Genomic DNA, 72,089 nt, shown 5'->3' on the forward strand with positions numbered 1-72,089 from the left:
CAAAAGCTTAAAAGGATAGAATTATAATAATTATAACTCTATTAAGTAATAAAATAAAATAGATAAAATAAAAAAAAGAAGTTATTATCATATATACTTATATATATATATGATAATAACTTCTACTATGATAATAACTTATACTTTCTCAAAGTTGGTTTCTTGTGACAACGCCAGAAGTTCCTCAATAATTCATCAAACTTCATATATATATTTTAAAGACAATTTTTCACTGCTGTCGTCGAAAAAATCAACAGGCGATTCACATTGAGGTGGTTTTTCGAAAAAAACTGTTTTTTTTTTTTTTTTTAATTATATTTTTTATAAAGCTTTGCTTTAAAGTATAGCGCTCCACGAGAAATACCAAAAAGTTCAGTTGGTTAGAGGGTCGTGCAAAAGGCACGAAGATTGTGGGTTAGATTTCACCATGGGTTTTGTCGTTTTTGAGTGACGTTTCTTCTTTGGGTTAATCTTGATCCAAATTTCTAAGAATATAGTATAACCTAAAATCATTACAGGATTCTGAAACACAGTTGTGTTTTTTCATTAAAATAAGGAAATAAAACATGTACAGTACAGTCGAACTCGCTTACGAGTGCGAAAAGCCACTATATTTCCTCGTTATAAACTAGTGCTAGTAAAAAACGGGTTCGTGAAAAATCAAAGTTATATTTCTATACAGTATCAAAGAAGTCGGTTATCTGCTTTGCACCACCTTATTGTCCTTTTCGTTGAATATGTAAACCGAAAAACATCGTCATTTGCGTCCGTGGCTTCAAAATACGTAGTTTGAGGTTTTTCTGCACTTTTGAAGTGAATGAGTTTGTCGAGGGCTGTTGGATTGTTCTCAAGATTTATGTCTTATTTATAACTTTCTGCTGAATTTAAAATGTTTATGGGATTTTTCCAAAATATGACTTTCTTTTCTGAGATAGAAATCTGCAGAAATTTTATGAAATGCAAAAACTTTGTTCGCTTTAAGCGGGATTTGATTGTTAAAAGCTAGTTATTATGTTCCCATAGACTTAACATTGCTACAACCAAATCCATTTGATTTCATCGCTAAATCCGACTTCTCGTTAAATCAAGGCTCGTTATAGGCGAGTTCAACTGCATTTTGTATGCTATTTTTAAAAAAACTTTCTTCTACATCCAACATCAAAAAGAAAGTATTGGATTCGGGAAAGTTTTTGAATTTTGATTGATCTACACGTTTTGAGGTGTGATGAGTCCATTTCGAACCTTTTTGGAAAATCTGTGTGTGAGCGTGTACAGTTTTTTGTGGCTGCTAAATTAAAAATAATCAAGTGTATTCTACCAACACTTTTATATATCGGAGCTGTTGTCGCTACAGATGCTATATTTCTTCGCACTTATTTCTTCACAATTTCTAGTTGGAGAGTGCCTGGAAATCCCATATTTAGGAATTAACCGAAATCCCTTTATCCCTAGTGCAGTGGTTCTCCCAGGGCGGGCTCTAGTAGTTCTGTCGCTCTAGGCGATATTGACAAGCCCCCCCCTCTATTGAACAATGATTATAGTATATTGTATAAAATAATAATATATTAACGAAATAAAAATTCAGTAAAACCTGTGTAGTTGACCACACTTGTAAGTTGACCACCTGTATCTAAGTTGACCGCTTTTTTCAGGCACGGAATTAACCCTTATCTTATAAATCAACCTCTGTAAGTTGACCACCTGCTTAAGTTGACCACTAAAATAGTCACTGCAAGTGGTCAACTTACACAGGTTTCACTGTAATAGTAAAGTGCTTAAAATTAAAGTAAGTTTCTAGTTAAAAATTTCAAACTGGGTTTTGAATATCCAAGCACTGGTACACACTTTAAAGTATTTTTTTTAGCATTAAAGTAGTAAATCTTTTGGCACTGAAACGGATATTAATGTTTACAAAAGGCTTTCAAGTCACCCAATTTGCAGCCTCTAAAATTAAATTGAATGTCTTGAAAAATTCCAAACTATGTTTTGCATGTCACTAATACACACTCTAAATTATTAAAATTATTTATGTTTTTAGTGTTGAAGCAGTGAATCTTATGGCGCTGAAACAGTGACTCTTATGGCGCTGAAACAGATTTTCATACTTAAAAATTTCTATTTCGAAATTCGCCACCCCTAAAATCTGCCTAGGTTGCCTACCCCAGGAGCCGAGCCTGGGTTCTCCCTATTCTAAAGTTCTGATAACGCCTGATAACAACTTGCTGATCTCTAAATAATCTCAAGGTTTAACCCATGATTGATTCGCTTATAACCGATATCGCGCCCTTTGTTAACAACAGATTTAATCTACAAAATTTAACTGACTTGACTGAATGCCTGAAGAGAACTGCCACCGGAAAACGCTGATCCAGATAACGATCTCAGCGTAAGAGATCATCAAAGAAAGATTAAGTGCTGTTTCTAAAGTATTCATATGTAGTTGTCGAAAAGATGAATCGTGTTTCTGGAGAGTGGTTTCCATTTTAAACTGGTTCATATTCCAAACTTCCCGGGTTAAGCAGTATTAATGAATGACTGCACCCTTGCATTTGCATAGTCATTCATTTTGTATGGGCTTTGAAAATAACTCTTCAGTAAAATGAGGGTTGCTCGAACGGAAATGTTTCTCAGTTGGGAAGTGTTGCGTCGTTTTTAAATGATATAAAATGCATAAATTGATTGAAATTGGATTCATGTGGAAAAGGTTAGAATAGGAAAATAAAAATACTTTATATTTGAAAATTAAAGCTGACGTTCAATGAAGCAGTTTAAATTTAATTACTAAAATATTAACACACAGTGGTTATACTTAGTAGTCAAGATGAAAAAGGTCATCACATTACAGCGTCCATGTTCAGTCGATTTTTCTGCATAAATGTGTTAAAATAGTATCAGTACGCTCCAATTAAAATTAGTTAAAAGTATCGATACTTTGATTAATTTATACACGGTGTGTCGGTGACCAATAGCAAAAAAAGCTGTGGACTATAACTGAATCAAAATATAATTTTATTCAAAATATACGGAAAAATATCAGTAGCGATGTAACAGAAAATAAATAAATAAATAAAATAAAATAAATAAAAATGCTCCATTTAAAACTAAAACAATGTAATTTCTACGGAGTAATCATGGACCGGAAGCCAATCTTTATGACAATTTCAATGAAGTCAAAAATTTCGTTCAGTACAGTCTTAGAAGAGGAAGATTTACTACTTTCACCAATATTGTATCACATCAATCAGTTACTAACCTCAGCCGAGCACGACTGGGACAGCCTCAAATTTACTCATGATTACTTCTATTGTTTCTGAACTTTTTACAAATTTATAAACTCATGGAACAAGTCCAGCTGTTGCTAGATCTGGAGAATATAAAACAAGAGACATAAAAAAACAAGAAATTTTAAAAGTAAAAAGGTCCATTGGTTATAATAAACGAATTTTCATTTTGAAAATCGTTCTTCTCTTCTTCCATTTCAAGAACTAGGACAAAGGCCTGTTCCCGCTTCACGGTCAAACCAGCGCTTCCCGGGCCTACCTCGATCTCGTCTGCCTTGTGGTTTGTAATAAAATTCGGTTCTTGGTTGTTGTCCGCGTGGCATACGTCGGACGTGGTGTGTCCAGTTTTGGCGGTATTCCTCATCTCCTATGAAGAAACGTTTTAATTCTTTACGTATGTCTTCGTTTCTAATTTCATCGAAAACTGTACATCCTTTAACAGACCGCAAAAACCTCATAAGTCCTGGGAACATAGAATCCATGTCTTTAAACCATATTAGAGAGATATAACCATATAGAGTGATTTAAAAACCCAATAAATACTAATGCAAAAAATAAATCCGCATCTCCTAAAGGTTTGTGACCTAGTGAACTTTACCTCCAAGCAGGGACGGACTGGCCCATCGGTCCGCGGGCCGATGCGCCCTCAAACCGAAACAGCTGTATTAATTTAGTTTAAATTTTTTTAAATTTATTTTATTTTTTGGTGCAAATTTCCTCATTTTTTAAATAAAAAAAAATAAATAAAAAAGTTTTATTTTTTGGTGCAACTTTCTTATTTATTATTATTTTTTTCTTTGTGCTCACAAACCTGTGCGATTTCACTTCGCTTTTTTTTCTTCTTTTCTTTAAACTCGTAAACGTGTGTACCATCGTTTTTTTAAACCTCTCTTCTTTTTTTTCCATCTTTTTTTTTTCTCAACGTTTGTTTGCACTTTTTTTTTGCGTACTTTAGAGGCCAAGGTTGGCGCCCTCTTGAGGCACCTAATCTGCCCCTGCCTCCAAGTTACAGATACAAACACAAAATAATATCAAAAGAGAAGCTGTCATTCAATCAAAGAGAAATGTATGCAGCCATTTAATATATTTTCCACTTTTATCCTCTTCATACCCTTGGATTTATGAACAAAGGAAATGAATGTAATCTTCATATATTTTTAAATTTCTAATACGTATCTTTGAAATATTTATCACACAAAAAAGTTTCCGTCTTTTAATGGATTGATATTGCTATTCTTAATTCCTCATAATTTTTCTGAAAACTATCTTTTCATTCTGCATAAATTGAACTTCCATTATTTCTTCTCTGATAGTTTTATCGTTAAGTACGGATAATTGATGAAAGATAAATCTTTGATCAAACAACTGAACGAATTTCTTAATTTAAAAGGAAGTTTAAATTTTTGTTTGGATCTTCCAGTTTATTGCAAAATTGGTTAGTTTTCTTGATTTGGTGTTAATGGCTCTTTTGAAAATCGTTATAACCAAAGTGAGTTATGAATAGTATGGACTCATGTTAGATAATTGCCTATGCAGGCATAGGAATTGATTAATAAAAATACCACATTCCGTGAGTTAGAAATTAATCGAAAAATAAGAAACGAGAACAAAACCATTTCGACACAACCATTCAGAAACTTAACAGAAATCCTGTTGGGAGAAAGAAAAATATTTGAGCGAAAACAAAAATACCAAAAATTAAATAAGATTAAGTATGACAATTATGATAATAATAATAATAATAATAATAATAATGAACTAATAATAATAGTGATAAAATGATAATAATAAAATAATAATAATGATAACAATAACAAAAATAATTTTACTATTATCAATAATAATATTAATAAAAAAATAACTATAATAAGAACAATAATAGTAATAATGAATGATGCAAATAATAATAATAATAATGGTAATAATGAATTATGCAAATAATAATAATAATAATATTAATAATAATAATAATAACAATGAAATTATAAAAATAACAACAATAATAATTAATTTTCTGAATTGAATTTGATCTTCTTTTAGCTAAGTCCCGTTTATTGTCACATTATAAGACAGGTCGTTGAAAGTATGTTTTGAAATACAAGTGATTCTTCATTTATAGATATATTTTTAACAGCTCTACAGGCATATTTCAAGCATAATTTCACGCTTTGTATTGTGAATAAGAAACTAAACATTGTAGAAAATGGGGAAAAGAGGGACTGGAATTTTAAAAATATTTTTTTGGAATGTTTTTTTATTTATTTTTTCTTTAAACGCAAAATTTCAAGCATTCTAGATATCAAAAACCGAATTAGTATACATTTTTTCTTTTCTTGCCATCTTCCATTTCAACCTTAGAAAATTTGTGTTCTCATGAAGTTGATCGTGGTCTTTACTGTTTTCACTAACTCTGACACCCCCCCCCCCCATCCCCATGATTTACTCCTCTAAAAAGATCAAGGAGTATTTTTGCAGCTTGAATATTTTACGCTAATCTTCCTTTATTTATAATCTGTAGTTAAAAACTCACTTCATGGTTGAGTACCTTGGGGGATGCAGCATCTGCTGCGAGTAAAAATTACTCTCATATCAAAACTGAAAATTCATTTATGTTAAAATTTCATTAAACTAAATCAATTTAAGAAGGATAACGTCTAGTGCTCACACATGGACGCACTTATCCATTTTCTTTCATTTTATGAATCAACTAGTGGTACCCGCACGGCTTTGCCCGTAATAGAAAAATTAAAAAGTCTTTTAATTTACATGTATATTTACAAATAATGTATGGTGAATTTTCTCGCCAATTGTCTTTTACCCATGTTACGGTTCCACATTATGATAATTTCGCACCTCGCCAATTGGCTTGTGCCCATGTTACGGTTCCGAGTTATGATAATTTCGTAATTTACTCGTCCAACTTATGATAATTTTGTTCTTAAAACTGGAATAGAAAAAGAACTACATCGAATTTTCGAAAAATCGCTTCGAGGTGCACACCCCCTGCTGCAAACTAACTTTGTGCCAAATTTCATGAAAATCGGCCGCACGGTCTAGGCGCTATGCGTGCAGAGATCCAGACAGACAGAGATCCGGACAGAGAGAGATCCTGACGGACAGAGAGAGATCCTGACAGACAGAGAGAGATCCGGACAGAGAGACTTTCAGCTTTATTATTAGTAAAGAAGAGTGGTTCAATTTCTCTTTTTAAGTATGAAGTCTCCTCATTTTTTGGAACTTGTACACTATCTACAGTCAAGGGCGCCAGCAGAATCATACGCAAGATACACGCATATGAATCACTACTTTGCTATTTTTTTAAAATTTATTATTCCTATTTTTTAATTTTTATTTTTAAGTTTTTTTTTTGTTAAAGCGAATAATGAGATGCAATTTCATCATTGCTAAAATTGTTTAATTAATAATTTTTATTTCTTTGATCACAAACTTTTTATAATTTTAAAATTGTAGTTTCCCTTAATTTAAAATGAATTAAAGTATAATTTGTTTATTACAAATAATTATTATAAAATATTAATGATAAAAATAATAAATTAATGATAATTTATGATATAAAAAATAATTTCATAAAAAATTCGTTCTTTTAAATTCAATTTTTAAAAGCCAGTGAGGTGCAAGTGCATTCCTGTTGGCGCCCATGTCCATAGTTTATGTCAAAATGAAATGGTGCAATATTTACACGGTCCCTAAATCTCTATTTCGATGCAGACTGCTTTTGCCACATCCATCTATTAAATGAGTGAGTAAAAAAATACGCAGCCTCCGCCTTGTAGGTTGGAACTCACGGATACAGATCGGTTGAAATTCAGTTTCTATCTGAGTTGAGTGTTTCACAGATGAAAATCATCTGCCCAATGTTAGGATATCTCGCGTTTTGCATTTACTGCAGTGAGAAGAAATAATCATGGCACAAGATAAATCTTCTGTCATCGTTTTGATACGCACGGTTCGATAGATATATGACGGTAAAGGAAAGTATAAGAACAAGATGGACTTTGTGTTACTACATAGACCATCAGGATTTATAAAAGTTGGATGAATCCGTGTGTTTAAAGGTAAGCTTTTTTTGAAACATGATAAATTTAAATTTCTAAATTACCGATAAAGTATTTTAAAATCGATCAGAAGAAACACATAAAATGTAGAAACATGACCCCTTTTTTAAGAATAGCTCGTGAAAAAACGAAGGGAAAAGAACAGTAGTTTTTAAAATCCCATGTTAATATAATTTTTATGACATAAAGGAATAATTTTAAATTTCATGACTGATGAAGTATTTTGAAATCGGTAGGACGAAACACGTAAAATGTATAAACATAACCTTATTTTTAAGAAGTTCATGAAGAAATGAAAGGAAAAGTTTTGTAAGTTTTAACAATTCCATGTGAAAATAACTTGAATCAAACGAAAGTAAGCGTCAAATTACACATGTTAACTATTGATTTGAGAATTTACTTGTTAACAAGGGTATTGCAATTTGCTATTTTGATCCTCAAGGCAGATTTCAAGGTTTTTCTCATCCTGTAAGACGGTGTTGATATTCGTCTTTGCAATAAAAGTACTGATTCACCAGTTCATTAATAACAATAATGTAATAAAAAATGTTTATGGACAATAAGCAGCTTTTGAACTTTGCTTTCGCACTTTTGAAAATGACAATAACTAGGAAAAAAAACACTAGTAAGTTAACCCCTGGATTAGTAAAATATTTGTTGTAGCCTTAGCATTGAGCAAAACAGAAATTTTCCGTCAAATGTCGGATGAGCAAGTTCTAATTATAAGATCATTGCTCAAGAAAAAGATAATGCGGGGGGGGGGGGAGGGGAGATGTAGAAGACATTTTGAAAACAATTTTTCATATTATCCCGGTGAAGAACTTTTGACCAAAATATAAAAGTTGTTCTAAGTGGTTAAGTGAGTTATGAGGGCGAAAAAAAAAAAATATATATAAGTATACCTAAAATTCCCTATATCATGCATCTATATTCAATTCATTTTTTGAATAATTTCAGTTTGAACGAAAATCCAATTCGGGAGGAAAAAGACGAAATACATTGAGCAAAAATCAAACCGTTCACTTGTTCACTCTCCATGCTGCCCCGCTACGGGGGAAGAGGGTCCCATAGAAAAAAGGCCTTAAGCCCATAATTGTTGAAATCAAAGCCCAATGCAGGGTTCCCAAGCAAAAGGTTCCTGGAGCAATAAAAAAAGAAAAACATACACTGAAATCGCAAAGAAGTTAAAAATTTCTCACACGCAGTCGAAAATGTATAAAAAAATAAAATAAAATAAAAATTGAAAAAAAAGCCCTGAAAAATTTAAAAGAGAGAGAGAGAGAGAGAGAAATAAAGAAGGATAACGGAAAGTAATTTTACTTTTGGTGAAGTCGATCTAGCAGTACTAGAGTGGTTCCATGCTTAAAGAATAAAAGAACTTATCACTGGTGCTATAAATATACAATAACCATTCATTGCAAGTACAAATTACTTATTTTGAGTGCAATAATTACTTATACTGAATTGTTATGGATTATTAATTAAGCTAAACCGAATGTATTAACATATTAAGTTACCCCGGATAATCAAATAATGGTGGTTAGAATCGCTGATATTCGTCGTTAAAACCACTTAATTATATAAATATACATGAATAACGCCTTACTGTGATTTCGGCCATTACTAAACTCCTCTAGTTGTGAATAAAGGGTCTTCATAAATCGCTTCTAATATAGATAGAATTCCGTAATAAATCATCTATTTTATTCTTTCACTTAAAGTAGAAAGAAGTGTTACCTAAAGAAGAACTTACATACACTGCTAAAAATTCAGGAAACTTTTACGGTAAATATTACTGTAAAAATGGAGTGTTTATAGCATATACTAATAATAAGAGTAGATCGAGCTTTCCCAGACTTGCTGATGAAAAAATTGGTTCATGGATACATCATGTGACTGGTGGAAGGCTTGACGAAAACTTTGGCGGCATGGTTGCTAGATGGCAACATTATCTATAGTTTGGCACTCGACATGTATTTTAAGACGTAATGTATTTTCATTATATATTTTTTCCATTGAACTGTTTTTCTTTTAGTTATGCATTATTTCGGCATTAGTTTTTGATCACAGTTTTCAGTAACTTTTATTTCATTTGGAACTGCTAACGTCAGCGTTGGCGTGAACGTAATGGCGTAAACGTTTTGCGTTAACGCAAAAATGTACTAATCGGTATCTCAAATTGAAATTTTAGGTAAAAATCTTACCGTTTGCTGATTTTTTTTTGGCTGCTTGCATCTTTAATTGCTTATAGAGTTATTGAAATTGACTAAAGAAAATGCACAATACGATCTAAAAGAAAAACTCAGTATATTAACAAAATATTTACAACTTAGAATAACAAATTTACAAATCGGACTCCATTAAATATATTATTCCGTGTTTCATGAATTCTATTTATTTTATTTCTCGCTGGCGTTGATCGTCTGCTACGATCAACGCCCGCTGTTGCTAGGATATCCACCAGTCACATGGTTTGGTTTATGAGCAGCAAAAGGGTTGCCATAGCTCGGTCTACTCTTATTATTAGTCTATGGTTTATAGTACAAAAAATTGCAGTAAATTGTACCAAAAAAATGAACGATTGCAGCGCCGATACACGACGTGACTTACATCACGAAGCAGATAATACCTTATTTCCCATCTCCCGATGTGTCCCAACTCGTATAGAGGGCAGCAAAGTCGCCTGAAAATTTGAAGGTCCCAAGATCGAGCATCTGATGCTCTCATTTTGCGTTTTTTGTTTCTTGTTTATTCTACTGTAAAATTTTACAGTAAAATAGAATTTTACTGTACAAGTTTCTGCCAACATGGATGCCAGTAACTTTCCCCGTAAAATTTCAGGTTTTTTTTCAACAGTGTAACATTCGAAATTGAAAAAGCTTCATTAAATAATTTCTAAAATAGTGATGACTTATTCTTTCTGTATTGCTTTTGAAGAAGGAATTTACAGCAGTGGTAATTGGTTAAATTATTTGCAAAAGAGCGGGGGGTATGCATATCTTACTAGCCGTGTTGTTTCCCCGACGAAACTCCGGATCAAAGTGCAGTAAAAATTGGATATCGAAGCAAAGGCGAAGTCACTGCGACATCCTAAAAATGTTCCTTATTTGGCGAACTTTGTTTCGAGTTCGGAAAATTTGGAAATAGTATTGCAATACTGCTACCTGTTTTCCCTCTTTTTAATGTCTGACGTGTGTCTTATCTTTAGATGTAGTGAGTTTGTATACGCGTATTTGATCACTTGGAAACATTGGTGATTCATTCGGTAAATTGAGAATGGGGTGGTTTCCTTCAGTCAAAAGTATTACTTTTAGTCATTGAAATGGATAGAATGAGCAAAAAAAAATAATACATGGACCCAGAATATACTTTCATTTTCCCACCATTTTTTTTAAAGTAATTTTTTAAAATGTCCGATTTTTCTTCAAGCAAGGCGTGGTTTTTTTGACGTCACAAATGATGCTTTTTGGCGCATCTTTGTACCGCGTTTGCACGTTATGATAATCAAGCAGCGAGTTAAAATTGCGCTCTATGCTTGCTATCAACCATATCGTTGCCAATACACGTGAGTAAAGATGCGAATTAAATAATTTGGGCTGTTTATGGCAAAATCGAATGGCACTTCATCATTTGTGATGTCACCCGACAGAAGTGTAAACAATAAAAGCGAACCGATTTAAGTATTTTTTTTTTAAATATTAAACTTAAATAAATTATTTAAAAAATGGTCAGATCCTATGTTTTTAAGCATGCTCTTTCAGAAAAAAATACTTTTAAAATTTTGGAAACGACCCCATTTCTCCTCTTCCAAAAATGTAAGTCAGAAGTGCCCCTGGTCAAACTAAACTATCGTTTACTAAAATTCAACTAAAATTTACTATTTATTTTATCTATAAAAAATTATTTATTTTATTATTTTATCGATCCACATTTAAGATTTGAGTTTTTTTATAACAATTAGTATTCTACTAAATTTTGGCACTTTTACTAAGAAAATGGCGATCATTACATAACCCCTGTCGAAGTTCCTAAGGAACCCTAGAGTTCCGCAGAACCCAGGCTGAAAACCTCTGTGCTAGAGGGGGATATCCATTCATTCCTTCTCTCTTCCTCATTTTTTTGAAGAAAAATTTTACCGCAATGGTAGTGCATTAAGTCCTTTATCAAAGAAAGATACTTTAAACAACAAAATTGAAAACTGTTCAGAAATTTAAGGGAAAAAAGGAAATTTTATGAAAAGAGATGGGAAGTTATTATTAATTTTCATTAGAAACCGGTGCCACTGTTTTTTTAGAAGCATAAGAAGAAATCAAATCGACAGATTCTCATACTTTTAAGGACCTCTTATCCTTTTTCTTACGGTATTTACACCAGATCAAGTAACTTTCATGCAAGATGAAAACTCTTTCATATCTTACTAGCCGAAAATAAGAAATAAAAAATTATGATTCCACCCCCCCCCCCCATGAATTTATTCATTTAATGATGTATACGTTTTTTTTTTGATGGAACCATTTTGGCTCAGCTAAACTTTTGTAAAAAAAAAAAAAAAAATGCGCCCGAATAATTTAGACATTAATTAGTTTTATGATTAATAGTGTAAATGTTCATTTAAGTGAAACGTTAATTACCTAATTAGTAGTCTCGTGATTTTTAGTTTTTTCATAGGAAAACGGTAAAATGTCCGATGGATCAAAAACGCATATGCAATGCACATTGTGCATAAGCAGTTACCATGTAAGCAACTTAAAATTGAAATCTTTTTACATGCAGTTGTTTAAATATAATAATAATATTAATTCTTATTAGACAATTTAGTAAATAAAAGAAGTAACTGAAAAAATTCCGTTTTCAGTGGAAAAAAAAAATTAAATGAAAAAAAAAATTAATGCAATAACTTTTATTTACTTACAAACTGATAAATATTCATGTATGAGACATATGAATAGTTTATTGCTTGGGTCGATATATTTTTACTTCATTTATAAATACGGGAAGAGGACCTACAGTCATTGGATCTGGTTAGTAAAACTTGTTTTAGCAGTAATTGTTACCTAACTAGTTAATTTGTATAGATGAAGAAGATGATTGCATTACAATTGTAATTTGTTTTCGCGTTTCTATAGTACTGAAATTTTAATTACGTTTGAAAGACGTTCAGATTTTAGGCCCGAACACACTGAACTCAAAAATGATCACTGATACTAGTGATGGCCATAGTTCTTGAGGGTCCTGGGCGATTTTTTTTTCGCAAGGCCCTCTTTTTATAGAAGAAAAATGTCAGTGAAATTATTATTGATTGTATTAGCTGTGAATAAAATTTATATTGTCTGATTAATTTGGGGGCACGGGAGTTTCTCGCAAAGTCGATCACAAAAAAAAAAAAAAAAAAAAAGAAAGAAAGAAAGGGGGGGGGGGAACAGCTTATTATTCTTTTACTTAAGTAAGACATTCAGGACACTTTTGGCATCCTTGTAACTCTGTTGGGGTTAAAGCCAGAAACCTGATTTTTTAGTGGCCAAGTGGACATACGGGAAAGTGGTCGGATTCTGCTGAGCTATAATTCTTTAACCCTTTCAGACGGAATTTTGAAATACTTAACCAAAAGTGTTTTTATTCGGTAGACAGTGAACTATGGTAAAGAGTATCTTATAGACAAAATTTCAAGTTTATAGGTGAGAAATTAAAAGAGTTATGACACGTCCAATAATCCGGAAATATATTATTGAAATACATATTTCAGATAATAAAACGATGTAACATCAAACAAACTGCTTTGTAAAATATTCTCTAAACAATAATAAAACATAATATAAGCATTAGAAATGATTAATATAAGATTATATATTTTTTAAAAAATCAGAAAAAAAACTCGCTTTTACGACGAGAATCCGTGGTTGGGAAAATGAGCCAGTCCCCTTCTATCAACCCCTATTTCTTTATGTTGCAAATCCCAAAATGAAAAATTCTTGTACAAATAATAATAAGCAGACTATAAAGAGTCAACTACGAAAAAAATCGAGTAATTTATTCGATTAATAAATGATAAGCAGCTGTTTAAAGCTCATGCCCGGTATACCGCACGCGACGTCTGAAAGGGCTAAATATAACTACAACCAGTCTCTCCGGTTTTCAGCGTTCGAAACATAAATAAAACATTTGAAAATTACTAGAGTAATTACGTTCTCTTTAAAGTACAATTAAAAAATCAAAACCTAAAATATACTCTGGGTACAATTTCCCTACCCAATCGGGCAATTTCGCGCACTTGTGTGCCGTGCCAGACGAATCATATGCAGGAGAAGAGACGGGGAGGGGGGGGGGCAGGGTTGCACCCGCAGGTAAATCCCAATTTTTTTGATAATAAGTTTATAAAAATTTGTTTTTTCATTCATTTATATATATATATATATATATATATATATATATATATATATATATATATATATATATATATATATATATATATATATCGTCGAATAAAATAATGTAAACAAATAATGTAAAAAGGAAGTAAGTAAGCAAGTGTGAACTTGGCGACCATTTTAGTTGCGGCCTTTAAAGCAAATCCCTCAAAGAGAACAAAAGCAGAGCGTCGCTTTGTTTCTGTGAAAGAATGCGACCAGTGTGAAATTATAAATTGGAAAAGAAAATGTTTTTCGTTCCTTCTCTTACAGAGATTGACAAGGGCTCGCGATTTCCTGACAAGCCAATATCTTTTCTGGACAGCTTAGGAATTCTTTGCTTAGTATTCATTTGATTTTCTATTTTTCATTCCGATGAAGGAAGAAAACTTGTCCTGTTGACCATCTTTAAAGATTTTGCACAACGCATTTTGTAAGCTGTACTATTCCTTTTTGAAAAGAGCTACAGGCGTCCCACGTATAACATGGCACTTGTAAAAGACGGTTTCAATCAGGGGCGGATACAGAAATTCATTTTAGGTGGAAATTCATTTCATGGTGAAAATTCCTCCCCTCCCATAAACGAACCTACGGTTTTGGTTGCGACAATTTTCCGAAACTGCTTGGGGGTGCTCCAAATTGGCCAGGAATCAGACACCTTATTGGGAATAAACGTTACAAATTAATTTCATAAGCAATTAAACGAACTATTAGCTCAAGTATTTACTTTCAAAAATAATTAATGAAGTGAAAAGATACTGTAAATGTTTACATTTTGTGCATTAAGTGTTTGAACACAATGTGGACGGATAAGGTTGTCGATGGTTTAGGGGTGGTCATGATGCCCTATGAACCTCCTGTGGCATCTTCAGTCCTGTGCCCTTTTTGATGCCGCGCGTCCATTGTGCGACGGGGATGCCCGACCGTACTCTGTGGAACTGACGGACAGCTATTCTTCTTCTACGCCTTTGTGCCTTTGTTGGAATACCGCTTCTAAATAAAGGACTAGACTGTCTGGCACCACTTCGGACAGTTTTAAAACCAGGTGTGACGAGTTTGCCTGACAGCCCTGGACGGTGTCCGACTTTGTCGTTGCCGAAAAACCGCAGACGGGGAGGTGTGCTCCATGTTAATGAGGCGCCGGTCGACCAACGAATCCGGGCCCTGGTTTCTTCTACAAAAACAACGTAGCAGTGTTCGTCACCAAGTTTCCACCAATGGGATATTTTAAGGGGGCTTAGTGGACAAGCCCCGTTTCTTCGAAAAAGACCTCGATCCACACTTTTGGAAAGCAGATTGCTCTAGGACTTGAGAGAAACAGGTGCCCTTAGGCATTTCTCCGGTTTCGTTGGAAACCGTGATTTTTTTTTTTTTTGTGACCACCACTGAGGCAACTGTGTTTGCCTGAATTTGTAACCCCATCAATGTAACGATTTTTATTTTTTTTTCTGTAAATAAATTTTTTTTTCGTTAATTTTAAAAAGGGGTTTAGTCCTTCCTTGTTCGTGGTGTGATTTGATTTAATGAAAAGATTGGAATTGTTAATCTTTACATCTGTGACTCACGACGTCACAGCTTATTTGGTGGCAGCGGGTGCGATTATGTTTCAGAAAAATTGAAACAGACCCATGTTACCTTTGGTCTTTCTATTTTTATGCAATTTTGAAAGATAATTCTTTTTAAAACTTTAAGTACTTTTTACATAAAGTAGTCCTAGAGCTGATCGAAACCTATAAGATTTTGTGTGTGCCATTCCCCCAAATTGGATTTGGATTACTCTGATGTTAAAGACGGACGCAGAAACGGGTGAGTCCGGTCTTTGTTTCTTGGTTACCGATGAGGCAGCTTTAGTGGGTTTGTTTTGAGAGAATTTAAGCGGAGTAAAATTGTTGGTAAAAATTTTCAATGTTTTCGAAAATAGAATTGGACTAAAGGTTTCTTGTGAGAATTAAATTCTGAGTTAGACTGCAAAAGAATTGTTTTGCAGATCTTTGCTATTTCAGTTTGGAAAGGAAAGTCATATAAATTAATGATTTATTTTGACGATATAGATTTCAGGTTAAGTAAATCTATTGAAATTGATCTGTAAAAGATATTTATGTGCATGCTGTTTTTGTGATTAGGTGGATTTTGCATGAAATAAATAGAGTTTTGCTTGTGAAAAAAAAAAAAAAAAAAAGGGAACGCTCTAAAAATCTATTTGTGCAAAATGGGTTCTTTTCTTTTTGAAATCGAAAAAGATAATCTGAGAAAGATAGCCTCGGAGTTTGGCGTGGAAACGTCTGACTCAGATACACGTCGGTACATAGTTAAAGCGATTGTAGGGGCTACTGATTATGATGAAGAATTTGCAAAATCGACTTGGAGACTTTTAAAAGAAGAGATAGAAAGGGAGAGAGAGCGGGAAAGAGAAAAACTAGAGAGAGAATGTCGGGAAAGAGACAAAGAAAGACAATTTGAACTAGATAAACTGAAACTAACTACCGCAGCAGAAACGGTTAGCTTGAGTTCAAATGGGTCAGCGAGTACAGATACTTCTAGGAGATCAAATTTAAAGCATCTGGTTCCAAAATTTGACCCGAAGCAATTAGATGTCTCGTTATTTTTTGAAATTTTTGAGAGACAGGCTAAGAAAGAGGAGATAGAGGAAGAGAGGTGGGTTTCCCAGCTTATTCCTTTGTTGCCCCCGGAAGTAGCAGAGCTAATTGTGAAGGAACCCCTTGAGAAAAGCGACGATTTTCCTCACATGAAGCGCCTGTTAATGAAGAGGTTCAAACTAAATTCTGTGGAATTGCGGATTAGGTTTGAAGAACATAATCGGAAGTTTGGTTCCTCCTGGGCAGATCTCACCTTCGAATTAAGAAGCTATCTAGACAATTGGCTAGAAACCGCGGAGGTAAATACATTCGAGGAGTTAAAGGAGTTATTGCTCACGGAGCAGTTAAAAAAGAGAACCCCTGCTGAGGTGAGGGAACACTTTCTGGACTCCTGGGAAGAATTCCGTAAGGCGTCAGACCTCGCTGAAAGGTTAGATCACTACGAGAGCCTTCGGCGTACTTTCAAAAAATCGGAGGGAAAACAAAACGACCCCAAAACGCACAAAAAAGAAAAATGGGTGAAAGGAGGAAATGATCCGGAAAAAACTAGCAATACTAAATCGGAAAGTGCTAATAAGAAAGAGCCCCCCAAATGGGAAAAAAACAGTAATTTCGAAAAAAGAAAGGAAATTATTTGTTATTTTTGTTCACAAAAGGGACATATAAAACCAAATTGCCCTGAATTTAAGAGAGCGCAAGGGGAACAAATCAATCATATTGGAGACACGAAAGAACTAAGCGAGTGTTTTGCCCCTTATATAAGTACTGGGAAAATAAATGGGGAGGTTCGGAAAATCCTTCGGGACAGCGGGGCCTCCATCGATGTCTGCCCCCGCAGTTGGATCAAAACAGAAGATTTTACGGGAGAATATGTTTACGTGAAGCAACCTTTAGATGAAGAGTGTAAATGCTTGCCTTTGGCAAAAATATACATAGAGACCGACGAAGGTTGTGTGTATTCTAAAGCAGCGATAAAAAACACGGATAGCGACGCGAGATTCTATCTTTTGGGAAATAGGACAGCGGAATTATTTTCTCGGTCAAAATCAAAACCAGAGGCCTTCAATGCAGTCGAAACGAGGGGAAGTTTACGTCGAAAACAGGGAGGAACGGAAGTGAATTCCACAACACAGGAAACTTTGAACGCAAACGTTTTTCCCCCTCCCGGAGGGGAAGAGTTGGACACTTGCTCACTACCCCCCATAGAGCCTTTTGAGGGATTAGCGTTAGCTGAAATAGATTCCAAATCATTCGAGAAAGAGCAGAAATTGTGTTCTGTTCTAAAACCCTTGTGGGAAGAGGTTTCGAAAGGGGAGGGAAAGGATTTTAAATGCATGAAAGGAAAACTGGTCCGTCTGAGTAGATCTAAGCTGGGAGAAGAAAGGGTGCGGCTCTGTATACCCTCGAGATTGACAGAAAAGATTATGAAATTTTGTCATGATGGCGCGTCAGGCCATTTGGGTGCTACAAAGATGAAGGATAAAGTGTTGCGTCATTTTTTTTGGCCGAATTGTTATGCTGAAATTGAGTCGTATGTGAGGGCGTGTGATGCTTGTCAACGCGTAGGAAAGAAAGGTGATCGAAAGAAAGCGCCTTTAAAAATCGTGCCTATCATTTCAGAACCGTTTGCGGTCATAAATATAGATGCTGTGGGAGTTTTGCCCTTATCAAAAAATGGGAACAAATATCTAATAACGTCCATCTGTATGGCCTCAAAATATCCTGACGCTATACCTGTGGCCGATATTAAGTCCCCGAATGTAATTGATGCCTTGTTAAAAACGTTCTCCAGGACTGGGTTCCCTCGGGAAGTGCAAAGCGATCTAGGGCGCTCCTTCACCAGTTTATTAACGACAGAATTCTTTGACAGGTTTGGAATAAAAGTTAGACACAGTTCTATTTGTCACCCGTCATCAAATCCGGTTGAAAGGATGCATTCTTCCATCAAACGTATATTAAAAGCATTATGCGTGGAATCGGGAGAAGACTGGGAAAAAAATTTACCGTTGGCTTTATTTGCCCTCCGTTCAGTAAATCATGAGAGTACAGGATTTAGCCCAGCCGAGCTCGTTCATGGGAAAAATTTGAGGACTCCGCAAACTTTGCTCTATGAGAATTGGATGGTGCCAGAAGAATCTGACCTAAATGTAGTAGAGTACATTCTAAATTTGACCAACCGTTTGAAAAGATGTCAGGATTTGGCGGTAGAAAAGATGAGTGAAATGCAGGTACGAAGAAAGGCTTGGTATGACAAGAATGCTGTGAATAGGCAATTTAAGGTGGGCGATCAGGTATTAGTACTGGCGACAAATAAAGCGAATAAAATGGCAGTGAACTGGATAGGTCCAGGAGTAGTTACGAGCAAAATATCGGAAACTAACTATGTTGTCGACGTCCCTGAGAGGAGGGACAAATGCACCATTTATCACGTAAATTTACTTAAACCTTATCATAAGCGCCCCGAACGAGTAAATTTAATAATAGAGGAGGAGGGGGAAGATGTCGAGCAAGAAGCTGAGATTCCTTTTCCCTTGCCTGACCCTACATATTTTGATTTACACGAGATGTTGCGGGCTAGCAATTTGGAAAAACGCGTGTCGGAAAAACAAATAGATCAATTAGGGAAAGTACTTCAGAAACATAAAAGAGTGTTTTCTTCAGACCCTGGGTGTACTAAATTGGTCACGATGGACATTGAGCTGACCAGCGCCGACCCCGTGAGATCGCGACCCTATAGGATGTCCCCACGGCAAACTGAAATAGTGCGTGAGGAAATAAAAAGACTTTTAGATCTGGGAATTGTAGAAATCGGGCAGTCCGACTATACTAGCCCCCTAATTTTAGTGGAGGTGCCTGGGAAAGACCTCCGCCCTTGCGTAGATTATCGTAAGTTGAATGCAATTACGCGCACGGAGTTTTTCCCCTTACCAAACATTGAGGAAGTAGTTGAGCGGGTGAGCGCAGCGCCTTACATAACGCTGATGGATTTAACAAAGGGATATTTTCAGATACCCCTGACCGAAAGAGCAAGCCGATACGCGGCTTTTGTCACGCCCTTTGGGACGTATCGCCCAAAGAATATGATGTTCGGTTTACTCAACGCTCCGTATTACTTTGTAAAACTTTTAGCGCAAGTTTTGAATGGCTTTGAACATTTTACGGCACCCTACATTGATGATATAGCCATATATTCGCAAAGTTGGGAACAGCATGTGATCGATGTGGACAAAGTGCTAGAGCGATTGGGTGACACAAAATTAACAGTAAAACCTTCTAAGTGTCGTTTCGCACAAGATAGTGTCCGGTTTTTGGGGCATGATGTCGGTTCTGGGAAGAGATCTCCGAGCGAGGCGAAGTTAAAAGCCGTGCAAGATTTTCCAACCCCCACGACTAAAACGTTGATACGGTCATTCTTAGGATTGGTAGGGTATTACGGCAGATACATTCCGAACTTTTCCGAGGTAGCAGCCCCCTTAACAAGCGCATTGAAAGGAAGGATCAGAAAAGAAAAGGTAGTGTGGACGGATGAATGCGAGGAGGCGTTCCGTGCCTTAAAGGGAAGTTTACTAAAGAGCCCTATTCTTTATGCCCCTGACTTTTCGAAAGAGTTCATTCTCCAAACTGATGCAAGTGAGAGTGGAATGGGGATTGTACTAGCTCAGATGCATAATGGGGAAGAGCATCCAGTTCTATATCTCAGTAAAAAGTTCTCGAAAGCTGAAAAAAATTATAGTGTTATCGAAAAGGAGTTAGCCGCTATAGTTTATGGGTTAAAGAAACTAGCTCACTATTTAAACGGCCAATTTTTCCGTATACAAACCGATCATTCCCCTATCACATACCTTAAAAAAATGATGGGAACGAATGCCAGACTTACTCGTTGGGCTTTATGTCTACAACAGTTCAATTTCGAAATTGAACACAAATCGGGGAAAAGAAATGGTAACGCCGACGGTTTGAGCAGACAGGAACCATAACGGGCCCCGAGGCTATTTGTAAAAAAATTCTGGTAAATTAACATACCTTTTTGGGAGTATTTAATTTCCATTTATCGCAATTTATTTGGATTTGGTATTTATATATGTATTTTTTTTGTTTTGGTCGAAGAAGTATTTGATCAATTATTTGTGTTAAATATTTTTGGGGATTTTATGCTCGAGAGTTTGTGTTACTAAATTTTTCGGATGACTATTAAGAACTTTAAAAGTTTTGGACGTCATGAAAATCATAAAGGAGTATGGTGCATTTCCAAACTGATTAATGTAGCGCAGGTTAGTTTTGAAAATTTTGGCAATGACGAACAAAATAGGAGAGAATTTTAGGTCATGAGAACCTGATGTTGGTTCACGGGTAGGGTGTCTTTGTTTTTTTCTGAATATGTTCTGTTAAACTGAGGCTGCCTTTTCGGGAGTCTAGTTCACCGACCTGGGACACCCTCGTTTTCCTAAATGTGTTTTGGACGTCAATGTCACCTGAAATTTGATGTGGTTGCACAACGAAATTTCCTTCCTAAGGGGGGAGGAGCTGTGGCATCTTCAGTCCTGTGCCCTTTTTGATGCCGCGCGTCCATTGTGCGACGGGGATGCCCGACCGTACTCTGTGGAACTGACGGACAGCTATTCTTCTTCTACGCCTTTGTGCCTTTGTTGGAATACCGCTTCTAAATAAAGGACTAGACTGTCTGGCACCACTTCGGACAGTTTTAAAACCAGGTGTGACGAGTTTGCCTGACAGCCCTGGACGGTGTCCGACTTTGTCGTTGCCGAAAAACCGCAGACGGGAAGGTGTGCTCCATGTTAATGAGGCGCCGGTCGACCAACGAATCCGGGCCCTGGTTTCTTCTACAAAAACAACGTAGCAGTGTTCGTCACCAAGTTTCCACCAATGGGATATTTTAAGGGGGCTTAGTGGACAAGCCCCGTTTCTTCGAAAAAGACCTCGATCCACACTTTTGGAAAGCAGATTGCTCTAGGACTTGAGAGAAACAGGTGCCCTTAGGCATTTCTCCGGTTTCGTTGGAAACCGTGATTTTTTTTTTTTTGTGACCACCACTGAGGCAACTGTGTTTGCCTGAATTTGTAACCCCATCAATGTAACGATTTTTATTTTTTTTTCTGTAAATAATTTTTTTTTTCGTTAATTTTAAAAAGGGGTTTAGTCCTTCCTTGTTCGTGGTGTGATTTGATTTAATGAAAAGATTGGAATTGTTAATCTTTACATCTGTGACTCACGACGTCACACTCCCCTTGTATTGGCTAATGGATTCAATATTACACTGTTCAAAAATTACTATTATTACACGGATTCGATATTACACCGCAGAAATGTTGAATTTAACATTACACGGTTTTGATATAACGCGGTTTTGAAAAAATAAATTTCTATTTCGTTCGATTCAGTGTAGAAAAAAAACGTAGTTAAAGAATCTGTATCTCAGAGCCAGCCTGACGTAAGTCCCAAAAATGCGATTTTCATTTTATTAGAGCATTGTATGTAGAAGTCTGTTCCATGTGTATGTAGTTCGTAAAAAACAATCCTTTTCAATTTTTAAATAGGGTTAAAAAAGCGCGCGTCCCATCCTTTGCATGTGCCAGAAAAATGTTTCTCCTCTCTGTAAAATTGTCATTATGTGACTTGTCCTTAAAGCTGTAAGGTACAGAAATACTTTTAAGCTAAATTTTGCCAAACGATAAGTAAAAAAACGTAGCAACAGAATATATTTCTATTTATTTTATTTTATATACTTATTTTTTCGTTCATTGTAGAAAAAAGAAGTTAAAAAATAATATTAAGCTAAATTTGCCAAACGATAAATTAATTAAAAAAAAAACCGTAGCAATATAATAATTTTATTTATTTAAAACTAGTGGAACCCGCACGGCTTTGCCCGTAGTAAAAAATGGAAAGGTCATTTGGTTCGCCTGTATATTTGCAAATAATGGATGATGAATTTTTTTCAATTTGCTGTGTTCATTTGCTCCCCCATGTTACGGTTCCACCTTATGACAATTTGGTGATTTACTCGTCCACGGTATGATAATTTACTCGGTAAAATGTCTTAAAGTTGGAGTAGTAAGAGAACAAAATTGAATTTTCAAAAAATCACTTCGAGGTGCGCACTCCTATGCTACGAACTAATTCTGTGCCAAATTTCATGAAAGCATTCAAAATACAAATGAGCGGACATTAAACATATAAATATTGCACCGAATATTAGTAGGTCTCAATTAATAATTAAAATGTTAATAACAAGAACTTTATCATTTAATATTAACAAAAATGATTTTTAACTCACAACAAAATGTTACAATATGAGTCTCAATTTTTGGATATTGCTTGTATTATCATATTAGTTTTCGGAGATTATGTTTTCTTGACTGGAATAAACTACATACCTTACTATACATTTAAAATATTACTAGGTAGGTAGCTCTAAAAGCAGAGTAAATATAGCCCCATTTCACTTTGCCCCGCTATTTTCTTTTGCCCCAAATTCCCCTACTATATTTCAAGATTTTCTCTATTTTTCCGGTACAATAATTTTGAATTCTCCTGAGAGGTGTTTGGGGTTGGACTCATTAAAAAATGAGCAGCAAAACTAAGTTAATTAGAGCACTTTTTCTTTACAAGTTCAAGTAAGTTCATAATGCGGCTGAGGCAACAGAAAACATATCGCTCACTCCTTTCAAAAACGTCCTATCTCAAAAATTAGCGGTTTTGAGCTATGCCTTTTTTACTTCCTTTTACAAAAAAGGAAGTATTTTATTCGCAAAAAAATTTCGACTCAAAAATCGACCTTAATTTCTATTTTACTCACCAACGAATGAATATTGAGGTTTTTTTTTTTCCGGCTCGACCGCACATGGATAAGTGCCTAAGAACGTATAGACACGCGAAATATCAATAATGACGATTCCCGAGTTAATTACAACGAATTTTCTCGTAACGTCTGTACGTACGTATGTATGTATGTGCGTATGTGCGTATCTGTGTATGTATGTCGCATAACTCAAGAACGGTAAGTCCGAGAAAGTTGAAATTTGGTACGTAGACTCCTAGTGGGGTCTAGTTGTGCACCTCCCTTTTTGGTTGCATTCGAGTGTTTCTAAAGGGGTCTTTTGCCCCTTTTTTGAGGGAAATCATTGTTAATTTCGATGTAAATTCAAGTGATGTTATTATTTGGCGGGCACTTGGCGATATATCACCAGTCTTTTGGTCGCCAAGTTTTGTCGCCAACTTGGTGACAAATTTGGATTTTTTAAAAAATCTGTTTTAATTTGGCCACTGTTGGTAATATTTAGAGAGTAAACTATTGAATCACGTTAAAATTGCCAGTAATGGGGAAATGACATTAAATTGAGTAAAAGGAAGTCATGTGATGCACACATCAGCTCATTGTAAAGAAAGCTGATTAAGATTTTTCGCGTTTTTTCCTTTAATTGTGTTTTTTCTACAACATCTGTAACTATTCATGTACAAAGATGTTTAGGTAGTTTTTTTAGAAATGAATTATTAATGATAACGAAAGTATATATGCAATTAAGTTATGTCATACAGACATATTTTATCACAATAAGCACAATTTTTGAGAATAGAACCTTATGAGTGATACATAAAGTAAAAACAACGTTACAATAGTACAAAATCACAAACATCCGGCATGAACATTTTCTTCAGGCAAAAGCAAACAGAATTTGAAGTAGTATTTTTTTTTTTTTTTTTGGTTTACTTCTTTTAACAGCAATCATGAAGATGAAAAATATGTCTGCACTGCTAGGCATTGGAAGCTTGAAACTAGTTTCTGTAATAAAACAAGAGATTAATTGTAACCCTCAAATAAGTAAATACAATATTTTCAAAATCTCGTTTTTCATGATGTTTTTTTAAAACTTATTATTAAACTTAATCTTGTTGCATCGAAACTTACATCATACTTAAATTTCGGCAACATATTTCATTTCTTTTGTCTCACAGAAACAAAGTCAATAGTTTCATTAAAAATTTAAATGCAGCAAGAATATTAATCTACAAACATTCAAATGTGTTGATTTTGAAAAGAGCTGATTTAACAAAAGAAATGTGGACAGTTTTCGTCAAAAAGATTCGCTTGGGGTGGACAAGAGTCCTTCTGCAGTTTGCAGATATGAATGCAATTCCCTGAGGGTGCAAATTTTCAACAAAAATATGACATCTGCGAGTTGCAAAGAGCGTCACAAAATCATTCCTGATTTCTGGAGAAGTCATGGGGACCCGAGGGGTTATTTTCGTTTTGAACATCTAAGTTTTCCCTTTTATCCCAAAAGACAGTTTCGTTCTCTCTCTCTCTCTCTTTCTAAAGGATCTCTAGTATTCCATTTTCAACCTGCCTATCAAAAGTTTAGGGGAATTTGAAATCTTTGCTTTTGAGACACATTTAGAAGTTTTAAAAGAATCTGAAATAGAAATAAAATTAATGTCTTCCAGTTGAAACATATAGTCTGTAAGAGGGTGAACAAATAATACAAATGCATAATTCTTTATTATTGTTACTACCTTTTTTAAATTTAAGTTTAAGGCACATTTCATTTAATAGCGCAGGTCAATTATCGATTTTTTATGCATCTCATTCGAAATACAAAAATTCTTCTTTGGATACTAATCGTTGCTTTTGGCGTGTTTAGTGTTTTTGAATTTCTTTGTTTTCACACAATGTGTAATCTAATTGATATGAAGTGCCGCTCGCCTTGTCTAGTGGTCAGAGAAGTCTGACTGTTATGGGGAGGTCCCGGGTTCGAATCCTGGCGTGGGAAGGGAAGTACTTTCTCTTTCCTGTCTTTGCCCTTTCTTTGAGTGAATGTGTTGTTGTGGTGTGAATGGTTGCCTACCCTGTAAACGGGCTTTATGGCATGTGTGTACTGTGGGAATCGGAATTCACACGAAGTTACGGTACAGTTGGAAAAATGAAGCAGCGCACCCTAAATTGTCAGCCTAGCTGAACACGACAACAACAACATTGATAAGGAGTAATAGTAAAGTTTCATTTCCGATCTGCGCTACATTTTATGGTTCTTTATAAATACGTTTAAGCGATGCTTAAAAAGACAGAATGATTACACCTGAAACTAAGTAACTTACTGCTTAACCCCCGAGCTTTGACTTCAATTTACGAGTTGAACTGCACCATGGCTGCGGACTCTCGCTGGTGAACTATATTTAGTTAAGGTTACCAATTTGTTGGCACTCTCAGCTTCAATGAGATAATATCTGCCTCCATCTTGGTTATTCACTCTTCCAAACTAGCCCATAACAAAAACAGCAGTCTCTGGATGTGATAACCGGGAGGTCGGTACATCGCATGTAGTTTTGCTTTGTTCTGGCTTAAGATCGTCCGGGAATTGGATTTTTGAAATAAATAAATAAATAAATAAATAAATAAATAAATGAATAAATAAATGAATAAATGAATAAATGAATAAATGAATAAATAAATGAATGAATAAACAGTTTAGAGTTTTGAAATTTTTTGCAATGATTCACCATCCACTTAATAAGCAAAATCATATCATAAATATTAAAAACAATTTTTTAATTTAAATTTATTTATTTAAAAAATGGGGTTGCGTTAAATCGCTAAAACTCAAAATATTCTCAGTCAAGTTTCAATTTTTTTTTCAAAACATTATGCACAAATATCTAAGCTTTAACTTTTATTCGGCGATTTAGAAAATATTAATTCAATGAAAAATAGAAAATATTTGAAGAAAAATTTCAAAAAATTCGAAGATACTTAAAAAAAAAATCACATTTTCGCAGTGAACGTTTTTTTAAATTTGCCGAATAAAAGTCATAGTATAGGGCGGTAACTTACTGAACATAGTAAACTGTTTGCAAAAGATATGCTCCAAATTTCATTACTTTATGTTTATCAGCTCCTGGCTTATAAGAGTTTGAATGCAAAAAATTGGGAAAAATTGCATCATGGAGAAAAACGTGTTTAAAGTTTTAAAGTTAAATATAATATTAGTTAAATGCATGCAATAAAAACAATTATATCTTTCGTTCTAATTAAGATAGAAACAAGATTCAAACGTCCTTTTAGCATAAAAAAACGGAGAAGTTTTTTTAAATGATTAAAAAAAAATGCAAAATTTGTCGATTTTTGTGTCCCGGACCCCCTTAAGAGCGGTAACTTACTGCTTAAGTAAAAGAGGTCGTTAAACATTTGATATCATCGGCGACCACTGGGCAAATGAAACGGATGCGTTCATTAGTTGTTAGGGGTGCGAACTTCTGCTTCATATGTTTTGATATAACTGTAAATTAAATAATTATGTTACAATAACTTTTGAGCTATCAGTTTTTGCTGTAGTCAATTTGTTCTTTTTGAAAACATGTTTTTGATTACAATCCGCTAATTTAAAATATTATTAAGTACAATAATCAATGAACAAGAGCAAGCATCCTTTCCTTCAAGTGGACCCCAGTTGTTTCAGTTTTCCTTTATTGGTCGCTTTCCAATTTTCCCAGTGAAACGTGATTGGACAGTAGTTTTTAAGAAACTGCTTTTTGGAACTACATTTGAGACATCTTCACTTCTCTCCAGCATATCGGTCGCAAGGTTTTGGATGGTTAATTTTAAAATGATATAAAATATGTCCATGAATGCATAAAAATGTCAGTAGGATGCTTGGACGTTACCTTCTTTAGGTTTGAAAACCAGTACTCTTATGCTCACTAAAATTTACTGCAATAAACTTGATAAAAGTTCAGCAAAGGCACAGCAAGGGAGGGGGTGTCAGCTGCCTACAACCCTTGGTTTTAACACCTATTGCCAATCCTAATACAGTAATTTATGTAAATGTAATGACTGTTATGAGCTTTCCCCCGTAGAATGTTAATAAATTCTGAATGCACTTGTGTCGGAGAGTGTTATAGTGAGAACTTCCTCAAAAATCTTGATTTCAAAACTAAAATCAATGGTTCTGATTTCATACTACATTTGCTTTCTTATCTTCTCTCCCTTTCCCTACCCTCTCTCAAAAAATAGGCAAAAAAGAAACATGGCAAATATTCAATAAATTTTAAAATATCTTTGAAGATTTGCTTAGTAAGTATTTATAAATATTTATATATAAGTATAATTAATGATGGTTTTAAAAAGATAAATGTGTAATTAATTTTTACCTACTATAATTCAAAATTGTCTAGGAGAACAGTATTTTCTAAATAAAAAAGTACGTTTCTTTTAGTAATTTCAATATTATTTCAACATTTCTATAACTGTGATTGCAGCTTAACGTTTTGTAATTACTTTTTCAGGATACGGCAAAACCCTTTGAAAGGAAGAAGATGGACATGTGTATAAATGTACAATTCAGAAGCGTTTGCCAAAGGGACAGAAAAACTTAATCGACGCTCTTATTATGCAGAACTTACTTCATTTTTATTGAAGGTTTAAAATGTTTCAAAAAAATATTTAAATCTTGCTGAATTTGTTTCTTAAACTTTACAGAATTTTTTTTGAGAATTTCATAATTTATTTCTGTAGAATGTTAACTATAACTGATGTTCTGAATATGCGAAGAGACTTTATATTTTTGTATTATCGTGGATAGTTTTAAAATCATTTATGTTTTATTTACACAAGTTCTCCAAAAATAAATTTTGTCATGCTTAAACATGAATCTTGCACTTGTTGCCATCTTGATCTTTGTTTCCATGGCTGTTAAAGCAAAAGTCTTGAATAAATCTGATGATTTAATACTGAGAAAAGGCGTAGTTCAAAGCGAGAAAAGTGAAATGCATTTTATAAGGAACAACTCCTACTCGCTGAACGAAGGAAAGAAATTCTATGAGTCCATGAACACAATTAGAGCAAACAAGAAAGCAATGCCTCAACTGCTTCGAAAGTTTTCAAATATGAGTAGTTTGAATACCGTTGGCAGAAACAGCATTACACACGCACCCAAAACGCAAGGTACAAGAGAACTATTATCACAACTTCTGCTGAAGCAAAATATAAAGAAGGAACTTGAACATGCACAGCAAGATATAATTAATAATAGAATGTTGCATGGTCAGGAATGGGTAAGACATGCAAAAAAATTCTCGGATACATTACAAATCAAGGCTTTACAAAAAGAGGTTCCTGAAAACGGAACAATAAAAGGGTTTAGTGCTGATATATTAACCGCATCAAACATCTCAACTGGAATCAGAACGAATAACTGTACACAGAATCCTGTACGTACTTATGGTATGGAGATATTCCAAGGTAGGAAATCAATTCCAAGTCCGAAAACTACCAATTTTGTGTCAAGAATTCTATCTCAAGAAGATTTACAGAAAAATAATCAGAAAACAGAACATGATAAGGGAGACATATTACCTATGTTAAAAGATAGTTCAAACTCAATCTCCGAAGAGGATTCTGCACAATATTTTACAAGTGGAACTCAAAAAGATAGATATTTAGAGTTATTAACTTTAAATCATGCAACAGATGTAACTCAAAATAATGTTAACGAAGCTGGAAACCTAATGGATGCCTTCCCGGATTCAAAACATACAATTACTGGCAAGGAAATCAATACTTTGCAGTATTTAATGTACCATAAAGGCTCATTAACAAGTTTAGAGGAAACAACGAAAAACGTTCTGAATGAGATGAACCCCACCAAAACAGTCGGCACTGCACTTTATGCAGCAGGAAGTAATGGCAAAGTAATGCAGCATTATGAGGAGACAAAAAATTCTGCAATGGTGGGAAAAAATAATCTCTCCCGAGATGGTACTATAGGCAAGTTGGTGGTGCAGTACGACGAGGAATCATTTTCAAGTAGTTTAAATTCAGTTACGGATATTTTTCTAACTCCAAAAAGTGAAATAAAAACGAAAGGATTATCAAGTAAGAATAAATTTACTGATCAACCAGTGACTACTCATTTTTTCGATGATGGATTTTCGTGCCACAAGCAGAAACGATCTGTCTTCGGTTCTGAGGAATCTCTTCTCTGTCCACCTTGTGAACAAATCCACTGCTACAGGCAGAAGAAAAGACGTTTACAATGTCGCGGTGGCTACACACTAGACATATGCGGGTGCTGCCGCGTATGTGCAAAATTGGAAGGAGAGAAGTGTGGTGGTCAGCATGACTACTTGGGAAAATGTGATAGAGATCTGTTCTGCGAACCACAACCACCTGCAGTCGTAAGCTTCTTCAGGGAAGGAATCAAGAGAGTTTACAAAGTGCACAGAGGAATCTGCAAAAAATGTAAGTACTGTTTATTTTTACGTCTGTATAATAAACCTGAATTTATCCCTATACTGTCCACCGTAATTCTATAGTCACATTCTATTTCATCAATTTTTCTCTATAAGAGCCAGGGGCGCCCCGAATCTTCAGTTTTGGGAGAGAAAACATTTTTAATATACCGAACAACACTTCAACTTTTAACGAATGATGAAATACGAGCATACACGCATGAGTACGATTAATTAAAACATCATAATAAAGAGAAAAAAAAACCCCTCGTTATTGCAATTAAAAGTTAAAAAAAATGTCTTTTTAGGGCTGTCTCCACATTTGCCGAATAGTCCGACAGAATTGCCGAATAACGAAACATTTTGGAAGGTCACAGTGACATCGGGTGACCTCCCATCCGGGCTCTTTTGGTATTTTTCCTTTGTTGACCAATGTGACTTGAGTAGTGCATATGGCTGCCTTACACTTTGGTTGTAGGTACTGACGCAAGTTAAACATGTGCACATTAATATTTTTTTCTACATGAGATAATAGTTCGAGCAATACAGGGTTAAAACGCTTGAAATGTTCTCTTCCATGTGAAAACTTTCAAGCCTTAGAAAAACAATTAATGTGCACAGATGTTTTGGGGTTTCAATGAACCCCTTTTTCAATACCGAAAAATGAGGTAATGGAGAAGAAGATATCCTAAAAAAGCCTACTTTTGTCGAATGTGTTTTCACCCACAAGATCTTAGCATTGTAAAAGGGGTCCTTGTAACCCCAAAACACGTGACGGAAATTTTCTTCTAATTGATGCACTTTAAACGTTGTTTTAACTTTTTGAACATAGAAGACTTCCAAAACTAGATCCGTTTAAAAGTTCAGAAATTAGTACAAGTTTGATTTTACATTTGATAATTTTCATAAATAGTTTTAAAAAAAATTCTCCAGATGCATGTTTAGATCAATGAATAAATATCGCAAATATCTTTGTGGGTGATTGCAAATTTTGTCCCAAGAAGAGTGTTAAATTGTTTAGGACACAAAATGACCACAGAAAAAGAGTTTTTTTTTTATTTTTTAAAAAATGGAGAAGTTTGCAACATTTTCATGATTATATGAAGAACGTGAAAAAATCTAAAACGTATTTTCATAAATAATTACAACATTTGAGAGTTCTGTTTCTTTCCAAGTTTTGGGAAACAAATATTAAGAAACCTCTACATCATTAAGTATCAGTTTACCTCATTTCCATATGATTGAATCGTATTCATAAATGTGAGGCAAACATATTAAAAGTGGTAAATAATATTGCATATTGGAGAAACAAAAAGCAAATTTACTTAGTATTTGATCATTAATTAATCACTTGACTCTGTGTATACAGGGTGAATCTGAAAAAATGGTTCAAACGTTAACCCTTTGAGAAATATACGCTGTAATGATGAGTATGGTTAGTAAATTATTAGCTTTCGGTAATTTATAAATCAACTTGAACTAAGAGGACATATATGTCCAATAGGGGACATATATGCAGTGTTGCCAGATGGTCAAATCCAGATTTCCCCAATTCAATTCATACTTTTCCCCAAAAAGCGATGTTTTCTATCGAAATTCCCCAAATTCAAAAATTATTTTTCCACTAATATTTTCATAAAATGAATCGACTTCCTTTAATATTTTTGTCTCCTGAAATTTTTTTTTAACCCAAATAGCGAAATTTTCTCATAAAATTCCCCAACTTTTTTTTCTTCCCATTTTCAATTTTTTTTTGTCTTCTTTATCTTTCTTTATCTTTACTAATAATAAAGCTGAAAGTTTCTCTGTCTGTCAGAATCTCTGTGACGCACATAGCGCCTAGACCGTTACGCCGATTTTCATGAAATTTGGCACAAAATTAGTTTGTAGCATACGGATGTGCACCTCAAGGCGATTTTTCAAAAATTCGATTTTGTTCTTTTTCTATTCCAATTTTAAGAACAAAATTATCATAAGATGAAGGAGTAAATTACCAAGCTATGACAACGTGGAACCGTAACAAGGGAAAGCCAATTGGCGAGAAATTAATCATGCATTATTTGTAAATATACAGGGGAACCAAAATACCTTTTAATTTTCTATTGCGGACAAATAAGCCATGCGGGTGCCACTAGTAATAAATACATAAATAATAGTAGCGCCTGAAGTTGATACTAGTCAACATTTCCCCAGAGATCACCAGATTTCCCCAAAACGGGAAAATTTCCCCCAATCTGACAACACTGCATATATGACCCATATGGTCCTTAAATGGTTAAGAGGTAATAAGCTATACATAGACGATTCGGAGTCACATAGCGTTACAGGGTCAGAAATGAGTTCCGCCTTGGGCAAGTAAACGGCAGCATCTGTAGAAATGAATCTTCGAGATATTTGGAAAAAAAAAAAAAAAAAACCGCGTTTTGGGTTCAATACTTACAAAAAGAAAATGTTGGAATTAGATGGTTTTGTTTTTCAGCGGAAACCGAATAAACAAGCTTGTACAATAAATTTAACGTACATTAGACGACAGAAATGCCAAAAGAGAAAGAAAAAAAAAATAAAAATAAAAGAAATAAAAAATTTGCATTACTACCCACGGCAGAATTTTTCATGTGATAAAGGGAACAGTTCAGTAGTGCAAAAGTTTTCTGCAGTGGTAGTGCATGCAATGAAATGCGTATTTCAAGATGATAAAATCAGTGTCATTGAAATAAAAATTGAAAAACTGTCAAATACGCATGTTTTGGACTTGCAAGAAACTCTTTCATCAAAGCGAAAAACGTCTTGAGTTTGCGACACTAAAAGGAAGTCACTAAAAAAGCTGGTTTGTTTATTTCTGAAGAGGTTTGATTCTTAACATTTGTAGTGTTTAGCAGAATGATTATACATGTCCTAAGCTGCTTTCGTGCTTTCAGTACCTGAAGAGGAATCCTTCGCTCTTTTAAACTCTCGTAGAAAGCACCCTAATACAGCTTTCCTCAACAATTTTTGAGCAGCAAACCAGTAAGGTTTTTTTTTTTCGAAAAAAAAAAAGTTTTACTACCTCAGTGTTAAAATTTTTTCTAAAAAAATTCGGACCGGTAAAGTTTTTATTTTTTTTTTCCGTTTGTGTTTTTTCAGAAAAAAAAAAGAAAAGAAAGAAAGAAACCCTTCAACTCGCATATTCATCAAAAACTTGTGGAAAAGGGTTTTGCATTGGCGAGGATTTTTTTAAATAAAAATAAATAAATAAAACTTTACGTAGTACATTCAAGAACTCTCAAAAAATACTTAAGTGATGAAATAAGTAACTTTAGTAACTATTATGTACAAGTAAATTAATATTGGAGAAAAATTGCAGGAAAATTAAAAAGAAAAAAAAAATCCAAAAATACACGTTAAAATGTCATACAGGGTATTTTTAATGTTTTTTTTAATTATTGTTAAGTAGGAACATGTTTTATTGCAGGCAAGCAAAAATCTTTCAGGACCGGTCAAATTTTTCTGCGGACCACCGGCTGAGAATCACTACTGAGAATCACTGCATAATGAAAGCATTTCTGACCCTGCAATTAGCAATTCTAGAACTTCGATACCCTACTCTTCGGCGTTTTAAGAAATTAGCTTCAGAGGTAAAATACGTGAAATATTCCGTTCCTTCTTTGGGGCTAAACGAATCTTCAGACAGTTTATAGTATTAATGCAACACTTTAAAAGAACAAGAAAACACTACATTACCACTAAGAGAACACTGTAGTTGCCACAACGCATCAATGGGGTTGTTTCCTTCAGTCAAAAGTACTACGTTTAGTCCCTGAAATTAATATAATGAGCAAAAAAAAAAAAAAAAACATAGACCCAGAAAATATTTTCATTTTTCCAACAGTTATTTTTAAATTATTTTTTTTCAAACGTCCGATTTTAAAAACAAGGCGTGGTCTTTATGACGTCACAAATGATGCATTTTGGCGCATCTTTCTACCACGTTCCACGTCATGATAATCAACAAGCGAATCAAATATTGCGCTCTACGCTTGCTATCAACCATATTGTTGCCAATCCACGTGAGTAAAGATGCGACTTAAATATTTTGGACCGTCAATGGCAACATTGAATGGCATTTCATCATTTGTGATGTCATCGGCAGAAGCGTTAAACGATGAAAGAGCACCGATTTAAATATTTTTTTAAAAATATTAAACTTAAAGAAATTATTTAAAAAATGGTCAGATTCTATGTTTTTAAGCATGCTCTTTCAGAAAAAAATACTTTAAAAATTTTGGAAACTACCCCATTGTGGAAGTGAGAAGCAGAGGGATGTAAGTGATAAAATTAAAAAAATGAAGATAACCTGTACAAAATCTAGGCGAACCTCTCCTTTGTCTTAGGGCAAGAGAGTACTACAGTCGAACCCGCTTAATAAAATAGCCATTTTTCCACAAAAAAAAAAAAAAAAAAAAAATATTCCAATAAGCTTGATATTCCATTAACCGGAATCAAAATAAGACATTACACTGGTTTGCTACATTGAAATTGTATTATATTAAGCGGGATATTCTTTTAACCGATATTCTAATAAGCGGGCTCCACTGTAGGTTCTATTATACAGCATGATTCAGAAAAAATTTCTTAATGAAAGAATACCTAGGACCTTATCTTTAAACGCGTTTTACTCAAAACTTGAAAATGTCCACTTTCTTTCCTTTGCTTCTCACTAACTAATTCAATTGTAGAATTCGATGAATTTTTTTAATGGCAATATAAATACAATTATTTAACGCTGAGTATTTTTGTTCTATTCAAATGAAGTAGAGAGGGAAAGCATAACATTTAACTAAACGTTTTACTGTCACTTTGACTGTAAAAACCTCTTTTATTTCAAGATGCTTTTGATAACACAACTAATAAATAAAAATTAGAGCTCAGAAACATATTTAAAAAATTTATTCCAAGTCTTTAACCTTCGTTGGAAAATATTTCTGATGAAAATATTTCTGATTTCTACACAGAAACGTATGGAATTACGAAAATTTAATTTAGAAAAATGACTTTTACCTCCCTAAAGCAAAACGTTTTGTGTTCCAACGTTCTCTTCCAGCAAAAGTTATCATCAATCTTCTATAAATTATGATCTCGAGCTCCGTAAAAAAGTAAAGAAACGGATGGAAATGTTTTTCTCTTGATTATGGAACAAATTCAACAGAGAAGTTACAAAACATACGTTCTTTATTTTTCTCAATATTTTGATCTCCAGAGGCATTGTTTAGAAATTCTGTAGATGATTTATTTATCACAAAGTAAATTTTCCCAAATAATTTTTTAATTTTCAGGAAAGACTTTTCTAAATGAAATCAACCACATGGTTTGAAGATTTTTTTCTTTCTCTTATGACAATTTGGCTTCTGTTGTATGAGAAATATATCCAGTCATTTTTGTAATGTATTTTATGATGGCGGATTATTTATATAGAGGGTGTTCCGTTTTAACCTGCAAGACTTTTATTTTCGCAATCGTTAGTCCCAGTTGAACATTTCCAATTGCAAAAATTTTCAAAATCAGGTACTGAGTTAAGATATTGAAAGTTTAAGTAAAAATAAAAATGAGTCAAAAATACAAAATTGAACTTTTTATACGGGCCCTAGGTCCCCTAACTAATATTTAGATAAATAATGGCCATTGAAAACTATTACTGAAACATTTGACATTTATGCGACCCAAACTCAAGGAGATATACGAGTTTAAAGTTTTTAGGGACCACCCAGAAGATGAAATTGAAACGTATCGCCCTTTCAGATGAATGACTAGTTGTCAAAGTTAAAAAACCAAATGTTTATATTTTTCATTACTATTCAAAAATAAATGCAAAAGTTATGCTATGATACGCAAAAACACACTACAAAGCCTCGAACAATTTGAAAAACTCTATGCACACATATAATTTTAAACCCTTGACGCTACATTTTCTCCCAAAAGGGGTTATTGACGGTGAGGTAAAAGTGGTGTAAGTCACTTAACGCTGTGTTTCATATCTCGGTGAATATTGATCCTACCAATGTCAAACTTTTTGTGTTGGAATTATTTTTCAATGAAGATTTTTTCCCTAAATATAAGTTACGGGACCTGGGGCCCGTATAAAAAGTTAAATTTTGTATTTTTTGACTTATTTTTTATTTTTACTTTATTAACTCAGCATCTGAGTTTGAACATTTTTGCAATTATAAGTATACATCTAGGACTAACGATAAAATAAAGGTCTTGCAGGTTAAAACGGAACACCCTGTATGTTTTGTATAACTCATAGTTTTGTGTGTGTGTGTGTGTGTGTGTGTGTGAATCTCTTTCTTCAAATATATTTTTTTTCATTTAGAAGACTAAGAATACTTGGTAGTATATTTTCATTTCTAGAGTTTAAGGGGAGTCGGCACCTTTATATGAGTAATGTTAAATTGCTAAACTTTGCGTACCTTTTAATAAAAAAATTTTAATGATAGAAACTCATTTTCACAGTGCTTTCAAGAAATACCTAAGAGTCTATTAAAGTGATATTTTAAGGCGCTTTTGTTTATTTCATAATTAATTAAATTTTAACCAATAGTTAAAATTTAATAAATTAGAAAAATGAACGTTTTTGATCATAAAAACAGCTGTTTAGGAAAACGTGTGAGTCCTAAAGCAAAAATTTCACTTCAGTGTAATCATGAACGTATGAATAAAATGTGGTGAAAATATCAAATCGATGTAAGAAGTAGTTTTCTAGAAAAAGAAACATTAGCTTTTAAAATTGACGTTTTGTTTAGAAAACCACGTTTGAAAGTTAATTTGTATGAACATTTTAATTCATTCCAGCTCCATTAATATTTCAATTGAGTTATTTTCAATCTACATGAAAACACGAATTTGACGAAGCCTGAAAGCTCTTGATTTAAATAAATAAAAAACTGAAAAGAAAATATTTTTTTAAAAAAAGGTTTAAGGGTGCCAACTTCCCTTAAGATTTTTTTTCAGTTTAATAACTCAATTATTTATTCATTATTCACTAGTTTGCTTACGCATATATTTCATCTTTTATTCATTCATTTTTTATTGATTCATTCACTTTCAATTTAATTATTTGTTTACTCAATAATTTCATCGTTCAATTATTCATCAATTGCTTTATTCATTCAAAGAAAAGTATTTGAAATTCAAATATAAAATATTTCATTTATAAAATATTTTAACGTGTATAGCTTTGCCAAATGTATAGGGCAAAATGATGATTTTCCAGTTTTTTAATGTGCAAATTTGCTACCAAAAGGGAAAAAAACATTCACATTTTGTACTGTAATTTTCAAAACTAGTTTTCAATTAGCTCATTTCAAAAATTGTAAATTATTTATTTTTTTCAGCTTTCCTCGCATTCCCATAAGTGGGGAAGACTGAAATAGTAAAGACTACTCAGATGTATAACATTCGTTTTTTGTTAGCTTGTACCAAATCCTTTTTCATATTTCTCTGCAATCCCAATAAAATTTCAATGTTTAAAAATATATATTTTTTTTCCATTTCGCAGTTGCTACAAAGCTTGAAACAGATATTAGCTGGACTAAAAGCAATTGTAAACCGAAATGTGAACCGGAATTCTGCATGAAAAACCCAAGAGCGATTTGCTCGGCTATGTAAGTATTTCGATTTTTTTTTAAAAATAACTTTAACTTTCGGACGGAACATGAGTCTGTTAAACGGATATAGTTTAGGGTTATTAGTTATAGAGGGCGCTGAAAATTTTGTCGATCTGAAAACTTAAGACGAATTGTCAAAATAGAAATAAAAATATTTTCTCTACTGTGTTATTTGTTTTTAATGAGTTCAAGCAAAACTTCCTAAAAATCGCTGGACCGATGCAAAAATGCATAGAACCAATTTACCTTTCTCAGAGACGGATGTTCTTCAAAACAATGAAAAAAATATAAATAAACAAACAAAGGCACACACACATGCTCCGTCTAAAATATTTAAATATAGTCATGCTCAGATTACTTAGTGCATTTGTTTCAAAAAACATACCCAATAATATTCTTTGAAATTTAATGACGAGAAAAAAGTTTGGCTAATTGATACGACTTCAGACTAATTATGTGCGAGAGTAATTTTAGGGCTCTTGTGCTTTCTATATTAGAAATTTACAATGTGACATTGTTCGTTTAATTCAGAAATACAGATTTTGCACAATAACTTCAAATTCCTGTTTATAAATTTTCAATGACAAATGTTCATATTTTTTCTTTTAGGCTTGAAAATAAAATTAAATTTCTCTTAATCAAAGCAGAATTATGTGATTAAACTTCCCAAAACATAATTTCAACATCCTTTTCGGAACAGCACTTGCTAATAACAAAAGTATTTTCAAGATTTTTGAATGAATCTTTCCGTTATTTTTCATTCGAAAGAAAAATCAATCGTAGGATTTGTAATTGTGTAGCTTGTGTAAAATGTTTGATATTAAATGCTGAAAGATTCCAAACCCAATCAATTACTTTCAACCAAGGTTTAGCTTCTAACAGAAAGTGATGGTAGTCTTGTGTACTTTTCAAACTCAACAGGACTATATTCCATTCAATACATAAAAACTCATTTTAAAACAAAAACAGGAAATAAGATTGCATCACTTCTCACGCAAGTTAAACTCTGCTTCCAACTATATTCTAGATAGAATTCCTAGACTATTGCATTGACATTATTGCTCAGCTGATCCATTTCTAAGTACAGCGCTGTGGCGTATCTATCATCGTGAAAAATTAGAGTTACAGTGCAGCGACTAAATTCGGGTTACAGCAAAAAAAGACTAAATAAAGTGATTGTTTGCTTGACTATTCATAAATTTGTTAGATTTCCTCATAGTCCATATAAGTTAATCTCTGTTTCCAAATGTATTCTATATAGAATTTATAACTATAAGTAACTGCATTGACATTAGTGTTTAACTGATTCTTTTGTAAATGCAGTGCCGTGGTGCAACTATCGCTGTAGAAAATTAATATTAAAGTAATGCTACTGAATATGGAGCATAGCACAAAAAACTAAATAAACCGTTGTGCCTGTGTTAAAAAATGTTTGCTTGTCCACTCTTAAATTTTTTTATTTTCTTTATAGCTCTTGTAAATTAAGGTCTGCCTCCAACTATGTTCCATACTTAAAATACAACTAAATGCACTGACACTGTTGCTTAGTTGATCCATTTTTAAGTACAGCACCGTGGCACACCTATCATCGTAAAAAACAGTGGTAAAGTGCAACAACTAAATGCGGAGTACTGCACAAAAAAGCTAACGCCTGTATTCACCAGATTGTTCGACTCTCAGTCAAACACCTTCCTTAACCGTAGCTTAAGTTCTTTACGCCTGTATTTACTGCCGACCCTCGGTCAGACAGCCAAACCGTTAGTCGAAGCATTCTTCAACCAATTAGAAGGATTCAACCTGCAGTTCAATTATCCTACTGAGAGTCATATAACTTGTTGAAAATGGACGTTATTGGTTGGAAAAGGTTTCTACCGGCGGTATCGCTACCTGACCGAGGATTGAATCGTCTCGTGAATACGAGCGTAAATAAACTAAAGGTTTGCTTGACTATTCATAAATTCGTTCGATGTCTTCAATGATTTTACCAATGCGAAACGCGTACAACTAAACACGCTTTCTTAGATCAAGCTCTGACTATTTCAATGACATGACATATGCCTCCAGCTCGGTTACTCACTATTCCAAACTGATGCGTCTACAATAATGACAAAACTGCATCTCTGGATGTGGTAACCGAACTGTCAGTATATTGGATGTTTTGACTGTTTGTTCTTCCAGAAATGCTGCTGAGATGACTCGCAGGTGTCAGGGCTCTTGCCAGCATACATCTTGCCGGGCTTGCAGATTTGCGCAACCTGATATCCGGTGTCCCAAGTGTCTTGCGAATGATTTCCGCTGCATCCGGCAGTTTGGAAGATGCATTCGAAAGGATTCCTGTAAACCAAAATCTTATCCATGTGGAAACCAGTTGCCAGTAAGTATAGAACGAAGCACAACGTATTTGGTCAGATGCTGAAAACGACGAATAGCAAAATCGTAAGCTAAAATACTCATAGCCTTTTTTTTTTCGATCAAGATGTTTTCTTTGCTGTTGATAGATTAACCGTTTGAAAGGCTCTTCTTTCTGTTTTTACAGTTATATGACGCGTCAATTTTCAAGTAAGAGATTAGACATGAATTAATCAAGCAGTTTAAGACAGCTATCGATGTAGAGAATACTTTTAAATTTCAAGTTACATTTTTGCATCGTAGTAGATTTTTTGGATAAAACATAATCACCGTCATCCGTCATTATTGAGACGCCTATATTTATGTCTTAAAAATGAAAGTTTATTTATATTTTTTCCACTAAACGGAACACCAATAGACACATAGTTGATTCGGATTTTTACATGAAGTATAGTACAGTCAATTCGCAATACCTCGAATCTAAAGGGACCGACGAAAAACTTCGACTTATCGGAAGTTCTTCCTACCACTAGTTTCGGTTTTTGACGTTTTAATATGAAAAAATATTGAATATTTTAATTAATATGTACATATAACAGACAAAATTGCAGAACTTAAAATTTTGAAGCACAATATGCACAGTTCAAAAATATTGAGAGAAAAAAAATCAAAAGCATGGTTTTGATTTCGATACTGATGGAACCAGTTGAATAGAGTTGATTCTTTCAGGAAAAGTGCACATCTTTGTTCGTTTCTAATTGGGATTCGTGGATTCAACCGCATTAGAAGTTTCTCTTTTTCTTCTAATATCATTGACAAAGTGACTGCATGATCTTAGACATCTTTAATAGTAAAGAAAACTCACTCTGTCTCTCAGGAACTTACAGCAAATGATTGAATTAAAGAATGAAGGGAAACGTGTCTTAACTTAGGTCAGTCTTTAAATAAAGGTACAATCGAAATAAATTTCGAGTCATCTTTAAAAAACTTCGAGTTAAAGGGAGTCCGATATTGAGAATAATTAGCATGGAATCAAAGACAAAGGGTCGGGACTTGATAAAAACTTCGACTTATTGTAATATTCGAGTTATCGGAGTTCGAGTAATCGCAAATTGACTGTATATTGTTTGCTGTTAAAACAGCAAACCTTGTTCCATACCTTGAGAGGAAAAACAAGTTCCTACTTTCTCTATGATTTTCTCAATTGTGTTTTTTGTGAAACTAAAATGTTAGAACTGCATAGTGTGTTCAAAGTTTTTTTTGAAATCTAACAGTCAAGTTATGGCTCGCATGCTTTACGTGAGAAGCATTAAAAAAGAAAAAGTCCTGCAGCGGGAGAAAAGGGGTACCATCAGTGAGGGAGGAATTGTTCTACTCCCCCTGAATCACTGTTCCTTTTTTTCTTTCTTATTGTAGAATTTCTATGTACTCAGTATATTAACGATTCAAGTTCTTACTTTCTCTTAATATTGTTTATTAAAATAAATTTTGGGGTGTTCCAATGATTTAACAAATTTTCGATACAAAATATACAGATAACTGTATAATGGTGGTTCGAAAAAAAAAATCGTTTTTTTTTGTTTCAGAATTGCGTTGCCTCTCAAAAGTTGCAGTTTCGTATCCTCAATTGGGGAAAAGTAATAAAAAAAAATCTAAGTTGACACCTTCAGTTCGCGTATGAGAATGAAATTTTGAAAAAATATGCTAAAAATTGAATTTTTCAAAAAAAAAAAAAATCATGTTTTTACAACGCAAGAGCCATAACTTGTCAGAAAAAAGCGTAGTTTGAACCTAAAAAAATATTTTATAGCTTCAACATAAGATCTTTCGTTTGCGCACACGCCTTAAATTGGGCTAAAATCTCCTGCCCAATCTAGGCCTGCCAAATCTCCTGCCTAGCGTATGCGCGATCTAAAGATCTTATGTAAAAGCTATAAAATGGTTTGTTGGGCTCAAACTACGCTGTAAACAGTCAATTTATGGCTGTTTCATTATGTAATGATACAAAAAAAAACTTAATTTTATTATTTTCTGAAAATTTCAATTTTTAGCATATTTTTTCAAACTTTCAGCGAGCTGAAGATGTCAACTTAGATTTTTTAAAATTATTTTTCCCCACTTGAGATACCGAACTAACACCTTTGAGAGGTAACGCGCTTCGGAAAAAAAAATCGATTTTTTCGAATCACACTATTGTATAAGATATTATATACAATCGCGGACAGTAAAGTTCGGTGAATAGTGCTTTAACATTAACGTCGTTGAACTATTAACCAAAGCAACCAGGCTGTCATTCGAAATAGTCACCTCCCATAACTATGCATCGCTGAGATCTGCTATACATGTCCTAGAAATTTTGCAAGGTGTCTGCTTTTCTGTTCAAAAAGTCTCGTCACATTTATCAGATTTCAGATATATCGTCAATTATCTTTCTTTTAAAAGCGAGTTTGAGTCATGGGAATAGGAAGAAATTTGGAGGATTGGGATCTGGTGAGTGTGGTGGATTTTCAATTTGCACCATCTATTTTTTGGCAACAACTTCTTAGGCAAACATTAAACTAATCCTTGTTCATTCATTTTCCTCTTTTCATTTAAGAACCAACGCACTAAACAAGCAGTTTGTAAAACAGCCTTTCACGGAACACAAATAGCGCTCAACTGAACAACGGATGGGGCAGATGGTCAACACCGGTGGCTACACAGGTGCAGCATTTTATTTTGCCAGTAATGCCAGATCGGTCGTTCTGACTTCCCTCACTGGACTTTTTTTTTTATTAGAGGTTGTATTATTACGGTATCTAAATTACATTTAAAAATAATATAATGCAATAATGTACACAATATAAAAGAAGATTAGCTGGTTGGTTTTAGCTAATCTTTTTTTACCGTAAGAGCCGTAGTCGGTTATATTGCACCAAACAATAGTTAAAGCGTCAAAAAGGGTACCAAAAGTGCAAAATTGCTTTAAGAGTACGACAGTAGAATTGCCGTTAACCAAAACTGAGGTCAAAAATGAAAAATGATTCGTTTTCAACGTCACCGTCTGGAAATATTCAGTATTTTTTTCATAGGAATAATATTTTCGAGCTATTCAATAAATAATGTCTTTTACGTAAGATCGTTTTGAATTATAATCCCCCTGTATATTAATATTGTCTCCTGCAATCATTTGAAATGATATTGTTGCATTAAAATTATTTTAGTTATTGCGTTCTTTTTAACAAAAAATATACAGTAACAATTTATTTTCATTGCAGGTGAAACATGATGGTGAAGTGTTTTTGTGTAAAATCCCAGAATGCGACGTCAATAACTGATTTCACCATTTAACTACTCTTTCAATTTTTATGACATACATTGTCAATAAAATATAGATGTTTAGAAACTGAGTATTGATTTAAATTTTTAAACCAATAGAAAAACATGTGCACCAAATGAATGAACTAAGAAAATCAAATAAATATATTGGTTATACAAAAAAACCTTGAAAAAAAAAAAGTTAGTAACTAGAAACAAAATTAAGAGAAGTATGGTTTACGAAGAATAAACAATGTTTTCATTTATATATTCAAACTATAAATTGCGTAGCTTAAAACACTTTCGATTTTCTACAGCATTTTAAGGAAATTTTGCACATAAATTCTCTACGTGTTCGAATTGTTGACGACGATTTGTTTCTCTCGTTTGTAAGTTCTACGTTTTCAAATGAACACTGTGACCTATTGAACTTGTCTTCATGATAAAACCATTTTTTTTAAGAAATCAAGCGGTTGTTTTTCTCCACCTGATGCGCACAGAGAGGTATTTGAGCCAAAAAGCTGGCCAAAAAACGAAATGTCAACTTTACCGATTGGTGTCAGACTTAAGGCTAAAAACAGATGGATAAACATCCATTATGTGGAAGTGTTCTTTTTTCGTTGAAACTATGTATAAAAAATTGCCAGCAGTCGGAACTTAGCACTTTGATGATTCGTTTGTCTTTGTTTACGACATTCGAGATTTTCAATAAACCTTCACCGTCTTATTTTTGGTGTTAAAATTATATTAGAAGAAAAAAATTTTATGGTTTGGCTTGGGGAAGGTTTGTAGTCTATTATTTATCAATTTTTCCTTTTTAAGACAGTTAATATTTTTTTAGTGCAATTCATGAAGCCTCACAAAAATGCCATCCATTTTTTTTTGAAATTGTTTATGTAAATGAATGGTTTTAAACACTTTGTACTCATTCGTACTACTTCTAAGTTATACTCTATGTTACTTTGGAATGTCTACTTTGATAGTCTGCAGCAAAAGTTTACCCGAATTTACCCGAAAAAATAATAAAGCTATAAATAGAGCACATTAATTTTTTCATAATTTTGAGCTTTTTTGATTACTTTTAGGTTCTATGGCTTCAGTCATGTGTACGACTCAAAAGCAATTACAAAGTATAATAAAAGACGTACACAAAGGCTGTTCAATGCAAAGTTCAAGCAAATAAAAGTGAAACTAGCTGAAATTATATATTTCTCTTGTAAGGAAAATATCGAAAGTGAAAAATATCACCCCGTTTCATTTCTGGGTCTGACTTAGAAAGTCCGTAGCATCAAATTGTCTTTCTATAGTCTAATTTATAATATCCTGTGGTTGATTAAATTTATGCATCTGGCTGTAACTTGAGAACCCAAAAATAATCAAAACAGGAAAATTTGCGAAAGTTATTTTTACTATTTATAGCTTTATTATTTTTCTGTACAAACTCGTGCAAACTTTTACACATACTTACGCACATACATACGTACATACGGACGTCACCAGAAAACTCGTTGTAATTAACTCAGGGATCGTCAAAAGGGATTTTTCGGGTGTCTATAGGTTCTTAGGCATGTGTATCCACGTGTGATCGGTTTGAAAAAAAAAAAAAAAAACAATCGATATTCATTCGGGGGCGAGCAAAATGGAAATTAAGGCCGATTTTTGAGTGAAATTTTTTTCGCGAATACAATACTTCCTTTTTGTAAAATGAAGTAAAAACATTCACTTAAAAAATATAAAAAAAAGGGGGATGTGTCTTTGTGAGACTTGAAGAAAGGCATTAAAAGAAATAATAAAAATATATACATACAAATTGATGAATAATGGAGTACAAACCCCGCTCGAACCCTTCCATAGTAAATGTTTCTTCTAACATTACGTTTAACGCGAAAAACAAGACAATGACGGTTTGTTGAACTTTAATGTCCCAAACAAGGACAATCGAATTATGAAAATGTTAAGTTCCAACTTCTGGTAATTTTTTATGGTTAATTTCAATCAAAAAAGAACGCTTTAACATACTGTCATGTTTATTTACCTGTTTTGATACTCAGGAAAGACAATAATTAGTAAAGTTGACAATTTCGAGTTTCGGCCAGCTTTTTGTCTCAAATACCCGTCTGTGCGGCGGCTCAATGCCACTTGAAGCAGGTGACAATTGATGACTTTAATGCTTTACAATTGAATGTCCTGAAGACATCCAGGAATAAAGGTGTCCTCAGGGACTGGATGGCCGGTCCCTTATTTCCGGTCTCTTAAGGTTTAGAAGGGTGGGACAAGACGGAGTGACTTCCCTTAGATGTTCTGTATCCAACAGTACCAGCATTGACCTTTCATACATTGCCAGTCGGGAGGAGATTGGGTTAAGGACACATTCGCAGACGAACGTGCACATGTTTAAATAGTATAGATTGCGCACATGTTTAAATAGTATAGATTGCTTGATTGAACGAAAGGAAGGTCATTGAAGGCCAACAATAAAAAATCATAGTTATTGTCATGAGATGACAAATTCCTTTCACTCACACCTAGCTTCATCAAACTCAAGGATACAGACACAGCGGTGAGTCGCTAATGTCGCTATTTCGTCAGTGCGGGCCCTCGCTTCGTAGGCCTCAGTCGTCGACGTCAAAATTGTAATTTGCACGCTTAGCAAAAGGTAACTTTTTATGTAAACACAACCTATTAATATCTTATATTTTTTTCTGTAAATTATCAGGTAAGGATTTGCTATCACACTAATGAAAAAAGTAATAATTTTGTTTCGATTTTAGTTAAAATATTGTTAGTGTTCCTATGAGAGCCCGTGGTTCTTTGTAAGACCAATCAAAAAAATTGACGGTTGGCCTTGCTAGGATACTTAGTAGGGTGAGGCGAAAAATAAAAATTTTTTAAGATCAACTTTTAATAGCTGCCAAAAGTTGTCTTTAGTGATAGCTTATGTGCAAAATTTGACGAAAATCGGTTAATATCTTCAGGAGGCGCTGCGATCGCACAGTTTTAATATTGTTTTTTTTTTAATCACAATTTAATGGTTTTAATGCAAAAAGTATGCTTTTAAATTATTGTAATTGCAACTTCTTTACATCTAAAGGACATTTATGTGTTAATAACACATGAAATAGCTTCCAAAAAATTTGGTCTTAAAACGTTTACTTTTAAAAAAGGTAATGCATGGTTTTGTTGTAAAAAGTCTGGAATTTGAAGAGGCACTGCTGTCGAGCTCCAAGAATAATGGGAAATGCCATTTAAATGCGTCATGCAATCTTGAATTTTGACTGGGAAAAGTTCCAGACGCATTCCTACAGCATCGAGTACACAGTAAATTGTATGTTTATATTTTGATCGTATTGAAATGATATTTCTAACACCAGCAAGAGCGAAGAACATTCGAAGGATAATTTTTTCTGGATCGAAAGTAAAGGAAAATGTTTAAAGATCCCATTTCTGGAACACCAAAAATTTGTCTGATTCTGTGTTACCTACTTATGAAGATGTACTTAATTATTATTTATTTCTTGCACACGAAAAAAAAAAAATAGTTTAGTTCTTCCGGAGAGTCCAGTGACTGAGATTTCAGAAGACGTAGTCACAAAGTTGGAAGAGATATAGCATCGTTCCTCTATTCCTGTAGTTTTGCAAACACTAATCACTCGAATTATTCGACATTTTCATAGCAAACATGCAATCCTGAAGAAAACGATGAACAAAAAATGTTTTAAATCAGATGCGTTTTACGCAAAGATTCAGTTATTTTAATTCATAGCTCGGGAACAACTTTTCAGTATCGCTTGTTGTAAGTGCCATTTCAATGCGGTTACTGTGATAAGTTTAGCAAAGTTCCTGTCAAAGAACAACTTTTTCTTGAAGATCAGCTTGGAGAGAGAAACATTTTTACTTTAAAAGTTGATATCAAAACCACAAGAAAATTAAAATATATCTTTGAACGGAAAACAAAAGACAAATCAAGAGAGAGGAGTAGAAAAAAAAAGGACCCGTGATGGCCTGATGAAGGTATTGAGGAAACAGAAAGGGATAGAGAATATTTAACAGAAGGTACGGGCAAATATGATCCGGAATTCAGTTGTATCAATTACAAACCAAGCACTTCACAAACAAGGGTCAGTCTGAACAATTTTTCTAAAAACGTGTGATCGCTACCGTATTTCGAATAGACACTGCAGTGGTGAAAATGTCAGCTTTATGGCAACGAATTGCTTAGTAGAATACTTGGATATACGACCAAGTACTAGTCTCCGAGAATTCAGCGTACCTAAGTACAGACCAAAAATAATTACTGCAAATATTTGAAGCCGTTATTAGTGCCAACTGCTCCGTAATCCTTTTTCAAATGGCACTTGGTTCCTTCAGTCATTCTAGATGGCTCACTACTGCCAGTCGAATTTTGCTTTTGTACATCTACCTAGAATATCCGACAGCAAATTTAAAAAATGCCTGTCTCATTCATTGTTAAAATTTTATACACCTTGCTGGTTTCTAATTAAGTGCAACTCATCATGCAAGGAAGATGCATGAAACTTATGGCAAGTTATTCATTTGTTGCATTATTTGCCAGACAACCTGTTACATCGATCCAGTCCTTCAGAGGAATGTTTTTTTTTCTTTTTCTTTTTTTTTTTTTTTTTTTTTGCACATCCTAAAAATATTTTGCTGACAATTTTAAATGATGATCTAAGTCATGCATGGCAGTTTGCTGCACGTTGAATTTTCAGAGTATATCAATTCTGTGAATAATAATAATATCCGTACTTTTACCATTCCTATTCTTATCTTTTCTTCTTCCGACTACTTAAAATTTATCAATTGGTAGCGTGAAGACGTGCTTATAAAAGAACCTTCATAACCATGACACAATCAGAGGGCGAGCTGCATGAATTTGTGAAAACCGGAGACGTTCCACATTTTCTTCAAAACATGTGAAAATGTTTCCTTGTCATACGCAATTCGTGGAGCGCTGCGTAAAGTTGGTGACGTATGCATCTCTAGCCGTAAGTAAAATAGAAGAGAGGGATGGTTTTATTCGTGCAGGTTTTGAGGTTCAAAAGAAACTGCCTTTCTTTGAAAGTAAAAAAGACAATTATTGTAAAAACTCTAGCTATGACACAAACTTTAAATAATCCTGTTTGACATAAAATTTCTGCCTTAGCCCTGGCTTAGGGGAATACCACACTGCAAAATGCTGTTTGATTTTATTTGTCTCACATGTTTACATTTTTATGCCACATTTTGTAAAAATTCATCACTTTTTACTTAATTAATATTGTCCCAAAAGTCACGTTTTTCACGTTTCAAAAGTCACGCCCAAGTTTTTTACGTTTTTGCTTTTTTTAAGATGCTGGAAATATAAATACGCAATATAAAATACTTTTCGTGAGTTATTTCATATGCTTTTAATGCATGATTATATCTCATGAGTAAAAAAAAGCAATTAAATTAGTTTACAGCATAATTTTTCATATTTCAACAATGAAATCCGGGAAAAAAGCTATAATAAAACTTTACGATCGCAGCGCCCCCTGAAGATATTAACCGGTCTTCCTCAAATTTTGCACAAAAGCTAATTATCACCAAAGACAACTTTTCGCAACTATTAGAAGTTGGCCTGAAAAACTTTTTATTTTTCGCCCCATCCTAATACATACGCGTCACTAAGAACATTTACAAATCGTGGAAATATGAACAGTTAGTTTTTAGTTATATAAATACGTACTGGAAATTTGAAAAAAAAAAAAAAATGTGTTATGTTTAAATATTATTATTTATCAGGGTTATTCAATTTTTAAACTCAGACTGAAGAGATATTACTATTTTATTATTGATATATATCTAAATTTCTTTTGTGGAAAGGTTTTTTCTGAAAATATGGTTATAAGAATAAGTCGATAGCAGTATAGATGCGATTAAATTTCATACGCATACTTTCAGATTTCAAGAAAATGTTAGGATCAAAACCTAGAAAAAGAGGAAGTACATGGGAGGAAGATAGATCAAAAGATGCGCCATGAAAGTAGTACAAAATAATCAATTTAATGCAAATGCTGCAGCGTTAAAATTCAATATTCCAGAGCATTAAGCGATAACAGTAGGTTAGACCGGGGCACATTTATGCAGTGCCTTTTTTCGAAACGAGTTATAACTGGAGATCCCCCCCCCCCCCCAACAGTCATACCACATTGATGCTACTCTCTAGCAAATATTCTCGCCAGTGTTTGAGCATCAGTCGTGCTTCGGTTTAGCATGCGGACAAGAAAATCTGTTTTCTACCAAGTTGAGTAAATTTTGTGCTGAACGTTTTGAAGCTTATTTTGAATAAATAATACTCAGTTAAGAACAAATAAATATATAAAAATAAGCAGAATTTTATCATTTTTTGAGAACTGTATTTGTATGGGCCGAAATGTTATTAAATTTTGTTGCAGGTTAAAAATAAATCCAAATTTGCCGACGTGGCACGTTTACGCATTTTCATCGTGGCACATTTACGCACGTTCTTAACTGTGTCTTATTACTACGTCTTACTTCTAAACGGGCCCTGGACGATTTTTTCGCTTTGTACTGTTCAAACCTTTAGTATTTTCATGTTATTTAGTTTTAAAAATCACCATTCATTTATAATGAAGTAACAGATTCGTATCTTATAGCTTATAATCATATAGTGTTGTCTTCATGCCTATAAAATGTTCTTTAAATAATTGTTTGTAATTTTCTTATTATTAAAATGTTTTAAAATAAATAAAACATTTAAATTTGATTTAATATATCATTCACTTACTCTTTGCTAGGATTTTTAATATGCGTAAACTTGCCTTGCGTTTGGGGCAAGTTTACGTAACTGACTTGAACTTAAAAAAACATTTTTTACGGTTAAAAAAACAAGCTGCGCATCAACTGAATATACGAATTTTGACTCCATTAATTGCTTCATACAACCCCAATGTTAAAAATTTCTTAGGTTAAAACAGAAAGATTAGAAAATTTATGGAAAAAAATCCGCGTAAACGTTCCCCGGTCTACTCTGCTTGTCATAGATGGTAATTGTTAGTTTGGTCTCCTTAGGAACAATTTGGTCGTACAAAGATCGAACCCATAAAAAGGCCATTATCCATTTATGGATTATTATTTTTATTTTATAATAATTTCATTCTAAATCGCATTGGCAACTTATTTACTATCGATATAATACTCATTGCTGTAATTTAAAAATAATTTGCATTAATATATTCTTAGTTATATGATGGTTTCAAGAAATATTCGTTGAGTTTTTTAAAGAAGATTATAAAATGTTAAGCCTTTAATGCTTCATTTAAATGAAAGAGCTGCTTATGTAGTTTTAGTAAAAGCGGATATTTTGTTATTACAACTGTAGTTCTAAGTTGAACGACTGATTTATAATATTGACCTTGTATGGAGCCCTGTTCCTTGCAAGGTTGTTTGGAAGGGCTTAACAAAAGTTTAGTTATAAAAGTAAGGGTTATATCTAGGATAAAAAAAGAAAAAAAGATTTATGTTATACACAATAAAACAAAGTGTTAGTTTATAGATAGTTTCTTTCATTTTTGCAGTAATTGAACTCATAAAAACTGTTTATTCGTTAGTGACCTTCCATTGTCCACCCACCTTATATTGTATTCAAGAAAAAAAAAATCAGCCTAAAATTACATTTCACTCGTCCTTCAATGATAATTTGATTCAAAATGAGACGCCAAATTTAGTGTCAATTTGGCAGTACTGGATATATTTAACGTGATTTTCTTCTAATCTATGCTGAACATCGTCGATAGCTCTCTCACGAATCTTTACAATTCTTTCTTGAAACGGATTTCTACAAATTAAGGATGCAACTACAAACTTCAAGTGTTAAAAATGCTTTTCTGCTCGCTTTAAGGGTAGCATTGCATTGTACTTTTTGCACCATTTAGGGTAGACCGGGGCACGTTTACGAGGAATTTTTTGCAATGAATTTTATAAATTTTATGTTTTAACTTAGGAAATTTCAGACATTGCGGTTTTATGAAGCAGTTAATGGAGTCAAAATTCGTATATTCGGTTATTGCTCAGTTTATGTTTTTAACCGTTAAAAAATTATTTTTGAGTTCAAGTCTGTTGCGTAAACGTGTCCCGGACATGTGGCACGTTTGCGCATATTTATTTCGACACTTAGCGCCGTTCCGTTAGTGTTTTGAACATACTGTCTTACCATCGTTAAAATAAAGCAAATTTATTACCGACTGAATAGTGTATAAAGTAAAAGCTGAAGGAGCATGAAGATAGCACTACATGATTGTAAGTTATAAGATACGAATTTGTAACTCAATTATAAAATTAATGGTGATTTTCAAAACTAAATTGCCTGAAAATACTAAAACGGTTTGAGACAGTTCGAGCGAAAAAATCGTCAGGGCACGTTTATAAGTAAGTCACAGTATAAGAATGTGTGTAAAGGTGACGTGAACGCGTAAACTTGACCCGTCTCGAAGTTTGGATTAATATTTTTAACGTACAAAAATATTTAATAACATTTCAGTTCATACAAATACAATTCTCGGAAAAAGATAAAATTCTGCTAATTTTTATACATGTGCTCTTTTATCACTAAGTATTATTTATTCACAATATGCTTCAAAACGTTCAGCTCTAAATTTACTCGACTTGGTAAAACACAGATTATTCTTTCTGCATGCTAGACCGAAGCTCGACTGATGCTCAAACTTTTGTGAGGATATTTAGTAGGGAGCAGCATCAATCTGTTATGACTGTTTGTTGGCTCTTCAGTTATAATTCGTTTTGAAAAAAGGGCACTGCGTATACGTGCCCCGGTCTTACCCTACACGTTGCATTAAGTTTGTGTTGTTGCATTTTCAAGTCCTAAACACATCCAAAACAACTAATTTCAGTAAGTTTTAATGTAATATTCGACATATTTACCATAGGTGTGGCTAAAGTATCTAAGAATTCACTAAACGAAGCTAAAAATCATTAAAAATAATTAAGCATTTAAAAAGTATTATTTCTAACAAGCATAAATGAGTACGTACACCCATTACTTGGGATTATTAAAAAGCATCGATTTTTTAATGCGTGTACAAGAAAGTCGTGTCTGGTTCGCAAGCATTTAAAAAAAAAATTAACTAATCATTGACACTGTTTGCACTTTAATTCTTTTTTCTATTCTTTTTTCTTCTTTGAAAAATACTATTCAGCTGTTCTTGAGTGAATTTTATTACTACGAAATTGATCCGTTTCAGGTTTTCAAAATTTAGTTTGAAACACGTTAGATTTCCCAATAGATAAATACACGCATGCTCGTGTTGCGGAAAGTTTTGTTCGCATATTTGAGAACGAAGTACTGTATCCTCATATTAAGCGAGTTCAGCTGAATGAATTAAAAATTAAACTATTTCGAAACTTTTAAGCTTTTTTTTTTGCTAATAACAACACATTTCTAGTGTAAGCATACCCCCCCCCCCCTTCCTTGAAAAACCAATGATTAGAAAAAAAAAAAGAAGAGCTGTAATGTACAATAAATATAAGAATTCCTAAACAGCTTCATCTAATACTGTTCGCTCTCTATATCTTTCGAAAATGCATTCCTCATTTCCTTTACTTATCGACAGGAAATGAACAGCACTGTGAAGCAATCTCCCCCTCTGTTGTAGTCTGTCTTCGGTCATCTGCCTCTTATGCGAACGAGAACCTTTAATTATTGGAAGCTGGTTCGTCTCATTTCGGAAATGGCATTCAATCATCAATCACTCCTCCTTTAACAGTTTATCCATTATTTCCAATGTAGCTTTTATTCAAGAAAACCAAGATTGAGAGAGTTTTTATTATTAATGGTGTTTATACATTAAAGAATTCGTAAAGCAGTGCTTGTTTTCCAGAAGGAAATTACTTGGTAAAAAATGCCTTGAAAGGTTGTTCAATATACAGAATCTTGCTTGCAGTTCTTGTTTACATTTTCCGAAAATTGTTACTATTACTTTGAATTCAACTAAATGCATTTCTCTAACTTGAAATTTTAGTTAGTTTCCTCTTTTTTTGGAAGATTTTCACCAATAAGCTCTTCGTTTTGTTGAAAACTTCAGTTATGCTTTTCAGGCATGGATCTATAAATTTTGGGCCCCCCTGCAACAAAATCTGTACGGCCCTTCCCCATAGGCTAGCAAATTTCTTGATCCGTTGGGCCCCCTAAGGACGTGAGTCCCTCCGTACTGCGGGGTATGCGGGTACGCAGATCCAGGCCTGATGTTTTTCTTTTAAGAAATATTTTGCTGTGTTCGTATTTTACCTGCAATAATTTTTTGTTTCAGACTCTTCCAGAAACGCAGCTTCTTTCACTGATATTAAGCCGCGCGAGATTAAACCATGTGAGTGCAGCAGAGCCGAAGATATCCCAAACTATTTTAACTAGAACTTCGTTTAACCGACGTCGGTTTCCCTGAATTATTTTTTTCCGTCAATTAAATAATACTATTTCAACATCATCAAATTTGTTGAAACTACCGAATCTGAAATTAAAGTAGTGTTTTATTAATCAATTAATTTTTTAATTAGATGTCCGGTAAGTGACTAGTTATGCGTGTGATTAATTTTTTAAAAAAAAATTGGATTGTTCTAAACTCTGATGTTGCAATTCTAGTTCATGGAAAAAATTAACTCTCGCGGTCTAGAACTCAAAAATTGCACTTTTACAACTGTAAAAATTTCTTTTTTTTTTAACTACAATTTGTACATTTTTTTTGAAATAAACTGGAACACAGTAGGTTTGACCAGTTAAGGTGACACTCGTTTAGTTATCGGCATAGTAAAAATGTAATGGTTACGTTATCTCAATTCAACTATTTTCAGGAAACACACACACACACACAAAAAAAAAAAAAAATCAATAACATTAAACAACTTATTTTTCTTAAAATAAAATCAAATTTCAAATATCTTGATTTACCAATGTACCAATTCCAGAAACATTAAAATTGAAAAAAATGATAACTGAAAAATCGTTTTTGAAAGGTACGTCTGCACAACTACAGCAAAAAGAAATAAATAAAACTATTCAACAAGTGCATTTTTTATTTGTCGTCTTAGCTTAGCTTATGTTTTATCATCAACTCTAAAGGGCTATTCCGTGTGACGGAACGGGACATTTTCAGTAGTTTTGTCACAAGATTTTGTTTCATAAATACAAATAATACAAGCTGGAATTTTTATTTTTGATAGCAACAGTAAAGATTTGCCTCCAGTACTCTGGAGCATTGAGAAGAGATAAATTTAGATTCCTGCGATTTCCTTCCTGAGAGGTTTCAATTCCTGCTCTAAGCTCTGGAGTAACTTTACTGATGTAACCGGTGTATAAAGTTGCACATCGCTCGTGGACGGTAACACCATGGTAATGTAACTATAGCGTAACGCCTCATTACCACTTCGTTACATCGAAATTTTCTGCATGCTTGCAGATAAATTGCTTGAAAGGTTACACATTAGCAAATATTAAGTTTTCATTTGACTTTCTTGAACGGGTACACATTTTTAATCGTTAGTAGACTCATAATTTAAGTTAACTATTCGATGGTTTAAATCACTCAGATATATTAAATAATCTAGAAATAATTTCTTTCTATACGTTTTAAATTGAAAGAACGAAAATAAGTTCGAAGGTTACACTACTTGAAATTTCGTTATAACATTATATATATATATAAAAAAAAAAAAAAAAAAAAAAAAAAAAACATGCTAGAAACCTTTTGTTTTTTGGCTTCTTTGCAGGTTTTGCTTTCGATCATTCGTTTATTCAATATTTATCAATTTCCCATGCATTATAACCAGTTATTTATTTATTATAATATTCAAGCGAGACATTTTCATAGCATTAAGAGAATAAATAACCTCAGTGGTCGCAAAACAAGAGTTTTACCGCTAAGCCATAAAGATCGGTTTTCGTTCCGCTAATTAGAGTTTACCAGCTTGATCTTTACGCATGCGCTTTACCAACCATAGTGCAAGGTTCCTCCAACAATTCTAATTTTTAAAGCAATGATACTACACACTCCAGAATTCGTGTAACGTCACACCCATTAATACTGGTAACCTTACACAATGTTTTTCAGTGCACCATCATTGTGAGATGCAACAGTTGTACTATTTCTTCTATTACTGCTATTCATTTGATGTTTTAATATCAATTAAGTGTATGACATTTACAAGCGTGCTTGGGAACTAAACATTGGTGGTTCCGCGTTTGGTTGACTACCTGACCAGAACATCGGCTGTTGCATTCGAAGTCCTTCATAAGCTGAGGTGGACACATTAGGCTTTGGCCTCCAGGGGCTGTTGCGCCGCTGAGTTTAGTTTCAGTATGGCATTTAAATTTCAGAACATTTCAATAAAATATGCAGTAATGGCTTAGCTTGTGTCTGTAATTATTAAATGACGACATTCAAAAACGAGCCATTCCTCATTTTATCCCCCCATTATCATGTGAAATTTTAACATTCACATGAAAAACAACTGTAGCGCGTTGGATCTATTCCAGACTTTGTGATAGTTAACCTGAAAATGTATATCAATGCGCTTCTGATTTTTGATAAGGGATTCAACTTTGAATTGAATTTACTCAAAAGTACTGCTTGGGGTTTGATCCTTTTTTGCCCAACGCCGTCCATTTTATCCAATAAAGTAGAGCCCTACAGCTTTTTTTACTACGGTTCTTTCTAACAAGTTTTCTTTGTCTTGCAATTTCTGTAGTAATTTTACCTTGCGCGGTTATTAAAGCTTACATACAGTAAAACCAGTAAAGTTGACCACCTGTCTAAGTTGACCGCTATTTCTAGGCACAGTATTAGATCTATATCATATAATTCAACCTCTATAAGTTGACCACCTGTTTAAGTTGACCACTAAAGTAGTGCACCGCAAGTAGTCAACTTACACAGGTTTCACTGTATTACGTAAAAAAGTTCACAACTTCTAATAAAACATTTATAAAATACCAAAACCACATTGTCGCATCATTTTGAATATTGACTGATTTAAACTATTGACCCCAACTATTAAACCAAATTGAGTGAAAATAGTTTCTGATTCCTAGTTCTTAAAAAATGGATTTTTTTCTCTTTTGTCTCGAACTTTTGAATTGTCTTCTTTGAATTCTTACTGGACTCGACTTTCTCTAGTCGTTTGACCTATTATCAGACGGTTTATTCTGCTTGTGAAAAAAAAAATGCTTTTTTTCCCCCTTTCATTTGTTCCTAAGTGTTGCCATTTTACAAATGAAAAGTTTTAGTAAAATTTAAACTAAAGATTTTTTCCTCTTTTGATGGATTCCAAAAATCGCAATAGTACGAACTTAAAACTTTAAACACAATGTAAAGTAATCTGGTAACAAAATGAAGCAAGCCATTACATCGAGTCTGTCTCACTTCCCGTTATAGATTTATTTTTCCACAAAACAGATTTATTTCTCACCAGCAACGACCAAACAAATGCAGAACTAAAGACTTAATTTCTCTTTTGGTTTAAATGGCTTGATCGGATTTATTATTTACTGGTGGTACCCACACGGCTTTGCCCGTAATAGATAATTAAAAGGTCTTTTGGTTCGCCTGTATATTTACAAATAATGTATGGTGAATTTTCTCGCCAGTTGGCTTGTGCCCATGTTAAGATTCCACGTGATGATAATTTCGTAATTTACTCGTCCATCTTATGATAAATTTGTTCTTAAAATTGGAATAGAAAAAGTATCACATCGAATTTTCAAAAAATCGCTACGAGGTGCACACCCCCATGCTACAAACTAACTTTGTGCCAAATTTCATGATAATCGGCCGAACGGTCTAGGCGCTATGCGGGTCACAGAGATCCTGACAGACAGAGAGACTTTCAGCTTTATTATTAGTAAAGAAAAGACTATAATCTAATTTATACTTAAGGAAAGAAAATGTACCACACTATCATGAAAGCAAACAATGATTTTGGTTCTCTCTTTCAATCTCAATAAAAGAAAAAATCAAATATGTAGTTTTTGTAAGCTAGTTGGTTTGAATTTTGGTTTCTATAAACTATTACAATTATCTCAATAGAATTCTACTGATTACATACAAAGTACTATTTTGTTTAAAAAAAAATCAAATCCATTTGATAATTTTTTCATTTTTCTTGAAAAGGAAAAATATCTCTTCAATTATACTCATACAGTATCTAGTACCTGTCGGCAATCAAAAGTTTAAACCCTAAATCCAGATAACTCAATGGAAATAGTATATTTCCTGCAAATTAAAATAAAATATATAGCTGTTAATTTATTTTTTACTTCATGAACAATAAGAGCATTTATATCTCAGAGTTTTTTTTAACGTTTTTAGCTTATTCTTAAAATAAAACAGCTTTAGAAATCTTTAAATAGTAAATCGAAAATGAAAATGACAAACAAATTTGCTTTGACAGCATAATTCTACTTCATTAAAAATTTCTTCTGTGGGAATTTTAATTTCTAGCGTAATACACAGAAAGTAAAATCATTTTCTACAAAGACGTTGTCAAAAAAATCTGCAGTGTCTCAGAATCTTTAGAGAATCTTGAGATCACTTAAACTTCGCCTTCTTTTACAAAATGTTAGTTTATCTATTTATAAACAATAAAGATCTAATTGGAGAACATGCTAGCTTAATTAAATTTATTTACAATGTACATTTATTTATGAGAATTAATTCTAAAATAACCTTCATTAACAGAATTTTCTAAAGCTGCCGGTTGAGAAAAAGTGGATGACTATTTATTTCACTGGGAACACTTGAAAATCTTTTTAAAAGAAGTAATCATAAATTGGTTCATGTAAAAAAAAAAAAAAATAAAATAAAACAGAACAAGTAATTTAGTCGTATTTGAAAACACTTTTATTTGTTAAAATTCTATATTTTTTTGGATAGTCATCAAGTACAAAAAGTATTAAATTAACATTAGAAAAATAACGTTGATTCAATTTGAATCAAGAATTGTTTTTTTTTCCCTTTCTCTTATTGTTCAGGAATTAAAAAAGCAACGAATACATTATCTGACATTTGTATAAACGTTCTTTTCGTTCGACTGAGACGAACCGAAGAGACTCGTTAGAAGTTTGGAAGGATGGGAAAATTCCATTTCGTTCCTTTGTTCGCAATTCCAGGAATGTTAAGTGGATAAGAACGGAAGAAACATTGAATGGTTAGATACGTTTATCGGTCTTTCGAATTTTGTTCTTTCATTATCATTTCTTTGCTTTGAAGAACATGCTGGAAGATATACAAGAAACAGATTATGAGATGAAGGTATTGAATGATTTTCATCTTGTAAACAATATTTAGTGATAGTCAAAATTAATATCCTGTCAAACAAATATATCAGTTTGATTTACAGTTATTAATTACCAAGCTACTTCATTATGCGAGCTTGATTTACATTGTTAAAAAAATCCTGAAATTTACCCGTAAAATCCTATTTCGCTGTAAAATTTTGCAGTAGAGTAAAGGGGAGTTAAAAAACTCAAAATGCGAACAGCAGGTTTGATCTTGTGACCTTCGTATTAGCAGACGGGTTTGCTGACCACCATGCACGTTGTGACACGTCGACTGAGGGATATACGGTGAAAGTTACGGAAAAACTCGTAACTTACGGTTTCGTACTGTAAGTCACAGGGTGTATCAATGGCCCTGCAATCGTTTATTTTTCGGAATAATTTACTGTAATTTTTTTCTGTACTGCCATTTTACGATAATATTTACCATAAAAGTTTCCTGGATTTTTATCAGTGTCAGTTACTAAATACCATGACACATCCTGGTGTGAGCTTGATTTTATTATTAATTAACATGTGACATCCTAGTGCGAGCTTGATTTACAGTTATTAATTACCAAGCTGCATTCTTGTGCAAGCTTGATTTACAGTTATTAATTACCAAGCTACATCCTTGTGCGGACTTGATGTACAGTTATTAACTACCAACCTGCATCCTTATCGAGCTTGATTCATATTTATTAATATTCAAACTACATCCTTGTGCGAGCTAAATTTACAGCTGTTAATTACCAAGCTAATGAACTTGATTTGCAGTTATTAATTAATAAGCAGCATCCATGTGCGAGCTTGACTTACAGTTATAAATTGCTAAGCTAAGGAGCTTGATTTAAAGTTATTAATTGCTAAGCTAAGGAACTTGATTTACAGTTATTAATTACCAAGCTACATCCTTGTGCGAGCTTGATTTGTAGTTATTAATTACCAAGCTAGGAGCTTGATTTACAGTTATGAATTACCAAGCTACATCCTTGTGCGAGCTTGATTTACTCTTGTTTATTACTAAACTGCATCCTTGTGTGAGCTTGATTAACTGTTATTAATTACTATGGTACTTATTTGTGCGAGCTAATGTGAACAGGAAGGAAAGTTTGTATTTTTTTTTGGATAGAAATGGCGTAGTCAACTGTATATCGCTTTTTTACGGTATATGTCATTGTGCGGGTTATGTGTGTTGCTTGTGATGTTATTTTTTACTATTACAAAGTTTTTCAACCCCTGAATATTTATTGTCATTGTGTTTTTAGATGTCTTGTCCTTTAGAATAACTTTAAGCCACGCTAGAAATGGGGAGGAAAATAAGTTATTTTAGGAAAATAGTGAAACTTTCATGCAAGAAATACTCCTAACTATTATATAGTTATCCAGAATTAAGAAACCATTATTCATGAATCCATTTAAAAAGACTTATTTGCCATTTTTTAAAAAAGATCTTGCCATTTTAAGCAATTTTGGGTTGCGTCAGAAATGGGGTGTAAAATAAAATTATTTAAATAAATTAGTGCAAATTCAATGCAAAAAATGCTGCAAAGCTATTGTATAGTTATCCAAAATTAAGGAACCATGATTCGGCAATCCATTTAAAATGAATTATTTGCTTTGGTTTTAGATATCTTGCAACTTTATAATTTTGGGTTGAGTCAGGAATGGAATGCAAAATAAATTATATTTAATAAACTTAGAGCAACTTCAATGCATAAAAAAAGTTTTTAAATGTTTATAAACTACCCCTTTGTACTTCACACTATCACATGATTTATATCATTCATACTATTGCATCTACTATTACAACGCAGGAAGAGCATCTTTCGCAAGTTGAAAAAGATTTTAAGCAGTAACTTTAGAATTGATGAATATTAATTAATATTATTATCGTTGCATTAGACAAATATCATTGAATAATATAGTTGTTATTATTATTATTGCAATAGATTGTTATTATTATATAATATTGTTTGTATTATTATTTATTATTGTTATTATTATAATAATCATTATTATTATTTATTATTACTATCATTATAAATTATTGTTATTATTATTATTATTATTATTATTATTATTATTATTATTATTATTATTATTATTATTATTATTATTATTATTATATATTACATTGAATTAGTTGTGCACAATATTTCTAGCTCTATTTCATGAAACAAACAGAAGAAAACGCATTTCATAACCCTGCTAATTGAGTGCCTTGTAGTTTTTTTTTTTAAATGTTTCTTCAAAGACAAACACAGTAAAATATTTGCAGAGGGAGCAAGGTAAACCGGAATGGCACAAAGTTACCCTGAGTGATTAGATTCTTTTATCTCTCTCTTTCTCAAATGAAGAAAAGATGCCACAGTAAAATGTGAATCATAAACGTGATGCCAACAGTTAAAGTAATGTCTCACATTACTTATGTCTTCAGAATCAGGAGAAAAAAGAGAATGTAGCAAAAAAGTGAATAATATGATATGGTTTCATTCATCCGCGAGTATCCTGGGTGGATTCCAGATGGCGCTGGCTCTGCAAATGTATTGATCAATGAAGAAAACTGCTTAAAATTCAAAGTAGATAAAAAGGCTTAAACGCTTTTCTCGTTATTAATATTCATGAGATCAAAATATCTGTTAAAGACTTTGGAAGAATGATTTCAGAGTTTAACCTGCCTCCTTTTTTTCCAAGGAGAAATAATTTCCTCTAACTTTTTTTTGCCCTCTTTAGTTAGTTTTATAATAAAGGTCAAATTAAGAGAAAATTGAATTTTAATTCCACATTGCAAATTTATAAACAATACAGCCTAATAAGAAATCTGGAAGAAAAGCATATTATGGCTGACAAAGAAACAGAATGTGCCATGTTAAATACCTAGGTGGAATTGAAAAAGAAAACGTTGGTTTGAGTTTATATTTTAGAAAGAGAAAAATATCATTATTATTTTCGAAGAAGAGCAAATAATGGTGTATAACTTGTGTAGAACAGTCTGAATAATTTAAAACATTGAGTGGTTGCGACCTTTTTGAAAGTTTATTTACATTTAATTTTTGGAAGTTTGTTTGCATTTGTTCTTTGCAAGCATACATTTATTGTTCCGTTTAATATATTAATGGACGTCTCATGATGGTATGACTTCTTTGGCCTTTAGAATGAAAATATTTCTGTTTTTGAACTATAACAACGACCTGAGTACAAATAAAATCATCATTTCATTTTGTGCAATTTTATTTATAGTTGAGTCTCGTTTTGACGAACTTAAAGGGACCGAAAATTTTGCTTGTTGTGGCGGAAATTCACTTATAATAAAACTCATCCAATATAATGGGATTTAAAACGGGAATGAATACCTATTTAATTAAAAGTAATATTTTGATCATTTGAAATTTGACTGCTACATTGCATATGTAGCATATGTGGCAAAAAACACCCTCCAGGAAGTCAATAACCTTCCTAGAATTAACTTCGAATCTTTTATTTTAGTAAAAACTAGGGGGCTCTGCCCCCTGCTCGCTAATGCTCACCAACCCCCGAAGATTGCTTCGCAATCTTATTTGATTCACAAAGATTTAAATCGTCAAATAAAAAGAAACAGATTGAAAACGCATTATGAGCTCCGTTTGGAACAAACAGCATCCCTTCCCCGGGCTTCAAAATAACCTGAACCAACTTGCAGAGCCGTAAGGGCTGAGGGGCTCCCGAGCAATGGAAAACTGCAGTTTTGTACGCTTGAAAAGTCGCTTCCATATTCGTGGTCTCTAGTAATATAATTTGCTCTTTAGCTCGATGCTTGAATGGAGTTGATCCTAAGATTTTCCGTTAAAATCGAAACCCTTAAAGTTTGTGAATAAGAAAGAAGAAACATGCGAATCGAAAAGACGTAACTGTGGCAACGCCAAATAAAACATCAATAATTTTAATGGATGTGAAATTATTCGAACTTGATTTTTAACGACTTGTAACTTTTTTTCCTTTGGAGATAGAATCTTAGTTTTACGACCATAGGTCGAGTTAGATCTGAAGTAAAAAAAGCTGCTCTTTTCAGTGGAAGCTGAGTACTGTATCTTTAAACTGTTAGCAAAAAATATTTTTCACAACTGTGAGAAGACTGCATACTTTCAGTTTTTAGCGATTAGGAAACTTTTTTTAATCATACTTGTTTGTCACAGGAAACTGGTGGTAACCTGTGAAACCCCGGAACGTTGTCCGGCAATAATGTCTGACGTTTCAGAAATTTCTTTCAGTGCGATAAAAATTTTTCTACCGAAAAAACTTTCCACCTACTTCTTTCAAACATAGAATACTTTTCACAACCATACTTGATTGTCGTAGGAAGCTGGTAGAAACATTTGAATTCCCGTTGCTTTGTTTAAAAATAATCTGTGACGTATCAGAATTTTCTTACAGTGCGATAAAAGATTTCTCTGTTGAAAATGCTTACTACCTATTTTTTTCAACCATAGAAAACTTTTCGCAAGCATACTTTGGAAACCCGTGAAATCCCAGCACGTTGTCCGAAAATAATCTGTGACGCTTCAGAAATTTCTTTTAGAGCGATAAATATTTTTTCTCCACTGAAAAAACTTCCTATCTATTTCTTTCAAAACTTTTCGCAAGCATATTTCTGTGTCGTAGGCAACTGACGGAAGCCTGTAAATTCCCGGTGCATTTTCTGAAAATAATCTGTGACGTTTCAGTATTTTCTTAGACTAAAATAAATGATTTCTTCATTGAAAAAACTTTCAACCTATTTCTTTTAAGCATAGGAAATTTTTCACAAGCATACTCGGTTGAAATAGGAAGCTAGTAGAAACCCGTGAAATACCCGCTCATACTGCAATAAAATATTTCTCCATTGAATAAAATTTCTTCCTATTTCTTTCAAGCATAGGAAACTTTTCGCAAACATACTTGTGTCACAAGAAACTGGTGGTAGCCCATGAAACCTTGCAACGTTTTCTAGAAATAATCTCTGATGTTTCAGAATTTTTTTACAATGCGACAAATGTTTTTTCTATTGAAAAAACTTTCTATCCATTTCTTTCAAACACACACTTTATATATTGAAAAAAAAAAACCTTTATAAATCAAGACATATTTCAAGATAAATTTAATTTTTGAATCAATACTTTCAAAACTTACGAGAAATGAATATATAACTTTCCAAATTCAAACATCATTTCTTATTCCTCTAAAATTTCGCATAACAACTAATACTTTAAGAAAACTCGTCCGTCACTTTACTTTATCTCAAAATCCATTCTTTGAAAATCCACAATTAATTTCACTTAAAAATACGCTCCAGAAATATTGATTCTCATTTTCGAAGAAAGGGCTAAAAAGGATTTTTGAATCGATAATTTTCTTTGAAATTTATCGTACAGGATTGGAACTGAAATCTTCAAATGCGTTCTGAAAGATAAGCTATACTTAGCGCTCACAGTGTTATAAAGATCTCACTGCTTATTCTTGATTCCAAAAACGATCTTTCATCGTCAAGAAAAAGTAAAATTCGTGGAAGTTATTATTGGAAAACGTTAGTTTCTCTCTTTGTGGGAAATAAACAATTATACATTTTGTAAAAAATTAAAGCTCTTTGGATAAAAGAAGAACGTAGTTTCTTTTTATTCTCTGCGGTTATTCGGACGCTTTTTGAACACGGAAACTTGTGTCCTTTTTCGAATACTCTGAAGCACACTTTTTAGACCAGATTTGAAAACAATTCTGAGCAAACTTATCAGAACACTTATTAGGTTCAGCATACTTTTTAAACACTTTTAGGAACGTAATTGAGAACACTTTTTGAACACCGACGCCCAAATTTTAAGTCACGGGAGGTCACAGTGACCTCACAAATATTTCTTTAATCGGCAAATTTTGTCTGAAGATTCAGAAGAATTATGAACATTCGGCAACATTCGGAATTTTATTCGGCAAAATTATCATCATTCGGCGAAATTTGGAGTTCTATTCGCTAATTTAGGATTTCCGCTTCCTAAAATTTTAAGTTAGGATTGCCTTTGCACTGCCACATGTTTCTTCTTTTAAAGCACGTTGTAGCATTTTTCGGGACATTTATTTACAGTACTCATGGAATACTCCTTTGATTCCCCTTTAATACTTTTTGTTGTTAAATTAACAACAATCTCGTAAGGCAGCTGTCAACTACCAAATGAGCGGTTTTCCAGGGAAGGTCATCATTTTTTTGACGACATAGGCAACACCAACCGACAACGATTCATTTCAACGAAATTTCCAGTAGAATTATGTTGAGAGATTCTACTGACTGGAAGTTGAAGAAAAGTGTTGATTTTTTTTTCTTTTTTGTGCAAAAGAAAGCAATGGTTTATACGCGTTAAAGTTCCCAAATAGGCTCTCAATCTGATTTCAAATGTGCCCTAACTTTGTTCTCAAATCTAGTCCCACGTTTAAATTTAACAAATATCCTGAGCGTGACACATTCGGAGCCCATTTTAGTACTTTCTTTTTAACGAAGCTCATGACTCATAGTCCAGGGCGGTCATTCCAAGCTCGTCAGCTTGCGAGATCGAGATTTTCGCTCACGTGATCGGTTGTGACGTAGAAATGTCACAAAGTAGTATTCTAATCTACTCGAATCTAGCCGCAAGCTAAGTTCGAGTAAATTAAAATGCTACTTTTTGACATTTCTACGTCGCAACCGATCACTTGAGCGAAAATCTCGATCTCGCAAGCTGACGAGCTTGGAATGACCGCCCAGAAACAAAGTTGTCGGGTTAAATATTTAAGTAAAAAAAATCTTTACATCTTAAACATTGAAAAAGTGGCCCTGAATTCGTTCTAAAAACATGTAAACACCCTCTGTAATGTAAACTACAGTATTGGAGTTAGGACAAACAACCAGGTTTTGGTAACGCTGCGAAATTTTTTAAACAGAAATCAGCATCATTGAATATGAATGTGTTAGTATTGCATCTAAGTATATCTGCAGCTGTTCTTTAATCTGGTTATTGTAAAAGGATAATCAGTTTTCGAATTTAGCATTTAAACATATCGCAATTTTTGATATTAATGAATTTGTCTTCTTAAGCAATGCGTTGTTCCAAAAGAACAAAAAAAAAAAAAAAAAAAAATAATTTGAATTCTGAAATTTTGAATTCAAACTATGTTTTTCGCAATCACGAACTGCGACAGGACCCTACTCATTGGAATTATTGTTTCTAGAAACGGCTCCTGTCCCCCCAAGCCTGCCTCTCCCCCTGGGTGGTTACGTGTGCATAGTTGTGTGTGTAAGTGTGTAAGTTTGTGTGTGTGCGTAGACCTGTGTGTATGAACGTATGCATGTGTGAGTGTATGTGTGTGAAATCGTGTGTGTTTGTGTATGTGTGTGAGCGTGCGTGTGTGTGGGACATGGACGCCTCCGACCAGGAGAAGCCGATAGCTCAGAATCGGAGCAGCCGCCCCGCCTGCAGAGGACGGTGGGCAGTGGTGCTGCAGAGGCCCCTGGTCCAAACTGAAAAAGGAACCACAACGCCAAGGACCGTCAAATGAGAACAATACTGCCGTGTGCAGGTAAAGGACAGTAACTGCAAATTTCTCATTTTTCATTTTTTTGCAATTTTGTCATCTATTGTACGTTATCTTTATTGTACAAGCTCGCTTATTTGGTTTCCGCTGAAAAAAAGATGCGAAAAAGAAGTCTACTTCCATCATTTCCCTATCGTTAGTATGGAATTCAAACGCGTTTCTTCAAATATCTCGAAAACTCATTTCTGCAGATACTGCCGTTTACCTGCACACGGCAGAATAAGCAATCGTGATTGCTAAAAAAAAAATAAAAAATAAAAAATAAAAAATCTAAGGGAACTATATGCTAGCTGTTGCACTCAAAAGTCTTAAGTCATCTGCTATATATAAAGTGGAAGTTTCAAAATCCGTTACATGAAAAAATATTTCATTATTGGCATTATGTGCCATTATACGACGAGATTTGGAAAAATGCCAATATCTTTCATATTAAAATCCTGTCGAATAGTGAAATGATAGAAGAGTATATTTATTGTTTTTATTTATGCCATATTCATGAATGATGGTTAGATTTAGGAGTATAATGCCTATTTATTGGAAAAAACCGCAGAATGAATTTTCCCAAAATTTGCCCTTTATTTTCCCAAAATTTGAGATTATCAGCTTCAATTCTTTTGAGGATTGCAATTATAGCGTTTAATTTTTGCATTATTATCAAACGAAAAGTTCAATTTCATGAAACCGAAAAAAGCAGACGACTTTTAACTGGGACAATATTTTTACGTAATTCATATTTTTTCGGCTATTATTCTAAACTGATTAAAACTCACGCAAACGATTGTTAAAAGTAAAAGATTTTGCTGAAAATTGGTATAGAGAAAGATTAATTTCGAATTTTTTCTTCTATTCATTAGAAAGCCGATAAACACGCACTCACAAACTCCTAATGCCATTTAATAGGTTATACTGCCATGTGCAGGTAAGGGGAAATATCTGCAAATTTCATTTTTCTTTTTTCTTTTTCTTTTTTTTTTTTTTTTGCATTTTTGTCATCTATTGTGCGTTAGTTTCATTGTACAAGCTTGCTTATTTTGTTTCCTTTGAAAAAAAGGCGCGAGGAAATTCCAATATTTCCCTATTCTTAGTATTGAATCCAACACACATTTCTCCAAATATCTCGAAAACTCATTTCTGCAGATACTGCCGTTCACCTGTCCACGACATTATAGTAGCTTAGTGTCATTTAACAATATGAAATAAATTACATTTATCTCAACTTTAATCAAACGGAATGGACCTCTTAAATCTTCTATAAGCTTCCTTATACATCCACGAGCCACGCAAACGTAACTGAATCCAATTAACACTAAAAAAATACCAATATATCTGTTTTATACGATCAATTGCTCTACGGATTGGATTGTGACTTAGGAGGGTCAAAGAAGGAAATTATCGGAAAACATTTCTTTTGATGTGAAATGTATTGTTGGCTTGTAAATTAACGGAAACAAAGGTAATTTGTTTACCAAAACGTAACTGTATCTATATTGAACAGCTTCCTTCCATGTGAATTGATTATGACGAATAATGTATCAGTTTGCACAGCAGGTCTCATTAAAAACAGCCAGCAATCGATGACGAAACATGATGTTAAAAAAATCTTCAACACTAATTTATGTGTACATGTAAATGACTGTATGTATATGCCCATATTTGCACCTTATTTTTTCTGATGATGTTTTAAACTTTTTATGTAAATCTTCCTCTTCCAATTAAAATCCCTATTTTAAGTATTTTTTTGCCTCCTCTCATTTGGGAAACTTGTTATGGATGTTTAAAAAAAAGCAAAAAGAAAAACAAAACAAAACAGTGTGCCATATTTATACCTTTTCCTCTATACAGAAGTCAGTGGCGTACCTAGCAGGGGTGTCACACGGGGCGGAAATTTGTGGTGTCACCCACCCCCTCGCACCCACAAACACAAAAAAAGTTTTAATGTTTTATTAAAACATGAATTTCATACAATTTTTGGAACAATTACATTTGTGTTTAAACGAAATTTTTTAGTGAGTTAAAGTACAAAAGACAGACAAAAGTATGAGCGCTTTTTATAAAACTTGCCCTGGACGCATATGTGCAGAGCCGTTGCGAGGTCTAAAAAGTAAGGAGATGTATGAAATTGATGGTCCCTTAATTATTTCAAACGTATCTCAAACACAGGGAAAAATAATTGGTTTCAGTTTTCTGGTTCAAGAGGAAGTCACTACTAAGTCTACGTTTTGACAGTATGAACTTATAACATTCACTCCATTATGGGGGGTAAGCTGAGCCGGGGGTTCAACCCCGGGAAATTTTAAAATTTGTAGTCTAAAAAATGCATTTTAGCTTCATATTTTTCAAAAACTTGCAATTCCACTTTGGATGTCCCCCCCAGACAGGTGACACCCGGGGTGGATCGCCCTCTTGCCCCCCCCCCTAGCGACACCACTGCATAGGTTGAATATCAGTTAGTTCGTTTCGTGAATCGATGCATCAAACAAAGTCCAACAAATAAAATAATTCATAGTGTTACAGAGTTATTTTCACTTTCAGATTATTATGTACTTTTAGAAGTTGGTTTCGACGGAAAGAACTACGGCAATATGAAGAATGCACCACCATTATATCGAACGACTTCTTCATACGTGTTCCGAAGTTGATTATCCAGAATGAAAATTTGATAAAAGATGGTTGAATTGGATAAGATAATTCAATAATGACACAAAGTGAAAATAAATAATAAATGACTTGATTCAAATCGAATGACGGTATGAAATTCATTATGCCATTGAAAATAATTAATGAACGATTCCGAATACATTTCAAAAATAGATACGTGATAAATTGACAGTGGCGATATTTTATCATTCGAAATTCATTTGTAGTAGCTTGCGTTTGTAAACTCGAATAACATTCTTAATTCAATTATCTTACTATATCATAAAAATTTAATGTTCTTGTTGCATCAGTGAAGGAATCGTTGAAAAGGCTTATAAGGTAGAAAAGTGTGCCTAAATTTTATAATTGTAATTGAGAGTTTCAAGCAAACACTGAAAGAAATTAAAGGCTAGAATGTGCAGTTTACATTAGATTAAACATTGGAGAAGCACTATTAACGAAATTTGTTACATGACACATATTTTTGCAATTATTCAACAAATTCATTTGAAATTAAAGTCGGTTCTCAATGCTCGGGGCCATTTTCGTACTTGGCATTCTGTCACAATTGCAACTTATTTCTTGCTGACCCTGGATTTTAATACCTGACCAAGTATTATTGTTATTAAATTTTTTTTAATAATGGAAGACTCTTTAACAAATGTGCAATGTGCCCTTGAAAATATATTTCTAAGTTTCACGTTCCACGTTCAAAAATTTCCACATGAGATTTTTTTGTAGTACATACAATATTGAATCTATTCAACTTCCCACCAAGCGTAGCATAGTATCTAAGCGGATACTGATGAGGTTATGTGCCAGTAGTTCTAATTTAGTTCATCAATTTCGCGAACGTTAATAGCTTGTACCTAGTTTTGAAAAACCTTCAAAAAAAAAAAAAAAAATCTGTATCCGTCGCGTTTGATGCTCGCTATCGCATTGTGGTGGCAATGCTGCTACTACAAGGTGGTGTCAATATTAATACCGCAATGTTGAGGTAAAAGTGGCTCTGAAACGCAGTGTAACACTATCCTCTTTCCTTCAGAACCTTTTTCTATCTCTACACACGGTTTTCGGTTTTTAGGACGGTCAGGATTAATGAAAGCATTGAATTTTGCTTTGGAAAGATCAGGACTGATTCCTGAGGAAGTCCTGCACGTCTTCCTTCACTTCATCGTTCGAATGGAAAATTTTTCCCTGTAATGCTCTCTTAAGTGACCCAAAGATGTGGAAGTCTGGACAAGCCCAAACTATACGGGGGTGCTCCAAAACGTCCCAGCGGAATTTGTTTAGGGTTTTCTGGGTTACAATGGGATGATCTTTGTGGATGATAGTGTGAACCGTTCTTTTTCTCAGGTTGAGTTCGTCACTGATTTCACGGGTCTTAATCTTTCGATTAGCTCGGATCATACCGCGCTTTGTTCCGATCTGGAGGTGTCCATGGATAGCACGACTTTCCTTTTGTACAACTTCCTCTACTACTAACAAATTTAACCCTTGAACGGCATTTAAGATGCATACCTTTTCCGCCCTTTGCATACTTGTGCAGTGGCGCTCTAATTGAATCATTCATTCTGATGTTATTGCACGTGAGCACTTTTCATTTGGGCAACGATTACGTATAAAAGTTACATCAAAGGGTGTAAGTACGTATCTCTTACTTTATCGTCATATTTTAATCGTACTACTGCTCTTTGCTCCGATCTGGACGCGTCCATGGATAGCACGACTTTCCTCTTGTAGAACTTCCTCTACTACTAACAAATTTAACCGCTGAACGACATTTGAGATGCATACCTCATACCGCCCTTTACATACTTGTGCAGTGGCGCTCTAATTGAATCATTCATTCTGATGTTATTGCACTGTCCACTTTTCATTTGAGCAACCCTTACATATAAAAGTTACATCAATGCGTGTAAGTATATCAATGTGGTACATCAATTCTGAAATTTTGAATTAAAATTATGTTTTTCGCAATCACGAGACAGGACCCTACTCACTAGGAGTTATTATTTCTAGAAACGGCTCCTATCCCCCAAGCCTGACCCTCTTCTTAGGGGGGTTACGTGTGTATAGTTGTGTATGTGTAGGCCTGTGTGCGTGCGTACACCTGTGCGTATGCACATTGGCGTGTGTGTAAAGGCACGCGTGTGTGTGTATGTGTGAGTGTGTATGTGTATGAGCATGCGTGTGTGTAGGACATGGACGCCTCCGACCAGAAGAAGCGGATTCCGGTCGACAGTGCTCAGGACCGGAGGAGTCACGCCTGCAGCTGACGGTGATGTTGAGAAAGAAACCAAACATCAAGGACGGTCAAGTGAAAACAATTAGCAATCGTGATTGCTCAAAAAAGAACGGACTTCAAAATTAGAGCTGAAAAGGGAAAAATAATTTTATTATGTAATCACCATCGATACCACTTTTAAACAAAGAAAAAGGTTGCCGTCAATGAACCGGTTCCATGACTAGACTTCCAGGATATTTTCCCCACCAGAGTTTTCTCCGGCACGAAATCATTTTTAGTGCATTCGTTTGTCTCGAAACAATCCAATGCGGAATCACCAAGGAGCTTGAATCACTACATCGTATTGTAAAACGTCCAAACAGGATTTATACTATCCGCTTACTAACTATTGACATTTAAATTTTGCTTTTACATGCTTTGAATATTACTGAACAACTAAATGGTCAACAGTGACTTGAAAGAGTACTATTTCAAGTACAATTCCCTATATTTAAAGTTTCATCATGAATCGTCACAGCAACAGCAGTGACAATTATGAGAACATTCAAAATGACGTAGTTGCTATCATTGAACCACTAGCTGTTTCTATGAACGAACCAGCTAACAAAGTGGTTCATTCTTGAAATTAGGGATTGCAATACCGGACCAAAAATTCAATACCGGTATTCGGTATTTTTAAAACGTGATACCGGAATACCGGTATTAATACCGGTATTTGAAATTTCTGAAAAATGCTTGAAAACAAATTGTTTCGCTGCCACATTTCATATATTGGATAAAAATTGTATTATATATAAAAACGTATTGTGAACAAATATAAAACGAAGGAACAAATTTCATAATAAAAAATCGGTAAAAGTAAAGTATATAATGCATCCACTGAATTGTCTCTGGAACTCATTTAGTTCTCAACTTTCCTTGTAGTTGAAAATACTCTTTCTGAATTCACGCCGATCGTTGGTTCTGTTAACCATGCTCATACACCTCCTCAAATTGTCTAGAAGTCCTTCATCTTCAAATAATTCTGTCTCTTGCGTGTTATTAAAAAAAAAAAAAAGTTTTTTGTGTGTGTTTCTTTTGCATTGTGTGTATTATTATTATAATTTTTTTTAGATATTGCTAGTAGTAATATCTTTCCGAGAGACGATATTTTTTCAAGATTAACATCACTTTCTCTTGAGCATTGATGGTTCGTGTTTGATTTTTATTATTAGCACATTGTCTTGAAATTTACGATAAACTTGACCAAATTTGATCTTGTTAGTTGCTTTTATTTGTTTGAGCGTACTTTTCAAAGTTCTTTACAATTACAATTATTTAAATATCTGAAAAAATGTTTTAAGTGATTATGTTTATTTTCTATGCAATTTTTCAAGGCCCTGTAGAATTTCTAAATATTATCTTGCCAAGTATAAAGC

At 33.6% G+C, this 72,089-nt stretch overlaps 1 protein-coding gene across 1 annotated transcript; it reads left to right on the forward strand.

Moving 5' to 3' along the window:
- Window positions 1-7,218: 7,218 nt before the first annotated feature.
- On the forward strand, window positions 7,219-42,975 carry LOC129220324 (uncharacterized). Its single transcript, XM_054854723.1, has 5 exons — window positions 7,219-7,357; window positions 27,657-29,610; window positions 37,135-37,240; window positions 39,422-39,617; window positions 42,850-42,975. Exons 2-5 carry the CDS (start codon window positions 28,017-28,019, stop codon window positions 42,907-42,909), a joined length of 1,956 nt encoding a protein of 651 aa, XP_054710698.1. The 5' UTR covers window positions 7,219-7,357; window positions 27,657-28,016; the 3' UTR covers window positions 42,910-42,975.
- The last annotated feature ends 29,114 nt before the right edge of the window (window positions 42,976-72,089 follow it).

This window comes from Uloborus diversus, chromosome 4 (genome assembly GCF_026930045.1).
Source record: "Uloborus diversus isolate 005 chromosome 4, Udiv.v.3.1, whole genome shotgun sequence".
Lineage (NCBI taxonomy): Eukaryota > Metazoa > Arthropoda > Arachnida > Araneae > Uloboridae > Uloborus > Uloborus diversus.

What these genes read in the sequence shown, in the direction of transcription:
- LOC129220324 (XM_054854723.1), top strand. Translation starts at nt 28,017, where the DNA reads ATGAATCTTGCACTTGTTGCCATCTTGATCTTTGTTTCCATGGCTGTT. An exon ending in CAGAGGAATCTGCAAAAAAT is followed by an intron (nt 29,611 to 37,134) that starts GTAAGTACTGTT and finishes TCCATTTCGCAG; the next exon opens with TTGCTACAAAGCTTGAAACA. An exon ending in CATGTGGAAACCAGTTGCCA is followed by an intron (nt 39,618 to 42,849) that starts GTAAGTATAGAA and finishes TTTTCATTGCAG; the next exon opens with GTGAAACATGATGGTGAAGT.